This window comes from Sapajus apella, unplaced genomic scaffold (genome assembly GCF_009761245.1).
Source record: "Sapajus apella isolate SASKATOON/1434 unplaced genomic scaffold, GSC_monkey_1.0 scaffold4, whole genome shotgun sequence".
NCBI classification, from domain to species: domain Eukaryota; kingdom Metazoa; phylum Chordata; class Mammalia; order Primates; family Cebidae; genus Sapajus; species Sapajus apella.
Window position 1 is genome coordinate 20,434,511 of NW_022436944.1, and position 70,787 is coordinate 20,505,297.

General features: G+C 44.2%; 2 protein-coding genes and 1 long non-coding RNA gene across 10 annotated transcripts in view; 1 reads left to right on the plus strand and 2 right to left on the minus strand.

The window, feature by feature from the left end:
• LOC116540414 overlaps positions 1 to 23,759 on the minus strand; it is a 65,904-nt gene extending 42,145 nt beyond the window's left edge. Inside the window, exons 1-3 of the long non-coding RNA XR_004264433.1 lie at positions 23,393 to 23,759; positions 4,529 to 4,647; positions 4,093 to 4,217 (exon numbers count right to left, since the gene is read on the minus strand). This is a non-coding gene — a long non-coding RNA (uncharacterized LOC116540414). The remainder of the gene's footprint in view (positions 1 to 4,092; positions 4,218 to 4,528; positions 4,648 to 23,392) is intronic.
• A 7,108-nt stretch (positions 23,760 to 30,867) lies between these two features.
• On the minus strand, positions 30,868 to 35,544 carry ZIC1 (Zic family member 1). The gene is made up of 3 exons (XM_032263918.1): positions 33,784 to 35,544; positions 32,196 to 32,359; positions 30,868 to 31,520 (listed from the first exon to the last, which is right to left on the minus strand). Exons 1-3 carry the CDS (start codon positions 34,763 to 34,765, stop codon positions 31,323 to 31,325), a joined length of 1,344 nt encoding a protein of 447 aa, XP_032119809.1. The 5' UTR covers positions 34,766 to 35,544; the 3' UTR covers positions 30,868 to 31,322.
• A 1,842-nt stretch (positions 35,545 to 37,386) lies between these two features.
• Positions 37,387 to 58,870, plus strand: ZIC4 (Zic family member 4). Of its 8 annotated transcripts, none has more exons than XM_032263941.1 (5): positions 37,387 to 38,502; positions 42,042 to 42,126; positions 48,552 to 49,169; positions 53,685 to 54,000; positions 56,071 to 58,870. In XM_032263941.1, coding segments are annotated over exons 2-5 (1,005 nt in total). In that variant the 5' UTR covers positions 37,387 to 38,502; positions 42,042 to 42,056; the 3' UTR covers positions 56,072 to 58,870. The 8 variants fall into 8 exon arrangements, with proteins under 8 accessions (XP_032119832.1, XP_032119844.1, XP_032119869.1 ...); XM_032263953.1 differs by having other exon boundaries at positions 37,387 to 38,169; XM_032263933.1 differs by lacking the exon at positions 37,387 to 38,502 and adding an exon at positions 38,568 to 40,884 and having other exon boundaries at positions 54,555 to 58,870.
• Positions 58,871 to 70,787: the final 11,917 nt, after the last annotated feature.

Here is a 70,787-nt window from a genome sequence, read left to right on the forward strand (position 1 = left end):
ATATATATAGTTGAGATATTAAACATGTTGAATATATTTAAATATTATATACTTATAATATTTAATACTTATATACTTATAATATTTAAATATGTTATATATTTAAATATAATATATTTAAATAAATATAATATATAAGTAAATACATAATATTTTTAATATATTAAATATGTTGAATGTATATATATGCATTTGAATTCTGTCCACTAGGGCACATTAAATACAAAATCAGGAGTATAAAATTAAATTGTCTCCACTAAGGCACATTTAATACAAAATCAGGAGTATAAAATGTAAAAACCTTTTGTCCTAAAGTGATAAAAAATTGAGGTAGAGGTTGGACTTAGAATGACAGGCCACATTGCAATAATAAGGTGCAGAAAACAGACATGAACTCCAAGAGGAAAGAGGAGATTTGAAGCAAAATCTTCACTTGTTTCTAAATATTAACCAAAGCCTGTCTTGGCCAAAAAATTTGTAGGTACAGTAAGGCTACAGATACTTGTATCAATAACTAGAAAAAAAAATCCTTTACATTGTAATATCCTTTTTTCAATTAAATATATATATATACACACGCACACATATATATGTATTTTTCCAAATATATTTAAGGATCATGAAAACTAAAAAGCACTACAAAATGATATTAAATAGGAAAAATAAAAATCATTATATGCCATATGAAGGTGTAAGCAACCACTACTCTATTACAGTTTTGGTAAAAAATTTAAATGGTACATTTTTGTAGTTTTCACAAAATTAAACCTATACTTAATATATCAACCAACAATTCAACACTAAAACATCTAGTGGCCCCCAATGACAATAGGTACCCAACAAAGACTGGTATCGAAATGTCTGTAGCACATTTATTCCCAACAACTTAAAACTGAAAACGACCCTAATAGCCATCAACAAGTATATGGAGAAACAAATTGTGTGTTCACACTACTGAATACTACACAGCAATAAAAAGGAATAAAATAGTGATATAAACAACAACATCATGTGGAGCAAATGAAGCCATATGCAAAAGAATACATACTATATGTTTGCATTGATATGAAACTCCAGAAAAGGCAAAACTAGTTTAGTGACACAAAGCATATCAGCGTTGCCTGGATCCAGGGCTTCAGAGAACTGATTGAGATTAGAGTGACAAAATGTTTTTATATATCTTGATTGTGGAAGTTGTTACATATGTATACAAATTTATCAAAACTTTTTGAAACTTTTGCAAATGTGCACTTAAAATAGGTGCATTTTATTGTATATATATTATACTTCAATATACTTAATTTTTAAAACAAAAAATGGCAATGCTAATATTTTAAACTGTGCAGAAATTATCTAATTATATAGTTGAGCAGCAATTGGGAAGGAAAATGGATTAATAAAAACAGTTTGATTTACTGTGTAGAATCCATAACATTAAACTGATGAAATTATGGCTAAAACTTCTATAATTGATTGAGACCCCTATTAATGTTGCTCATGTTTTAAATCCTTACTATGTATAAAATTATAACACATATGTACTTATGGCCAGCAAGTACATAGAAATGGAACTTAGTTTTCCTATGTAGATTTGAAGTCAACAAATATTTGGTTAGTCTACCATATTCAAACTATACTGACACATTGATACAGAGGTATAAAAGATTGAGATTCTGGTAGTATGAGAGATATATGTTCATCAAGAATACATCTAATAATTTAGTTTGGTTTGAAATGGATAAAGTGTAGTTATTATTAAGCCATATATAGCATACACATTTAGAAAATTTTGACATTGGACCTGTGTGAAGATTGAATAAGGTGAGGGAAGGAAGTACAAGTGGAGATTTACCAACATATACTGCAAAGAGAAAAACAATGTAAGACTCAATAAAAGAGAACATATTAATGTAAGTTGCTGAATAATATCATTTCTAGAAAAGAAAAATATAAATAAAACACAGAAGGAAATTGAAGAGCAGTACAAACGTAAGATTTTTTACTCAGGATTCCCAAATAGAAAAAATATAAACAAATAAAACAGGTTTATTTAAAGAAGCAATTACTTGTATTATGAAATTATATATACAAAGATTATATAATGTACAGTCATAAATATAAATTAATTAATCCAAAAGTTAATCCAAAAATCCAAGAAACTCTAACAAAATAAAATTATTTTGTGTCCTTAAAAAAGTTATCTAAGTTTAACAAAGAGGGAAACAACAGACACGGGGCTCTACTTGAGGGTGGGGAATGGGAGGAGGGGGAAGAGCAGAAAAGATACCTACTGGTACTGGGCTTAATACCTGGATGATGAAAAAATATGTACAACAAACTCCTGTCACACGTGTTTACCTATGCAACAAATCTTCACATGTACTCCCAAACCTAAAATCATAGTTAAGAAAAAGTTTTCCAAGTTTGAAGACCAAGCTTATTTTCTCTGATTATTTGCAACTCAGTTTCTCAAAAGACATAATTACCAGAATACATGTACCCAACCAAAAATATCTAAGTAACAATAGTTAAAAGAGGTCTTCATAGAATTGGAATCTGGGAAGAATCTTCCAAGTATATAACATGCCAATAATATAAAGTCACCAAAAATCATCCAAGAGAAAAACCAATGAGCAAATCAAGATTTGACAAGATAGATGCAATTGAAGGACTAGAGAAAATAAAATTATTTGTCCTTGCTAGTCACAAATATTATTTGGTATCCCCCTAAGCAGCAACAAATATTTAACAACTTCTAAAAAGTTCTCAAGAAATACTAATGAAGTGCCTCTGTACTAAGATTGGGGGGGAAAAAGCATAGGCTCACGGTGGACAGTGAAGAAAGGAAAAAGGCTAAAAGGAAGTTAAGGTGTTGGGAAAAAGAAGGACAGTTTGAAGTACAGTGTGTTAAAATTTAAATGTTTAATGGTAGATTGTTACAAAGAATATATTGATTTAAAGGACTAAGAAACTATGGCTGAAATGATACAAAATATGGGATTTTTCTCAAAATAATAGAGGAATGGGGAGTAAAGTGAGAGTATGAAAGAAACGTGAGTGGCCATTTGTCGATAGTTGTTGAAGCTGGGTAACTATTAATACGTGGGGATTTAAAATTTTTTTATTCATTGTTTTATTTTTTGAGACACGGTTTTGCTCTGTCACTAGGGCTGGAGTCGCAGCAGTGTGATCATAGCTCACTGCAGCCTTGACCTCCTGTGCTCCAGCAATCCTCTCACTTCAACCTCCTGAGACTGAAGAAGTCTGAAGGCATGTGCCACCACCAACCCCAGCTAATTTTCTGTATTTTTTTTTAGAGATGGTGGGGAGTCTCACTTTATAGCCCAGGCTGGTCTTGAACTCCTGAGCTCAAACAATCCTCCTGCCTTGGCATCCTAAAGTGCTACAATTATACAGAGTTGTTTTTATATATTTAAAATTCTCCATGACAGCTTTTTTAAATAGAACAAATAAGAAAGTAAGTAATAAATGAGGAAGCGGACCAAAGGAACAATTTAAGATGTCTATATAATTGACTGTCCATACTGGAACAGGTTGCAAATGAAAGGGAGCAGGATTGATAGTTCTAACTCTATCAGCCTAAGCCAGGGCTGTTTTCAGCAGTCCAGGATATATGGTCATTCTACTTTTAACCATCAGGTTTCAAACATCAGGCTACTGGGATTTAACATTTTAACAAAACAGGAAATGGACAGAACAACTTGGAATCGACAACATTTAGATTATTAGCAGCCAGCTGTTTTTTAAGTCTTTGTGAAGAACTAGTTTCAAATGATTGTCATGATCATTGATCTTTCTGGGCTGTATAAGTGGAAAACTGCTTACCAGGCATTGAACCTAGCCTGCAGAGTGTGTGTTTTTGGCCTGCAATGCACTGGGCTAGAGAGGGCTTAAAAAACAAACAAACAACAACAAAAACAAAAAATCTTTGAGTTAGTTGACAACATTTCTATGTCATATTAAAATCTTCCCTTAAAAAAACTGAGGAGTGTCAGTGCTAGGCAGGTATTATCACGTGTCAACAATTGACTGCAGCAGCGCTTCCTCTCTTGAGTTTTCCCCACTTCTTACCTCTCCCTAGTGATTTCTAATACTGAGAAGCTTTGCTTGTTTTCCTTCTTTGGCTCCTACAGGCATCTGAGATTTCAGCCATCCTTCTAGGTCAAGCTCTCAGCATTGAAACCATGAAAGTGAGGCTGGAGGCAGAAGTTGTTATTTTATAAGCAATTTGAAATATAAATCGACAAGCCCAAATTAATAATCTGGGCATTTTTTAAGGTTCATAGAGTATATTGTACTACAATTGTTTAAATATGCCCAAAAGAAGAAGCTAATTCTATTTAGAAAATTTATCTTTGTCTACATTTCAAATCATTTCTTAATTCCCAAGAATAATTAGCCTGAATTTATATGAGTTCAGAACTCTCTCACTAAAAATGACAATAGCCAATCTACAGCCCATTGGCAACATACAGTTAGAGACCCCAGCCCAATAACTGCTGCTCACCTGCTTTTTTCAATAAGCTCAGAACGTCAGTGAGTGTGCAACTGTTGGCAAATCTTCATTAATTACAGGGCTCATCAGCAACTGTGCAATGTGGGAGGTTAGGGAGAGACAGCTCCATTCTGAAGAAAGAGTTCAGAAATAAATGGGGTTTCCAATGACAAAGCATTCCAAAATAAGATAAGTTGTTTTGACAGTAGAAAGAATAGCATAGAAAAGCAAGAACGCTCATCATGGACAACGTGATGTTCAAACAACTTTTAAAAAAAGGGCTTTCAGCTGGGCATGGTGGCTCATACCTATAATCCCAGCACTTTGCAAGACTGAGGCGGGTGGAACACTTGAGGTCAGGAGTTTGAGAACAACGTGACCTGCCAGTTCTGTCCTGCAGAACTTGGCCGAGCAATGGATAAAAGACGTACTCAGACACAGGTATACAGTGGAACAGTGGCTAGCGGACTGCCAGCTCTAATGGCCAAAGAGAACAGCATTAGAGAGCAGCCTCGAACAGCTGGAGCTGCTTGCTTTTATTCAGTACAGACATAATGCCGAAAGTTTCTCCCACCACTCTGACCAATTTCCTACACTGGCCAACATGGCAAACCCCAGGTCTACTTAATATACAAAAATTAGCTGGAACTGGTGGTGTACGCCTGTAGTCCCAGCTACTTGGGAGACTGAGGCAGGAAAATTGCTTGAACCAGGGAGGGAGAAGTTGCAGTGAGCTGAGTTCACACCACTGCACTCCAGCCTGGGCCCTAGAGCAAGGCTCCACCTAAAAAAATAAAAATTTAAATTTTAAAAAAAAAAAAAAAAGGCTTTCAGTCTCTAGCTTAGGCCAGGCATGGTGGCTCACACCTGTAATCCCAGCACTTTGGGAGACCAAGGCAGGAAGATTACTTGAAGCCAAGAGTTCAAGACCAGCCTGGGCAACACAATGAGACCTCATCTCTACAAACATTTTTTTGTTAAAACTTAAAAAATTAGTAAGGTGTAGTGATACAAACCTTTAGTCCCACCTACTTGGGAGGCTGAGATGAGAGGATTACTTGGCCCTATGAAGTCCGAGCTGCAGTAAGCTATGACTGCATTACTGCACTCCAGCCTGGATGGCAGAGCAAGACTCTATCTCAAAACAACAGCAACAACAAAAATCTTTAGCACAAAAGAATCAAAAAAGTACAGTGGGTTTCATAGTAGTAACCTAAATGTTTTAAATATATACATATATTTCTGGCAAAAGTATCTGTGACATGAACTGATGTCTCTTGTGAGGTTAAGAAATGTTTGCCTTCTTGATATCGGTCTTAATGCAGAGAAAAGAGGAATCAGAGAGACCAGTTTGAAAGACTTTAGTTTTTACTGATTTCCATTATGAAATTTCCACTGCAGCCAGGCTAGTGTCCGCATTTGTCTCCATATGACCATTCAAAACGTTTAGTTTCATCCGCATCTCTGGATTTCCAAACATTACTTATATTAGTATCTTAGGGTGTGGATTATTGAAATTCTTGGTACTAAAGTACATGAGCTAAAATCTACTTAGACAACCATCTTAAACACTTTGTATTTATTCACATAATTAAAAAATATGCAAAGATTAAAAGAAATAAGTTAGAGTTATGAAGAACAGCATGAATCTCATTACATATTTTTCAGTAACAAAATTGCATCATACATAATGTGACTAGCTTATTCATTGTATATACTCACAATCTCAGAGTCCTATCTTCCTATTTTCTCCCTTCAAACACCCTCCAAAGAAACCTTTATCTGAATGATCATATATCGCTTATTCATGTTCATGTTCAGTCACTAATATCCATGTTACTGAATTGCAAGATCAGTTCTCTTTCTTCATCTGAATTGACCTTCCATCAATATTTGATACAGCTCATCACCCCCTTCTTCTTCAGACATTGTCTTCATTTGGCTTCCTGGACACAACTCTCTCCTGGATTTTCCTTCTCTTTACTCACTATTTTTCAGTCTTCTTTGTTAGCTCTTCCATATATTTATGACCTCTGAGTGCTTGAGTGCCCAAGCCTCAGGCCTTAAACTTCTATCTCTGTATTAATTTTAGTGGCCTCTTTTAGCCTCAAGACTTCACATGCTATCACCATGCAGATGGCTTAAATATTCATCTGCCTATTCAACCATTCCACATAAATGTCTGAAGGCATCACTAACCTGACATTCCCAAAACTGAGTTTCTGATTTTCCCATTATACACATCCCCCAAAACCTTCCCCTTCTACAAATCTTCCATATGCCAGTTAATGAAAACTCTGTTCTTCCAATTAGTCAAGGTCACTAACATGTCAACCTTGACCTCTCTCACATCCCAAATATAACCCATGAGAAATCCCTGTGCATGCTACCTTCACAATCATTCCAGAATCTTGACTGTTTACCACTTTTTCTGCTACTTATTTGTCAAACTTACTATGCTCTCTTCCCTGAGTCATTGACATAGCCTCATAACATCTGCCTGCCATTTGCTCCTTCAGTCTCATCTCAACACAGAAGCCATAGCAGTCCACTTGAAATATGACAGATCAAATTACTTTGCTGAAAGCCTTCCAGTGTCTTCTACCTCACCAAGGATAATATCCAAAGTTGTTATACTTATTAACAAGAACCTAGATGATCAGTTCTCTCTTTCCCCCAGTTCTCCAATTCCCTTAGTCACTCTGACCTCTCCTAATCTTCCCTCCCTTTTTCATTATGTTTCAGGCTCATAGAATTCGTTGATATTGTCTGAGCATGCAGGTCACTTGCTGTTTCCTCTGCTTATGATGCAAGTCTTGGCTCAAATATTACCTTCACATTGACCTGTTCTATGATCACCCATTTTATTTCCTCAGTGCTGCTCCAGTGAATACACAAATCATAAGAAAGTGAAACAGCCTTGTTGCTGACTTGAAGAAAGCTTTAATGGCCTGGATAGAAGATAAAATCAGCCTCATTCTCTTAAACCCAAGACTACGCCAGATTAAGGCCCTAATTTTCCTCATTTCTATGAAGGCTGAGAAGGGTGAGAAAACAACAGAAGGAAAGTTTAAAGCTAACAGAGGTTGGTTTCTGAAGTTTAGGAGAGAAAGCCATCTCTACGACATAAAAGTGCAAGGTGAAGTAGCAAATGCTGATGTAGAAGCTGCAGCAAGTTACTCAAAAGATCTAGCTAAGGTAATTGCTAAGGTGGCTATCCTAAACAACAGATTTTTCAGTTTCGACAGAACAGCCTTCTGTTGGAAGAAGATAGCATCTAGGACTTTCACAGCTAGAGAGAAGTCAATGCCTGGCTTCAAATCTTGGAAGGATAGCCTGACTCTCTTGTTAGAGGCTAATGCAGATCGTAACTTTAAATTGGAGCCAATGCGAATTTGTCATTTCAAAAATCCTATGGCCCTTAAGAATTATGCTAAATCTACTCTGCATATGTGCCATAAATGGAAGAACAAAGACTGAATGACAGCATATCTGTTTAGAGCATAGTTTCCCAAATATTTTAAACTTACTGTTGAGACCTACTACTCAGAAAAAAAAAAGGTCTTTATTTCTCCATATCAGCAGTACGGCTGTTTCACTTGCTTATGATTTGTGTGTTTACTAGAATAGCACTTTTAATTTCCTTCTAGAACTACATAGTACCACTCTTTGACAAGGCAACTTGTCACTCAAGAGCTCTAATTAAAATGCACGAGATTAATGTTGTTTTCATGCTTGCTAACACAGCATCCATTCTGTAGCCCATGGATCAACGAGTAAAGACGTTCACATTTTGTTATTTAAAAAATGCATTTTGTAGAACTATAGCTACCACAGATAGGGTATTGCCTATAAGTAATAGGCTGTACCATCAAGGTTTTTATAAATGCACTGTATGATGTTTGTAAGACAACAACATTGCCATATTCCCATTGTTAAGCAATGCATGACTGTCCTTACTTACTTATTTTTCTGTCTGTGCCTACCCTAAAATGTAAGCTCCATGAAGGCCAGAATTTTTGTTCATTTCATTCAATGTTGAATCTCCAGTGCATATAATTAATATTTATTAAATAGAGAAATACATTTATATGATACTATATATTTTCTTTTTTTTTTTTTTTTTTTTTTGAGACGGAGTTTCGCTCTTATTACCCAGGCTGGAGTGCAATGGCGTGATCTCGGCTCACCGCAACCTCCGCCTCCTGGGTTCAGGCAATTCTCCTGCCTCAACCTCCTGAGTAGCTGGGATTACAGGCACGTGCCACCATGCCCTGCTGATTTTTTGTATTTTTAGTAGAGACGGGGTTTCACCATGTTGACCAGGATGGTCTCGATCGCTTGACCTCGTGATCCACCCGCCTCGGCCTCCCAAAGTGCTGGGATTACAGGCTTGAGCCACCGCGCCTGGCTATATATTTTCTGTGAAGTATGTGTGTGTGTGTGTCTTCAATCCAAGTTTAGCTTAGGGAGAGTTGGGAGTAGGATAATGATAAATGGGTCATAATTGGCACTGGGTAAAGGAGACTATCAAAATACTTTATCCCTCTTTTATGTTTTTTAATATAATATAGTCATTATTTTTGTATAATGAAGGAGTTATTATTTGTTAATCATAATATAATGAATAACATTACAGTATACATGTGGACCAGGAGATATATCTAATTCAAGCTGTGAAAAATCTGATTATCTTTCACAAGAATTTAATTTAGAATTGGGTCATTGTGGGCTAAGTCGCTCAGAGAACTGTGAGGATGGAAAGCAAATGGCCTCCTACTTCTCAGTGCCATTCACACGTAGAAACTACATTTTGACGCGGGGCGCGGTGGCTCAAGCCTGTAATCCCAGCACTTTGGGAGGCCGAGGCGGGTGGATCACGAGGTCAAGAGATCGAGACCATCCTGGTCAACATGGTGAAACCCCGTCTCTACTAAAAAACTACAAAAAAATTAGCTGGGCATGGTGGCGCGTGCCTGTAATCCCAGCTACTCAGGAGGCTGAGGCAGGAGAATTGCCTGAACCCAGGAGGCGGAAGTTGCGGTGAGCCGAGATCGCGCCATTGCGCTCCAGCCTGGGTAACAAGAGCGAAACTCCGTCTCAAAAAAAAAAAAAGAAACTACATTTTGTTTTCTGTCCATGTTCTTTCCTTTCATAAGCATCCTTTAACTTGAACTACTTTAAATAAAATTTTATTCCTTGAAATAGTAGATTCTTTTTTTCCCCCCATTTATTTATTTTATTGCATTTTAGGTTTTGGGGTACATGTGAAGAACATGCAAGATTGTTGCATAGGTACACACGTGGCAGTGTGATTTGCTGCCTTCCTCCCCATCACCTACATTCGGCATCTCTCCCCTTGCTATCTCTCCCCAGCTCCCCACCCCCCACCGTCCCTCCGCTATTTCCCCACAACTGACCCCAGTGTGTAGTGCTCCCCTCCCTCTGTCCATACACAGTACCTTTTCCTCCATATAAACTAAGGCAACACCCCAACATTTGAAAAAAATTGCAAAATACCAGAAAATGTACTCGATGCTGAATACATGCTTTTAACCAAAAGGTATGAGAAGGCCAACACCAAGGTGGATTCTTGTCTTGCAGAGTTGTTCAAATATATATTAATTTGCACTACCCCCATTATTTCTTCTTAAGGTTCATTGCTATTAAAACTAGTCTTAATTTAACAGAAGTCCCTTAATTCTGCCATACTATCCCATCAATTTAAACAACTATTTTCAGCATCAATGTCCCCAATGTTTGGTGTGTGATTTGTATGTAATTTACCACTAATAATGGAGTACCTAAATTTATTAGTTGCTTCCCCTTTTTATAAATTTAAACAATTTATAAATTCCCATATGAGTTCATAAGTAAAAGAGAAGTTAGTGAGGGTTACAGCTAGCTCCACAGAGTCACACATTATCCTCAGCCTAGTTTACTATGTCCCAATCCCTACCCTGGAATATCCAAAGGGAGTATGTGACGCTAGTGTGATCTTAATATTGCCACCTTCCTATTGTACAGGTTGCTTACTCAGAAAGGCATTCTCTATCCTCCCAAGCTAAAGTAATCAACCAAAAAGTGTCTATCGTATTGCTCTATCTCATTTGATATTATACTTATCAGTGTCCAATACTTTCCTTGTTTCTTTTTTCTTTCTTTCTTTTCTTGTCTTATCTTTCTTTCCCATCAGAACATAAGTTCTCTGAGACCTGAAACCCAAGATGCTGTTTTGTCTATCACAATTTCCCCAGCGATGTAAAATACGTTATACTTAGCATAAAATAGGCTCTCGGCAAATAGTTGTGAAAAGTAATAAATGACTTGTTTAATTAACATGCCAAGCTAGGTGCCCCCCACCCCAGGGCCTTTATATTTCTCTTTCCTCAGCTAGATTCTCTTGTTCTTTTCTTGTTCTTTCCATGTCTGGCTCCTTCATATCATTTAGGTCTCAGCTCAAATGTTGCTTTCTCAGAAAGGCCACCACTGGTTACCCTAGTCTCTCCACCCTCTAAAACCCTCTCTATCTCATTACCCTGTTTTAGTTCAAGCAAAGCACCTGTGACTATCTGAAGTTACCTTTTCTGTCCTTTGAATGTTTTTGTTGTTACCCATCCCCCTACTAGAATATAAGCTCCATGAGGACTTACAGTAACTTGTTTATCTCTACATCTCCATAACCTAGAAGAGGTCCTGCCACATATGAAGCATTAATAAATGCTTGTTACTGCATGTTCTCACTCATAAGTGGGTGTTGAATAATGAGAACACAAGGACACAGGGAGGGGAACGTCACACACTGGGGCTTGGAGGGGGATAGGGGAGGTATAGCAGGGCATGGGGGAATTGGGGAGAGATAACATTAGGAGAAATACCTAATGTAGATGACAGGGGAATGGATGCAGCAAACCACCATGGCACATGTATACCTATGTAATAAACCTGCACATTCTGCACATGTACCACAGAACTTAAAATATAATTTTAAAAATTTTAAGATAAAAAATAAAAAATAAATGCTTATTAAATGTGTGAATAAAATGTTGACTATTACAGTTTAAAAATATGTTCACACATGGCATCACCATTTTTTAGCACTGGAATACAGACAACAAACTAAATTGCAATATGGGAAAGTAGTGTTTTTAACAACAAAAATTTCACACATAATGCAGATTAAAAGATTGCCAAATTATTTTTAAGATGTATTTAGAATCTTGTCTGCGTGCAAGTAGCTTATGATCAGTAGCTGTTCAACTCTGATTACCCTCACTTAATTTCTAGGAGAAAATATTTCCTTCTAAGATTGGAAAATGAAATTGCAAAGGAATGTCTGCTACAACTGAACCACATCTATTCAGATCTAGAAAATACGTGCTACTATCCAATGTATGTATGTGTACAAGCAGACACAATTCCTAGAGAAAATTTCCAATCCAAAAAATCCCTCCCATGCCTATATCCCCAAATGTAATTAACACACACTTCATAACAGTCTCCGATCAAAAAGAAAACAAGTCCTTTTATGAGCCACATAATCACAATTACTATCATCAAAGTCATTGGTTACTAAGTTGCCCATAGGTGACTAACTGGAATTGTCAAACATGGAGATATTCACTACTAAAATCAGTTCTGTCTTACAGCCCTGCAGTCCTCCAGCTACGTAACCATTTCCAACCAATTGGTAGGCACTTATGACATCTCCCTTACACTCATCATCTTTGGAAGTCTTTTCTGATTAACTTCATTCAGTCAATCATTTGGTCAGTCAGTCAGTCAATCAACTATTATTTTATGGAATATATCTATTAAGTAACAGTCATGTTTTGGGCATTAGAAACATATCAGTGAACAAAACAGACAAAAATCCTTATCTTCATGGAGCTTATATTCTAATTGCATTGCATTCATGTTAAAGACATAAATACAGAGATGGCGAATAGTAGATATTTGGAAAAGATGAATATAGAGCGTCATAGATAGACACATCAATAGATGGGAGCGTTGATACATAATTATTCTATAACTCCTAGGACACCCAGAATTACATAACTAAAGAATATATTTGGAATATGAATCAGGTATGTTGCTTTCCTATTGTTTTCTTGTAACATTATGTGTGTATGTGATCTTCATTATGGGTTTCCCTTGGGAGAAAATATGTTCTTCATTTTCTTGCTACTACAATCAGTGGGCCAGTTGTACAGTGCCCCCAAATAGACTATGAGTTCATTAACTGACTGTTTGTTAAACAATACATTGCGTTTATTAGATGCTTTTTAACTTTTTAAAAGGCGCTTTCCCTCATAGAAGTAAAAAGTAGAACAGAGGTTACTAGAGGCTAGAAATGGTAGGGGGAAGGGAGAGATAGGGAAAGTCTTGTACAGCATACAAAATTACAGCTAGATAGGAGGAAAAAGTTATAATATTCCATACTACTGTAGAATGACTATAGTTAGCAATAATATATAGTTTCAAATAGCTAGAAGGAGGATATTGAATTTTCAAACACAAAGAATTGAAATAATGGATATGCTAAAATTACCCCGATCTGATCACTATACACTATATGTATTGAAACACCGCTATGTATCATATATAAAAATTTAGAGGCATTTTCAGGTACATTATTATTATGAATAACGTATATGTTCTCATTCTAATACTAGATCAAGAAGAAGGCTCTGGATTGAAATAAGGGGCAAAGTACAAGTAGTACTTGAGACAACCAGCTTTGTTTGCTAAGAGATCAACCAACTTTTGTTTTTTTCTGAATGTCTAACAAAATTCAGACCATAGAAAGTGCAGACATTAGGGGCCGGGCGCGGTGGCTCAAGCCTGTAATCCCAGCACTTTGGGAGGCCGAGGCGGGTGGATCACGAGGTCAAGAGATCGAGACCATCCTGGTCAACATGGTGAAACCCCGTCTCTACTAAAAATACAAAAAATTAGCTGGGCATGGTGGCACGTGCCTGTAATCCCAGCTACTCAGGAGGGTGAGACAGGAGAATTGCCTGAACCCAGGAGGCGGAGGTTGCGGTGAGCCGAGATCGCGCCATTGCACTCCAGCCTGGGTAAAAAGAGCGAAACTCCGTCCCAAAAAAAAAAAAAAAGAAAACGGAAAGTGCAGACATTAGGCAATTTTAAAGCACAACATTAGGCCAGGAGTAGTGGCTCACACCTGTAATCCTAACACTTTGGGAGGCTGAGGCAGGTGGGTCATTTCAGCCTAGGGGTTCAAGACCAGCCTGGACAATGTGGCCGAACCCAGTCTCTACTAAAAATACACACACAAAAAGATTACCCAGGTGTGGTGATGCACCTGCACTCAGCTACTAGGAAGCTGAGATGGGATGATTGCCTGAGAAGTCAAAACTGCAGTGAGCCAAGATCACAGCACTGCACTCTAGCCTGTGAGACTGGATTAAGACTCTGTCTCAAAAAATAAATAAATAAACATCACTTATTAAAGTGCAGATTCCTGATCACCACCTCTAACCCAGGCATTCTGGTTTATTAGACTTAAAGTGATGCCCAGGAATACAATTTTTAACAAACATCTCTTAGGTGATTTGGATGCAAGTTCTGAGAATCACTGGTCTAGAGAAAGCTTACTTGAAGGCAAAGGATGGGCAAGGAAAGGTCAGTCAATTTGATGCATCTTTTCCAAGCTGGGCATGTTCAGATATAGTTTGGTACCAAAGCTCTGTTACAACAGGCAAAACACAGTGATGAGCCATTATTTCTGAGTGCTATAAGAAGAACCACCGCTGCTGTAGATGAGTTGACCAGGATCTAGCTGCAAGGAGGAAAGAACTAGGATGCTTCTAGTGTCCTAGTCTCATGGTACAGTCTAGGGCTATAGACCTTAGAAAAGATTTGGGTCTCAGGAAGAAAAAGCCGGTTATAGCAAGCTCAGGGAAGAAAACTAAGACAGCATTACACTTTGTGAGCCAGACAAAGATTGGAAGAAAGGTAATTTTGCCATTTTGCGAGACTTGCTTGTTCTCATCTCTAATATTCCAGGTCTGGTTATAAAATGTGCAATGACAATGTAAACTAAAAATAAAGGCCTACCACAAAAACTCAAGTCCGAAAATTATCATTTAATCCCAAATTTTATAATGAATTATAGCTGAGGTTGTGAATGTGTTTTCAAACTCCAGCAGGAGTGGCACGGAAATAAAGTGTAAAGGTCAGGTATGTTACGGAAGAAGAAACAATGAGGCAGGAGTTAATTCTGAACTTCAAAAGTCCACATTTCCCACCAGGAAAGTGATGGCCCAGCATTATGCTATAGCAATAATCTTATTTAAAAATCTATAACTATCATTATTTTTGCCACATACTGAGAGAGGTTTTGTCATAATCAATGTACAAAACAACTACTAGCAGAATGTAACAACTAGATATTTTCATAGATGTCAGAACAATTAGATGGCAAACATTCAAGTAACTGCAAGTTTAAATTATTAAACAATATTTTTCTTGCAAGGTAAGTGTTAGAAATTGATATGTAATATATAAGAGGGCCTGGAAAAATATGAGTCCCTATTTAAACCTGAGAAAGTATTTTTATACATGTGAAATTCAAGATTGAGAGAGGTTCATTGCTTTGTTGAACTACATACCTAGGTTGTCCAAGATGAGGGAAATAAACTTCTACCCTTCTAATTTTAAAGTATTTCATTAAAATATTTTAATGAATATTAAATATTTTAATGAACATCCATTTATCTATCAGCAGACTTCTCTGCTGATAGATAAATGGATATATCAACATTTGGGGAATTTTTTTCTGTCTTTTCATGTCATATTTAAAAATGTTTAAGAAAAAATTTAAGCATATGCAGAAGAAGAGAAAATGCTATCATGAATTCCCAAGTACCCATCATCTAGCAATGAAAATCTTGGTTCTTCTTACATTCACTCACTCCCACCTCACCCATAGCTATTTTAAGTAAGTTCTAGTTATCATATCATTTCATCCACAAATAGTTCAGCATACTTCCTAAAAGATAAGTGTGTTTTTCTTTAAAAATATCCACAACATATGGTTTTATATAATTTAATGAAATAAAAATACATTTAATCACAGGCATAAACATATGTATTATTTTATTGATAATTGGAAAGTTGCTCTGGGTGGTTCAAAGCTGAAATCTGGTAGTCATTAGTGACAGTTTTTCATACCATAGTTTTCTTCATATCAGTACAAGTGCATATGATTTTTTTTTCAAAAAACCCACAAATTCTTAGTCATCATATCTTCTTACACTCAGAAACTTTTGAACGAATTATTTTTATTCTACCATAAGTATTGGGCCCTGGGAATTAAGAGATTTCCCACTTGAAAATTCCATTTTCATTGATTATAATGATAATCAACTGAATTATTCTCTTCCTCTAGAGAACTACAGAGCTTCTTGATTCCAGTGACTAATAAAGACTCTGGTATCAAAAGCAGCACTTTGTTAAAAGGAGTGAGAATACTAACCCAAAAGCTCAAAACAGGCAGTGTTTCAGAAAACATACTAGTTGTCTTTGAAAGCCATTTGCTTTGTGACAATCATTAACTATATATCGGTTAAATAATAAATAGCTGCATATAAATAATATGATATCTAGGATGTGTTTCAAAATAATCTTGAAGGAGAATAGTGAATGGAAGTATAAACAAAATGAGATGGACCATAAGTTGATAAATTTTGAAGTTGCAAAATAGAGATTTCTTATATTATTCTCTTTATTTTTGTATATATTTAAAATTGTTCAAAATAAAATTTTTATAAAGAGAATATGAATCACATGAAAATGACAAAATATACACAAAACAAAGTACTCAAACACTCTTTGCAAATGCTCCTGACCAAATCCACTCATCTAAACAGCTAGCAAGTACTATTCAAACTGCTGTATGTTGCACCACTCTCAAATTGACCCGAAGAACAGCAACAAAGGAGTGAAAAACAGGAATTTGTAGAATTTGAATGCAACCAGATTCAAAGAACACAAATTATTCCTTGGTTTCATGGGGGTTATTAGATGTTAAAAGCAGGACATAAAATTTTCTTTAAAAATACTGCCAGAGAACAACTCAGCCTCAGGGAAAGGAAAAATGTGACTTAACATTTCAGAATAAATTGAAAATTTATAAAATAATTTGTCAGTATTCCAACACTTTTATAGTAAATACTTTAAATTGAATAAAAACGAACAATTGAACGGTAATAAAAGTAAGAAAAGGCTTATTTGTTAGTGACAAGGAAATCTGTATTTAAATCTAACAGGTAATAAAAGGGGGAGGAATACTGCACAATTCTGCAAATTTTAAGTGTTCTGATGGGCAAGCAGTGTCCCTTTTCCAAATCTTTTTCTGGAGCTGTTAGAACTTGATCTCTGCTTGGCCTGACCCCCTTCAATGATGAAGTGGACTTCCTGGGAGAAAAATGCTCTGACCAGCCCCGGGGGCCCAGCATTCACAGAGCCTAAGCCCAACTGCAGATGGGCAGGCACAAAACTGCCCCCAAAAGACAGAGGCCTAGCGAGGATTCAGACAGCAAGCTCACAGCACTTTTTAAAAATTTCATATTGCCTTAGGTTCCAGAGCAAGGATGAGAAGAGAAGGCAGAAGAGGCAAGAAGGAAAAGAGAACAGGGGATGGATGAAGGAGAAGTTTGAGATATATTTTGTTCTTATTTTAAAGAGCACATAACACCCAATATCTTTTAAAGGGAACCAAAAGTTTAAAAGTTCTAATTTTATGTGTGCTTCTCTTATGGCAAATACTATATTTTACTTTGTATATAGTTTAACTGTCTATGTCTCTCCTGTTATATTCCTGGAGTGTAGAAAGTATTTGGAATTTATTTTTGAAATGCCATAGCCTATATAACAATGGTCATATTTGTCTTTAATATTTGTTGAATTGGTTATTTAATCAATCAATTAATCCATTCAAGTGCAGCCAGCTGATAGGCAAGTAACAAGCCACAGCTGCAGAACCCATAGGTTGAATAATGTACTCCATATATTTCACCCTTCACAATGATCTAGCAATGAGAATATGCAGAAGAGTGGTTATGCTTTCATCTTATTTTTAATACTTTACATAGTGGAATTTGTATAGCCTTCAGTGAATATAGCAAACATATTCTACATCTATTTACATATGGCCAGAACCTAAAGTTCTCTACCAACTGCAAGTCCTTTAACAACTGAATTTAACATTGCCTCGGTCTTGTAGGTACCTTCTATCTCCGATTCAGAAAAATATCATTATCACTCATATAAACAAAATATTAGGACAGTAGTTTCTTTTCAAACTAAGAGAGAAAGGTAGGTTTTCTGTAATATCCCTTGTTTAATAGAGTGCTTATTTATGAAATAAGACTCTCAGAAAATGAGAAATCTTAACGATAAGATTTTACAATATGAATTGTTAGTTAACTGCATTATCCAACTCAGTTAAGTAGACTATCCTGATTTAAATGTTTTCACAATTAAAACTCTGTCTTTAAAAGTTTTTTTTTTTTTTAATCTATAAGCAAGGTTAAGCCAAATCACTCCTTTCAGAACTGCATAAAACTTGAGGAAGCATCTTGTCCAGGGCACTGAAGTTCTCAAGTGAAAAAGCTAACAGCCAAGGATATCAACTGACTTTACCAGGTCAGAGAGTGAAATCATAACTGAAACATCACCAAAAATCACATAACCCTGATAGAATATTATCTAAATTGTACAAATCACCTATTTGAAGACAAATACACATAATGACATTAAAATTTGACACTTCCATTTAATTATTGGTGTAAATCTGTAAATATTTATTGATTTGAAAAGCATAATAATGTTAGCTGACATTTTAAATCTACTGGATTTCCTGGGATTTTTCCCAGCTGAAGTGTTATACACGTAGTCTGGAATATATCTTAGACCCATAAACTTCAGTCTGCTATACCAAAAATAGTGGACTCCTCAAGAAAGATTTATAGTACATGAAAGAAGTGGTATATAAAATAGAAACACAGCACTGAAGTTACTGAATGCTGATTAACTGTTGCCCTCAATTCCAAATATTTTTCAATCTCATAAACACACAATGTTTGAAATTTTAAATAAAAGTCTAAGTATTACAAGACACAAAAATAGTTAATAAGGTTAAAGAAAAAAATTGGACTCTGAATTTTTTCTTGTTTTTATTTACCCCAAATGAGGTTTCTTTTCATTGGTCTTGTGTTTGTGTGTGTGTGTGTATGTCTGTGTGTGTGTGCAGGAATCTCTTTTTTTCTAATACTTAACACACCAACTCCTGAATGTTTTTATTGATGTATGTTTAAGAAATTTTATACATGTATTAGTGTGACCAATATAGCTCTCTAAAATTCACCTTCATAAAGAGGTAAATACCAAAAAATATCATACTCTCTATAATAATGAACTTCCTTTTCACTCATATTTTATAAAATAATTACTGTACATTTCTGAGACATCAATATATATATGTTAAGTGTTTACCATGTACTTATTGGTTAAAAATAAATTACTAATTTCAGAATAAAATCATCACCAACATAATTCTGGATAAAAGTCCATCTACAGTGATATGAAGTTTCCAAAAGGAAATTAAAATTTAGTTCATTGATTTTCTGTCTCTTAAACACTAAACAATTTGCCTTGTAAAGTACTTTTATGGATATTTTTACCTCCTATAAAATAACTGAAGAGCTTTTTATTCTGACCCTGTAGATACTGACAAATACATTTACATGCATACTTATAAAGATAATCTTGTATTTTCAAGAGCTGTTATTTACTGACAATATGCAGTGATACATGTGAGCTCTATTTTTGTATATCTTCTGGAAGGAGTTTTTAATTCAGTTAGTTAATTGTAACGAAATTAGTTATGACGAATTAGGTAATATTAAAGTCATTGGAATTTGCAGAGCATTGCTTCTACTGATATTAAAATTTTCTAAATTTGGGTGGGTTTTAAAGTTTAATTCTAATTTCTCTTTGTTCTTTTTCCAGGAAATCGATTTACTATCACCTGTGGAATTCCGTTATGAATGACACATTTTTCCCCCTTTGCAAGGAAAAGCCCAAGAGAGAATTCGCTTCACAATGACCCTGCTCTGCCCTGTATTTATTCGGCAATGATTCTCAGAAGAAGGATTTTGAAAATTCATTGGAACTAGAACCAAGAACGAATGTGATTCTGAAGACTTTATTGCTGCCTAAAATTCCATTTTAAGCTACTCATTATAATTCCTTTTAAAACAAAAGAAAAAAAGGAAAGGTGCTTTTGCTGTTACAAATGAAAGGCTTCGTTCTTGCTGCCGAGTTGCACTGTACATTTCTTTTGGCCCTGTCTTTGTGGGGAGGGTTTCTTGTTGTTTCCTTTTTACTTAATAACAACAATAATAATATCAGATATTGGGCTAAGGATCTGACTAAACGGAAGGGGTGATATGGAAAAGATACATCCAGCTTTAGGAAGCAAATACTCCCTTGGCTTACAGCCCCTCGAGCTGTAATCTACAAGGACATTGTAGCACTGCAGTTCCCACACGAACAAATATTGGCACTTTCACTAGGAATCCCCCAAACCAAGTGGAAAGTGCGGAGTTCATACCTACAAAAGAGTGGAACCAAGGGGCAGACCTGGAGGGAGGAGGGTGAGAAGTTAGTAAGCCTGAAGAAGCCTTAAGAAACCAAATAACTGTTTCTTACTGCATTTTACCTTTTCCTTTCCCGCTCCCTCCTCCCAAAAGAAAAAAAATATATTTATCAGCTGCCAGCAGAATAGCTTGCGCTTTCTTTGCAACATTTCGTGCCTGATAATTAATGATGCCCGCGCCTGGCGCCTGTGGCCTGGGCTCGGGTTCCAGCCGCCGGCAGCCCCTGACGTCAGCGGCTGAGCTGCCTGCGTCAGGTCCCCAGCAGTCCCCCGGTGGCCTGGACTGGAGCTCCGGGGGCCTGCGGGGAGGGAGTCCAGGGCAGGGTCGGATAAAACCTCAGAAATGACGAAAGGGGCTTTCCTCGCGCCCGCCAGAAAGTCCTGTCAAAGTTAGAATGGCAGCGTTTGCGGCTCCGGGGTACTCACAGGCGCCCCAGGCTGCGACGAAGTCTAGAGGCCCGAACCCGAGTATAGGTTCCTGGGGTGAAACGGGATTGGAAGTTCTAGAATAAAAAGGCCAGGGAGAAACAGGGCAAGTCTATGAACATTGATTGCTTCCTTCCCTCAACCCTTATATGGGACATTGTAATACTGTTTTACACTGACTCCAAAAATGTGGACCTTAAACAAAATAAACCCACCGTTTCTACCTCAACTTGACACAAGTTGGAAGTTGGGGCTCCCGGAGAGTTTCTCATCCGTGAGCTGGTGCTGGAACCTGCCAGTGAGGGAAAATGAACCCGACCTCGCACGTAACCAGCCTTTCCTCTTTTCTTACTCTCCCACCCTCCTCCAACTTTCCCTTCTTTCCCCATTCTTCTCACCTTAGACCAAATTTTACAACCTTCCCACCCTGGGGAGTTATCAAGATTATAGAAAGGTTTGATTTTCCAGTGGAAGCCTTGGCCTCTATCGTCCAGAAAACTGTCTTCAATCCCCTGCAGTTGCCCAAATAGTGAGACACGGGACCTGAGTTTGGGAAGCCACCGGCCCATGCTTGCGACTGAGACTACACAACTCCGTCTGGAAAAAATCCTGTAGCTCTCATGGGCCCTATCCACTCTGGATTTCTCCAGCGTAGGCTGTTGGGGTGTAATTTCTCTTCCCTGGAATCCTCAGAATATCTTTTTTTCATAATAGTGGTTGCCTTTCTCGTTTAACTTTCTATCTTTTCATCTACAGCCGGAGAACAGAGGGGGAGTGGTGGCAGAGACTCCCTGAATAAAGATTTGAAACCACAAATGATTTTTGTGCGTTTTCTCTTGGAATAAATTCGGGGCCCAGGAACCGCGCCTGCATGGCTCGGCCAAAACCCGGCGGCAGAAAGCAACACCCAGGTGCGGAAAATTGCCTCTGCCGCTGGGATCCGCTCCCCAGGACAGCAGCTGAAGGAAGTCAGCCATTGGAGGGCTGCGGGGCTCAGAGCTAGAACACAATTTCGCTTCGCCCCCCAGCTTCCACCAGAGAGTGGCTGGGACCTCCGGCAGGAGTGAGTTGCTCCTTCTACAGTTGAAAGCAATTAGCGGGCTCTGTTACCGGGGGAAAGAGAATAAAAGCATTTTCTGGGGATGCGCTTTTAAAACTTGGCGCTTTAATGACAACTTAAGTAAAAGGACACCTTTCTCGAGCCAGTCAATAAATACCGCGTGAGCCGTCTCACTCTCCAAGCAAGTGGCCTCCCAGTCCTGGCTGCAGCGACGCCTCCAACTCCATCCCCATCTGCGAGGCTGAAACGCTGCAAGTTCAGCCGCACAGCGTCAGGCCAGGGACTTAGTGGCCAGCCTGCCTTCCTTTTCTGAACTCCAAAGTCTGGGGATAACTCGAACCAAATTAAATCGAGACGCCTCTACTTTCTCGAAGACTTTAAAAACCTGTGACTATGACTATCCGCTTTCCATGTGCCCCACTGTCTGGTGGATATAAATTGTCACACTCTAGTATTTCTAGAGAGTAAAACAGAAACACACCCACACACCCCTCAAAAAAATATTGCCATAACTGTGACACTGTCTTCACAGCCTTGACTGGTGTTAGGATTTTTCAGAACGGAATTCATTAAAAGGAGGTGATTAACCTTATTTATAAGCATTCCCTCAAAGTGGCAACTTAAAGGATTTTAGGAATTATTCAAAGCAGGTTTCTGTTCTGTTGTTTTGCTTTGTTGACATCATTATTATTATTATTATTATTATTATTATTATTATTTTAAAGGAGCTAGGAATGTGCCTTTTACCCGGTGTCCTTCGCTGCCCTTTTCAGGCAGCTGCCTGACACTTGATTAAGCCTCAGGACTTGGAAAGATCATTTCCTCGAACACTAATTTGAGCGAAATCTGGATTGAGAGTGTAGCTTTACACGCCCAGCTCGAATGTCTAATGTATCAAATCCTCGTTAACGAACGGCCTGCTCCATGGCTGTGTCAGCCAAAGGTCAGCCCCTTGCAACAGGGCACTGTGGTTCAAAAGCCCTTTTCCAGCGCCCTACCTCCCCCTCCCACCCCAAAATCCATCTTTCAAATTTCAATAATAAAGCGCAAGGAGCTCCAACTAGAAATGCCAAGGTTGTTTTTCTTTTTTTCCCTTCTTTCTTCACATTAGTGACATGTAAACGACGTGACCTAAGGCAACTACTGAAAAATTAAGTTTATTTTTTCCAGTGGGAAGGAAGTGCAGTTAGTGGACAAGGTAATTGTTGAAGCGTTCTCAAGAGGCACGTATATTTGAGAAGCTGTGACTCTTAGAAACCTTAACTTAAAATAGCAATAATAACAATTTCACAGCATTCAAATGGAAACCGCCAAGTAAACTTTGTTGGAGACCTTAGCGATTACAAACTGCTTAGGGAAAGGGATAATTCTCCTCCCCCGCTGTCCCTTTCCCCTTTTACAGACCAGCAAAAAGCTTATTCTTAAAAGATGGCTTTGGTGTCCATAGGGCCAAGAGGATCCAGAAGCGTGGGCCTGCACTTTTTTCGCTCCCGCCTCTCTGGGGAGCCCTGCGATTCCCTGACTATCCTGGCGTGTTCGGCATATAAACCTATACACCGCAGCGGCAGAGGCCGAATGGGCGCAGCAGTTCCAAATCAATCCAACTTCTCGGCGCGCGCCTCAGGCCACGCGCGCGCACTCCGTCTCGGGCCGCGTCCGCTAGTAAGGTGGAGGGGCGGGGTAAGGGAGGAACGCGACTTACCAGGTCTGGGATCTAGATTGCGGGCAAAGTTGGTAGCTGAGAGGCCAGGCAGGCAGAGTCAGTCCTACCGGAGACGGGCAATTTGGGGAGGGTTACGGAGCGAGTGGAGGGAAAGGAAAGCACCAGTGCGGTTTGGGGGTCCCCCTTCCCTTGGTCCATGCCTGCGCTCCCGCGCCACCTCCACATGCTAAACTCGGCCTGGCTGGGAGAGTACCCAGAGCCCGCCTCGCCGTCCCCGAGCGAAGGCCTCCTGGGCTCCTGGGCTCTGGCGCCGACCCTAGGGACGCCTGGGGGCGGGGAAGGGACGTCCTCACTCTCTAGCCCAGGAGAAGGCAGCCGCGTTGCCGGCACGGAAGCTGGCTGCCAAGCTGAGCAGCCGGACAAGTCCGCGGCGCTGGGCCGCTGGCTTGCAGACCCTGACCCGCTTCCGCCCTCGCCCCTCCCTTCCCTCAAGCCCCTCGCCAAATGAAAAGGGTTCTTTGGGCCTTGGCCTTTTGGGGAAAACGAGGGAACCCACGCTGGGTTAGAGTTTTCTGTTCAGAGTGAGGCCCACACAGGTCATCGTTAGCTTGAAGTCCGTAGAATCTAGATCGCCCCCTCCCCACAATACTCAAACACAAAGGGACCCAAATTACGAATGGATTTCTTCTGGGGTGGCCCCTGTGGTGGGGGTGGGGTCGTGGAACGAGGGATTGTGCGTCCCAGAGTAGACGCTGGGCGCTCTGGCTTCCGCGACTCTGAGACTGAAGAACTCTAACCCTCACGCTCCGGCCACTTTCCTCCTAGTCATGGGTAGTGGGGATTAAGTGTCTTCTGCCAGGCCTCTGTGGGCCTAGCACTCGATGGCGGTGGGTGAGGATCGACAAGTCCGGCAAAGAGACCTAGAGCAAACGCTCTTAAGCCATCATCCCGTTATTGAGCTCGGAGACTCGCGAGTTTGGGTAGGAAGAAAGGCATTGTCCTGGCAGGAACATTTCCAAAGCCTCTGTCTCTGCCTCCTCAAGTTCAATGCTGAAGGCTTGGGGAGTGGTGATTGTCAGGTGAAATGATACTGTGGTCCCTATATTGCAGAACTGGTACAGATGGAGCTGGCCCTGGGATAGACGGCAGTGTGAGCCGGGTACTGACCCAAGGCGTCTCCTGTTCCCAGTGAAGGCAGTGAAACGGTAGTCTCCAAAAAGTGAGTCTACCTGTTCTGTTGAAAGTAAAAATCTAGAGGATTGGAACCTGTCAGCAACCACTTCTGATGTTAAGGGACCCAGGATTCTGACTAAAACACCCAAAGGCTGTAGATGTCAGTCCATCGGAGGATGGAGTGACCCAGGGACCCTCCCTACTGCTCCTCCCCTTTGTTTACAAGCATTGACCACTCCACATAGATTATGCGCTCACTCTGGAAATGTCAGCACACTGGCCATCAAAATACCATGCAGATCCCCAAGGATGTCACTAGGAGAAGAAAGCAATAATCCAGTGACTTAACCCAGGTGTCCTTCACCAAATCCTACGCTTTCTGGTCTCGAGGCCAGGGCAGTTTCCCCACCAGTCCCTCCTTTCGATTTAACAGGACCATCTCTAAGTCCAAGACAGGCAAGCTGATTAGTATTATTTGGAAAGGTTCAAGTGGAAACCCTAGAACAGTTGTTTAAGCAAATGGCTCCTAGTCTCCCAAATGGGGCGGTGGGAGGCTGAGGCAATGCCAGAGAGCAAGAGGAACCAGGATTAAAGAGTGGGAGAGAGAGGCGGAGAGACAGAGACAAGCCGACACACAGGCTTGGATCTGGGCAAGGGAAGAGTGTAGGGCCTAAGAAAATCCCCCGTGCCACTCCACGGTCACCTCGGGCCTGAGCTCTGGCTACGGGCAGGCTAAGTGAGTCGAAGGGACGTCTTCGAGGGGCTAGGGATTGGAGAACAGCCGGGACGACAGCTCCGGCTTGGGAGAGAAGAAGGCCTCCTTGGGGGGCCCGGGGTGAGCGGGAAACCCGACAACCGGGTGCACTGGGGTGTGGCAGGCTGGGGCTCCAGCACCCCGCAGCCCCCGGCCCCCGGCGAAGGAGAGGTCCTGACTGGCCCGCTCAACTCGCGGTCCCAGTGGCAGCAGCCCCAGGTTGCTCTAGCCTCTGCTGTCGGCTCGGCATTGTGAACTCACTTAAACCGGCGAGGTTTGAAAACAAACACGTGCAGCTTCCCCGCCGCACTGTTTTGGGAGCCCAGCCAGCGACTTTCACAGGCCGGAGCCTCTGCGTGGTTCTCTCCGCCGCCCGCGAGGGCGGGGGAGTCTCATGCATATTCATCAGCACGTGGAACCCCGGGCCTCGGGCCGCGCATGCGCACAGCTCTCCCGGCCCGGCCGGAGCCCGCCGCGGCGGTTTGGGAAGCGCGCCGCCGGGGTGCGGGGTGGCGGGAGGGTCCCTCAGACGCTGACGACCCAGCCTTCCGTGGAAGTGTTGTGGGGAAGTCCCTCTGTTGCACCCCTACAACGACCCCAGAAGACTGTTTCCATGCTTTCGAGAAATCCACCGATGCCAAAATTTTCCTTTACGCACTCCGTCCTACCCCGTTCTTTCTCCTCAACTTTCAGTTTTCTTAACCAGAGGCTGGGATTTTCCCGGATGGACGGAAAACCTTTAAAAAGGAATCGCGATGCGAGCGTCTCCCACCGTTTACGTTCCTGCTTTCTGCAACTTAATGGACACTGTTACACAAAGTAAAGATGGAAAATAACAATTTTTTTAAAGTTTGCTAAGGTTGGACAACTTGGGTTTGCTTGCTATTGTTGTTTTTAAAGATGTGATTCCAATATGTTTATACTCATGCTCAACAGTGGATTCTTGTGTGTGCTATAGGTGACAATGTCACTGCTTAACTTTCACAACCTGTGGATTCTCCTGCATATGCTTACGGAGATGTCTCACAACCATCAGAGACAGCCAAAGTATTGCGGACAGTTGACACACTGTCAGTCTGTGGCATCTTCACTGCCAAATGGTATTTCCACTCTAGATAGCTAAACCCGATTTTTTAAAAACTCACCTTTAGTATATTAACATCAATTGGGAACTTCATACTGTTTTAGTTCTTCACTTTAAAATGGGTATCAACTTTAGGAACTGATGACAGATCCCAGTTTCCACAGTGAAAATAGCCCCTGGTTTGGTCTGATGTGCTTCCTCTTGCTAAGGAAAAGACTCTGTAGCAAACCAGGCTTGCATAGATTTAAAGAGTACATTATTCATATTTTGCACCTATTACATCATTATATTTGCAATAAACTTTGAGGAAAAGGATCGAATGTGACATAAGGAGTTAACATTTTTTGTTAACCACTAGATGACCACTAGTTTGCCCCAAACTAGCAGTTATCATTTTTTTAAATTGCTGTATGCATACCCATAATAATCTTACTTTCTATATCTAACTAGTTTGAATTGTACATATTACAAAGGATGGACAGGGTGGTTAAAAAGCTGAAAGAGAGACTACCATAGGTAACTTGTACCTTTAGCAGCTTGATGGCACAGATAGGATCATTATTTCCATTGCCACACTATTTTTAAGAATTCTAAAACAGTTGATATCAACTGTGACTATCTTTATGAACACATTTCTCCCCCAAATATAACACATAATTCTAAGAACTGTACTTGATACTGTAACTAGAGAGGAGGAGATAAATTTGTAATTAGTATTTTGAGTTGGAAAAACGAGAGAAACATAAGTTGGGAATGTGTAAGAGCTGATGTCTTTATATCTAGTTCACAGTGAAGGGTACAAGTGCCTTTGAGTGTGCCAGACCACATACAGTAACTCCTCATAACATCATAAACTAAATCCTCTCTTTAAGGCCTAGGGCCTTCTCCAAGTCACTTCCTGAAAAGCAGTATGTTCAGGTAACAACCCTAACAGCACTGACTCACAAGGGGTCCTAGATACTGATTAAATGTTGGCCTCAAAAAGAAAACTTCCAGAAGGTTTTTGGGCTGGTTGAGGTACTTGGGGGTGTAATTCTGTGGCCAGCCCTTTAAAAGTTCTGAGAAAACTTCACAATCAACAAATAAAAACATCTAAATGCCAGGCCCATCAGCAAAGAAGGTTAGTGCTATTTTCATTGTCAGCTAAAAAAGAAAAAAGGAAAAGATAAGCAGATGGGGCAATTGAAAGGTTACATCTTTCTTTTGGAGGTGGTTTGCTTTTTAAAGGTTAACTTGAATGCTTGACTTTAAAAAAATCAAAATCATCAGCTGCAAACGCTTAAAGCAGTTGGGGGTAGCTTTTGAAGAAGAAAACAAAGGATCTGAAATGTTTGAAAATTACTTAGCCCCCATATAAATGGTGTTTGTATATTTATATGCTTGGTCTATAAATGAACACACACACATACCACAACTCATTTCTCTTCATTTCTCAAATATGGTTGCTTATACTCAGGCATTTTCTGTTGACACAACGTAAGTTTTTAATAACTTGTTAGCTGTTCTCATCATTTGGTAGTATTCAGAATACAATGCAGTTGCAATATGAACCAGGACAGCATTCTGCCTAAGTCAAAATCTACAGCTACACACAGGAAACAGCCATTTGCAGCGTCTTCAGCTCCTGCTAAAGAGAGTCTAACAACATATTTCGCTGTTCACATTCATGTATTTCAAAACCTAATAACCCATGAAGAAAAGTATGAAGAATACATCTCAAGAAGTAGACATTAAAGGTACCAGCAAAATAATAGACTACATTTAAGTTTGAAGCATTATTTTAGGCCACTTACATCATTAATGACTTTTTCTTTGTTATAGGTGTTGGAAAAGAGAATGCACAGAAGGGTTGGCTTAAATGTTGGCTTCTATTAGGTTTCTTTGCTGTGCGTGAGATTATTCACAAATGCAAACACACTACTCTTTAAATGTTCTTTTAAAAATTATTTGTCCTTCAAAGTCTAAATAGATATTTGAAATATGAAGTCATTTTGAAGTAAACATTTACACCTAAAATTTGTCTTTAAAATATCCTACTTAAATCATATGTCATAGTGTAATATTTAACTATCAGGTTCACAACAAAAATTAGACATATAATTCCAAATTTCAAGTAAAACTATATTCAGGAATAGAAATATTTAAAGAAAAGATGAACTCATCATTTACTATTGTCTTAAATGCACCAGCAAATTTACAAACCTACCACTATTATCACGTTTATCATTATCACAATCATAACAGCTTATCAGACAACCTGATCTCAATAAAAGTGGGAAAGATTATTAATTTTGGTGTTTTCTTGAGAGAGGAGGCATCTATATTCCTCTTTCTATTTTTAACTATTGAACCTAATGTCTGGAGTCACTTCAAATGCAACACTGTTAATCAATTTCAAACTTCCAAACCAGTGGTGGCTAGCTTTTGGTTTGCAAATTTTTGGAGGAAGCAACAATTCCTGCTTAGGTATTCAACTTTCATAAATCTCACTAAACCTTGCAAGGTGGCGCTCTTTTCATGAAAAGCCAATATTATTGTTATAATCAGAATAACATTTTAAAAAAAGTTAAACACCACCCTCCCCAGTGTTTGATGTGCTATAGTAAGTGCAGCAAATTCCTTCTTCAGCAAATAAGACTGTTAACTAACAATGACAAATGTAAATAGCAAGAGATGAAAAGACAAGTTAACAAAGGATTCTTAAAGATAAGTGAACATTTTTGTCTTGTAATTGGCCAATGGTATAATCTGAAACATTAATTTCACTTTAAAATAAACGTATCTTAAGGGGTTATCATACTTTGTGGGGTTTTTCCTCTTGTTTTCTTTCTCAGAGTCAACTATGGCCTGTGGCTTCCTGAACACATATAGCATAATAAAGAATCAGGTCCACGGTCCTCCTTCCCCAGTGAGGTCAGCTTCTGCTGTCTGCTCTGTACCTCTACACCCTAGCAGCTACAGCCAAGGGCCTGATTTGTGATCTTCGGCTATGTAGTCTGCCTAATGGGGCGATCAAGCAAGCTACAACCAGAGACAAAGAAGCCTGCGTTCCTACCAGCCCAGCTAACTTCATGGAAGCAGCATAGCTTGCAAATCTATCAAACTAAACTGCAAGAAAGACAATCTGATTTAGAGAAAAGGCGTCTGCCACAGTCATTAAGCACAAGTAATTTAGATTTTTTATATTGTCTGCTCATTTACAAATTTACTGTATCAACGCCAACCAATGGAACGAATTTCTTAAGTAAATGAGAAATAAATAAAAGAGATAGAAAGATAATCAAATTACTTAAAATAATCCTCTTCCCTAGATGTATTTTTGAGAGAACTAATAACAGTGGCAAAATCATAGGAATAATAACATATGATAGGAAGTAATTAATTTAAATTAGCATCATGTTTGAAGAATTGAAACGCTTTATGGACATTTACTTTTGTACAAAGAAGGAAGGCCTGGAAAACCATGCATCGACATTCTGAAAATTAGTTATGGTCATAAATGGTTTAATTGAAGACAGCAATTTAAAATATGATATTGTAAATCTGCAACTTGGTTTCAGCCCCGGGAATTTAATCTAGGGGGCAGCGGAACCCTCCACTGCAAGTTCATTTGCAACGTTGCAGAGCGAGCCCCTGAGCTTCTGACAATTCGTCTACATTAATATTGATGTCGCCTGTGCAATCTATTTCTGTTATTTTTATGGTTGTTATTCTACATCTGCAAAGGTCATTTAAATTATACTGCGGCCGAAAATTTGTTTCATAAATTTTGATATAAATACTAATTACACTCTCTCGGAGAGCCAGCAGGGTAGCATTCATTTATCACGTTTATACGACCTGCAATGACAGAAAGGGAAGGCAAGAGAGACTGGAGAGCTTTTCTGGAGACCCTTTAAGACTGGCAGAAGAGGCAGCAGGTTGCTGGTGGGTGAAGAAGAAACTCCTACCACAATGACTGAGATTTAAGAATCTTTAATAAGGTACGAAAGGTTACCAAACAGTTCTGGAAACTAAAGTGTACATACGAGTTCTTCTAGCCATAAATATTGAAGAGCTGTAACATGGATAAACTGGCCCTTAACATGCGGATAAATATGGAAACTAGGAATTATATACATTATGTGGTTGTATCTTTTGCCAAAAGCGACGGACAGTTATAGTTTATATCTTTTTTTAATATCACTTTACATAAACGAATGGAACAGTTTGACACGCAGATCCAGGCTCGTACTATACGAATTCTTGACAGGACGTGAAACAACATTTTACTGCACTAAAGTACTCAGACTTTGGGACGAAATGTTTGCACTTCATACAAAAAAAGCACATTAATACCAATAATATTCGGTTAGGTCGACGTGAAGACTGTAATCGTACAAAGTAATTCACATTTTGGTACACATTTACTAGAACATTCTTGCCATTCAGTACAAACAGTTGGCTTTCGGCCGCCCACCCCTCCCCCTCCCCCCACCCACCCTGCCCCTCCCCCCCCCCAATGCAAAGACCACAACGCCACAATCCCACCCACCCTCTCCAACCGAGATATAACTATTTACAGAATTCAACAGTACAGTTTTAAGCTAATAATTCTGTATTTACAAGAGCACAAAGAAAAAAAAGCCGAAGCCCCAGAGAGCCGGTTCCGATCCGACAAGAAACTGGCCCTCGGGGTTGGCGGCATTTGGTCAGGTGGCCTCCTTCCCCTCGACCCCCTACCGCACCTTGGGTACCAAGCCTTTGCCAAAAAAAAGAAAAATTCTGAAAGCGAAAGGAAATTTTTAAAAGATTGATGCTTCCTCTCTTACTCGTCCTGGGTCTATTGGCAGATTTTTAAAAAAGGATTGCGGGGTCTGTGGGGCTGTTTCGATTCGCAGGGTTCTTTCAGTAATGTTGTATATACGTGTGTGATCAGTCTCTTAAATAGGGTTTTGTTCGGTGTTTTGTTTCTGATTTTAAACGTACCATTCGTTAAAATTGGAAGAGAGTGCGCTGTGGCCAGCTGTGTGGTGGACTGCAGAGGAGGAGGGCGATAAGGAGCTGGTGGTCGGGTTGTCTGTGGAGGGAGACACGATGGTGGGAGGCGTGGAGGACTCGTAGCCTGAGCTGGCGGCCGGCGAAGGCTGCGAGCCCTGCGAGGAGGATTCGTGGACCTGCAGGAATAAAGTCGCGTTTTTACGGACATAAAGAGCCAGTGCGGCGGCTGCCTAGAGGGGCCAAGGCCGCAAGTGCCCGTCCTCCTAGACCCCTTGGAGCCCGACCCCAAATGCAGTCGAGGCCAGATCAGCGGAACTTGGGGCTTGGTTCCCCTGCATCGGCCTGCAGACGCCGTGCTCCTGGGAAAGTCAGCGTCGCAGGACTCACAAAAGAAAAATAGGTCTGGGAAGAGGGTGGCTGGATTTGAGGCCAGAGACTGCACTTTCCTTCCCCGAATTTTGTTCGCCCACATTTAGGTGAGCCAGAGCTCAGGCCTGGGTGCAGGAGTCCAACTCTACAGTCCCACGGGGCCAGGAGCAAGGCCCTCAGTTTCGGCAGCTTCAACCCCTTGCAAAAGCCTAGCTCTGGGCCAAATTCAGTGGCGGCCTTTGCTCGTACTCTCCTCTTTTAACTTTTATTATGAAACCATTAATTTAAAACAGCCTTGGGCATTCCCACCCCCTTTTCCAGGTCCCGCCCTTCCCTCTCGGCCCAGCTCGACTGAGTGGAGCCTTCGCCTTCCCGTTTCCTCCGGCTCCCGCCACCGCCTGGCTGCCACTCGCCTCCCGACCCCCGGCCGAGAGCCGAGTCAGCTCCTGCCTCAAAGGGGGCAGCGAGAGAGAGGCGATTACCTTCATGTGTTTGCGCAGCGAACTGGGGTGCGTGTAGGACTTGTCGCACATCTTGCAAAGATAGGGCTTGTCGCTCGTGTGCACGTGCATATGCTTCTTGCGGTCGCTGCTGTTAGCGAAGCGCCGGTCACAGCCCTCAAACTCGCACTTGAAGGGCTTCTCCCCTGGTGCGAAAAGAGAATGAGAGGGGTCTAATTAGAAAAAATTCCGCTGCCGTTTTTCAAAAACTAAACAAATGGAAAAATAAAACAAAAAGCCAGCAGCCCAGGATTAGCACTTTGCAAGCTTAAAAACCCGGAACGTCAATAAATTCATATATCCGCAGCTGAATTATAAATATCTTAACTCTATTTTAATCTCTAATACAATTAGATCTACATTTTATTTTTAGGTTTAAAAAAATAGTAGGAGGAGGAGTCGGTTTTTAGCATCAGGGTCTGGAAAGTCCTGTTAACCAGAGCTATATACACGATTTCAGATTACTTCTACCTGGCTCCCGGTTTCTAGTTTTCACGTTTGAGGCTTATTCTCCTGCCCTATTGCTTTTCTCTCCTCCTCCTGCCCCCTCCCCGACGCTCCACAACCCCTCATCGCCTCCTCCAACCCACCCCACTCCCTACAGACACTCACATTTTATGGCAGAGTCTGTGGGGGAGAGAACTCAACGCTGCCAATTCTTCCCTGACTCCGCGTTAAACCCAAAGTCCCAAGCATGGTCCTCAGACCTCATCCGGATAAATCAGAATAGGAAAGGAAACCCAATTCCCGGCTTCGTGGGCCCAAGGGGCCCAGAATGTCTTGCCTGATTTCAGACTACAGCCCTGAGCCCACGGGAACTTTTTTTTTTTTTTTTTAAACTATTCCAGACCTGTGTCTTGATTATTTTTAAAGGCCAAAGCTGGTGATCCGGTGTTTTGAAAACCACCCTCTTGGAGTCTAATAGACAAAAAGGTCTTCCTCCCTTTGCTTGGACTTTCTCCATCCCTCAAGCCCACGCTTAAAACCAGTCACTACTAAAATTGAGCTCTTCAAATGTGCATAAAGCTTCAGAAGCCTCCTTAATCCCAAATTATTTCCTTTCCCCCTCCTGTCTCAACTATTTCTGTCTCTATTTTGTTTTTTTCTACACCCCTAACCCGCTCGCCTCAATTTCCTCAGCTCTTTCCTTTGGCAAAGTCCTCAATGAAGTACCTGGAGGGAGATGTTGGCAGCAAGCAAGCGTTTAGATTTGTCTGCAGCCTGAGCAGCTGGCGCCTCCGCGGCTGCCCGGAGCCAGACACTTTCCCCGGCTTCGAAAGCACCAAGTCTCCGCCAAACCAGGTTTGGCTTCCTGTTCTCCGGAACTTTTTTGTTCCTCATTTTAAAAATCTCTATCTCCAGATCCTTCTTGTCTGCCCTCTGTTTTATTTTGTTTTTTCATAATTTCAATCCCCAAACTAAAAATTAGCGCACACTTTCCCTGCCTGCCTGCCAGAACCTGACACCCGGATCCCACCGAGGCTCATCTGTACGACCTGGCCACTGACTTTCGGATTTTGGGTCCCAGGCCCAAGTGGGATGGGTAGGGGTCCTAGAGCGGTTTCCGTACCTGTGTGCGTCCTTTTGTGGATCTTTAAGTTCTCGGAGCGTGCGAAGACCTTGCCACAGCCAGGGAAGGGGCAGGGGAAGGGCTTCTCGCCCGTGTGCACGCGGATGTGGTTAACCAGTTTGTATTTAGCTTTGAAGGGCTTGCCCTCTCGCGGACACTCCTCCCAAAAGCAGATGTGGTTACTCTGCTCCGGGCCACCTACGTGCTCCACGGTGACGTGCGTGACTAGCTCGTGCATGGTGCTGAAAGTTTTGTTGCACGACTTTTTGGGGTTGGCCAGTTGCTCGGGCTCGATCCACTTGCAGATGAGCTCTTGCTTGATGGGTTGACGCATATAGCGGAAGAAGGCGCCGGCGCCGTGATGCGCGGCCATGTTCACGTTCATGGGCCCGTAGCCGTGCAGCTGCGGCGCAGCATAGTGCTCGGAACGCGGGCTGGTCACCTGGCCGTACTGCTCGGGTCGTGGGTACATGTCCCCCGAGAAGCCGAGCCTCATCTGCCCGTTGACCACGTTAGGCGACGCGTGGCCGGCAGCCTGCTCGTGAAGCCCAGGGAAGAGGAGGTGGCCCGCGGCGTCCGTGTGGCCGTGTGGGCCCCCGAAGCCCCCGGCCGAAGCAGCGAAGAGGCTGTGCTGTGCGCTGGCTGCCGCCGCCGCGTCGCCAAAACCCCGGTTGCGGAACAGAAAGTCCCGCGTGGAGTTGAAGGCTGCGCTGGAATAGGAGCCGACGTGGCCGGGGTGATGGTGATGGCCCAGGGCCGCAGCTGCCGCGTAGCCCGGTGCCTGCGACGTGAAGGCCGTCTGGCCGGCCGAAGCCAGTTCATGAGAACTGGGGTTGAGCTTGAAGGCGCCCATGCCGTCGGCGAACGGGTTGATGCCCAGGCCCACGTCTCGCTCGGCCACGTCGCCCGCAGAGTGGTGGCGGGACGCGCCAAAGGTGGTCACGCCGATCGCTGGGTACTGGGGGCCGGCGTCCAGGAGCATCGTGGCTGCTCGGGGCGAGCCCCGGCCTCCCCCGCCCCCCCCACCCTCGCCAGCCAAAGAGGGAAAATCGGAAGGAGGAGGAGGAGGACCGACAGGAGGAGGAAGAGGAGGAAGAAGAGGAGGAGGGAGGGGGAGTCGACCCACCTCTCGAAGTCCTAGCCTGCAGGCAACGGCGCGGCGCGCCGGGGCGCCGGCCCGGCCAAACGCAAAGTAGCCGGACGGCTGCGGGCCGCTAGTAAGACAGGCTCCAGTGCCCGCCACGCACACCCAGCCGGCCCGGCTCGCACTTTCTCGCCGCTCAGTCTCTGCCGAGAGGGCCGCGTGTCAAGGCTGCCCGGGGAAAGGCATGGAGCATCTCAGCCCCCCAAAAAAACTTCCTCCCGGATTTGTAGCATAGAGGAATGTGAGCGCCAGAGCCGCGGTTGCTTCCCCCTCTCCGCCTCTCGCCGCGTGCCCCTCCTCAATTCTCCACTAGCCCCTCGCCCTTTCTTTTCTATCTCCTTTCTCTCAGGCTCGCCTCCTTGCTCCTTCACTCTCCTTTTTTCCCTCTCTGCTTTTTGCAAAAAAAAAAAAAAAAAAAAAAAAAAAAAAAAAAAAAAAAAAGAGGGGGGGGGGGGGAAGAAAGAAAAAAAAAGAAAAAGAAAAGGCGCAAATCATGCACAATATTGTCTTTTGCGGTTTATCTTCCTGGGGAGAAACTTTCACCTCCTCAGCCGGGCGGTGAGCGCGAGACTGATAGCAGCAATCATTCCTGCAGATAAATGAATTGAAAGGACGACACCGTCCCCCCCTTGATGAATGGGAGCAGGGGGAGGTGTCACGTGCTGCGGATGCTGGCGCCCATTGGTGCGCCTGCACTCCCCCCGCCTGCAGCCGCCGCGCCAACGGAGGGCGCGCCGAGGCGCCGAGCGCAGCTCATTGGCCCGCCCGCCTCATCAATCCCAGGTATTGTAAAGCGCTTGACATCCCCTTTTGACAAACCAGGACTGCCAGGAGAAGCAACTTTCTTTTTAGCCAAATTTTTTCCCTCTTCTCACGGAATTTTTTTTTTTTTTTTTTTTTTTTTTGCCACGATTCCTTTCCTTCTCACAGTTGTATGCATTCCTCCTCCTCCTCCCATGCCCCCACCCCCACCCCCGCGCGGTTCTTCCCTAAACCTACTCTTCGCTGAGCGTTTAGAGACTTCGGGCGTCTCCTTGTGCAGGAGGCGGGGATGGGGCTGGTAAACACAGCAAAGGCACTTCCAGAATGTCCCGATTCAGCAACTTTCTTTTCTTTCTTCCCCCTTTCCTCCCATTCAAGGGCAGCAAAAAAGGCTTTTGTTATTTGCTCCTTTTGAAGTTTGTTTCCCTCTTGCTTAGTCCCCCTCCTGTTTATAATTTAAGATCTTGGGAGCACACTGGCACTATGCTCTCTTTACAAGAAATGCAATTTCTCAGTGTAACCGGTAGCCTCTGTATTCTCGCTTTTATCTAATCAGACTTCCTGCACCACCGCACCCCCAAACACACATACACACACACACACACACACACGTGGATGAAAGCGCTTAAGTTCCCAGGTTATTGAGGTTGGAATTTTTTAATGGCAAATTTGAAACGTTGTTGACAATTTCCTTTTCTTTTTCCCTCTCTTGCCTTATTTTTCTCTTTTCTCTCTTTCCCTTGTCTCCCTCGACTGCCCCCGCTAACTCTTTCTCTCTGGTCTCCTGTTCCCTACTTGGGCCCCTTTCATTCAGGTAAAACTGTAAATTTCCCAATGCGCCATTGTTCCCTTGGGCTGCCCAAAGCTCCCTAGAGATCCCCGAATACTTTTTTGGTATTTAAATCCCCAATAGATAGGACCAATGTAAATTTTGTGACATTCAAACCTTTTCTAGTTCACAAATCAGTCACCCTTGTCACAGTTATTGAAATTCCGCAACTCGCCACACCAGGACGGTGGAAAAAGCGGGCGCGGTCTTTGTTGCCGACCAGGCTTTTGATCGCCAGAGAAAATTTACTTACCTTCAGATGAGTGAACAGAAAAAGAAATAACACTCCCTTTGATTTAGTTAGGAAAATGCAGACATTTGGATTCAGTGCAAACATACAACACTCGCTTGTTTTCGCGATGCGGCCCTCGATTAACCTGTCTTTGCCTAGCGCAAAGTCTATTCAACAACTGCGCGTACTTTCTTTTTGTCCCGTCCACAAAGAGCCATTGACTATATATTAAAATGATTGTTGAAAGGTAGGGGAGTATGGTACTTAAAAGCAGGAAAAAAAAAAAAATCCCTGTGACTCAATCAATTAAGCCAAGCAACATTTATGCATTTCAAAAAATGCTCGCGGATGCTGGGGGTTGTGGGGCTGAGGGTTGCATTTCTCCGCAGCTCTGTTTAAAACTCAGCAGCCCTGGCCGAGGGCTTAGCTGAAGCGTCTGCATATTCATTAGGTCTAATTATTTTCTAGTAAGGAAAACACAAAAAGCCAAGAGTCGGAATCCTTCAATTTACCCTTTGTTTCTAACTTCATTTGGCTTCTTTGCAGCTGAATCAAAGCCCTAAACTCTTTTCCAGACAAAGAAACCTCAACTCATCCTTTCACAGGCGGCCCTGTTAGGAAACTCACCAGTGCCCCAGAGAGAGGAAAATGAACATGAATATATTTTTTTGCCCTGACGCCGGCGCTGACTGCACGGGCTGGAGGAAGGCAGGGTCAGCGTCTGCCGCTCCTCGCCTTTCTGGTTTTCTGGTCTTCTCACCGGCGAGATTTTCGCTTGGGGCTGGCCAGAGGGACTGCACTTTTCATGGGATCTGCTTGCTCAAAAGTCGGCTTGGGTATCCCGGATAATTTCTCGGTGCCTGAAGGGACCTGGCTGAGCATTTGTGCTTGTGCTGGGAAATAGAAATTAGAGAAGAAAAAAAAAAAAATCAATTGCTCTATTCCCATCAACAAGTCTGAGTCTAGCAGCCCAGCATTTCCCACCAACTTTGAATGGAATGGAATGGAGTGAGGAGTGGAGGGAAAGAAAGCGCTGAGGCATTTTTAAAAATTATTATACACTTTTTTTCTTAGACAAAAAAGCTGTATCAGAGTCACTAAGTCTTTTTTACCTACAGGGATCCTACTTCCCCTGGAGCTGAGCAAACCTCATCTGCAAGGAGAAGTTTTCTCTAGAGGCTGTATTCCTCTCACTAGGGAGAACAGATATTGAACCCACCTCACCCGCCTTTCAGGAAAAAAAAAAAAAAAAATCCTACGAGGGAGGGGATCGAAGGGGGAAGGGTAGCTGTTGGGAGGGGGAGAGGGAAAATAATTCTTCAAAAAAGAAAAGTCAGTCTTCTCCTCTCCAGTCTGTGGAAAATCCAACGGGGACGTTGACAAGAGGGTATTTTTAGGAAACACATCCAAATATACAGGGTAAGAGTGAATGTGAGAAAAAAAAAAAAAGTTGTGGGTTGTAGAAGTTATCAAGTGGGATTTGCGGCGCTCTCTGCAGGAAACGCGAGCGGCTCCAGTTCAAAGCCACATGCACCAACGTGACATATAAGCCATTAAAATATCATCCTGACGGCTCATTTCTGCTTCATCATACATTCCCTAACTGCTTCCCGAAAGCTGGAAAAGGAGAAATGAAGGATGACCGCCTCGCTGGAACCACAAAAGAGAGGCTTGGAGGGGTTTGTGGTCCCCTCTCAGCCACCCCGAAATGATGTGCAGAAATGAGGCGATCCTGGCAACAGGTGGAGTGGGGTAAGTGCACCAGTCCAGGGGGCAGACAGATGAGACCAGTACCTCTAGCGAGCGGGTAGCAAGTGCTCTCAAGGGAGCCACTGGCACCTAAACCCCAGTGGGGAAAGAGGCCCAGCCAGTATTTCTGCCCCATTTCCTCCTTCCTTCCCCCACCCCAACCGTGGATACAGGCCCCACCCCACTGACACTAAGGGAAAGGAGGGGGGGTCTTCCGCAGAGGGGCAGCGCTGAGGATGAGTCCATCCCTTCCTCCCAGGAGGAGGGAAAAGGGGGACAAATGGGGCTCCCACTGGCACAGGAACCAGGAGTAGCTTGTTGCCTGCCTGCCTTTCCTTCTCTCCTTGTAAATTGTCTGGGTGCCCCACCTTGGGCACAAGAAGGGGAATCGTGGCCCCTAGCTTCCCTCGCGATAAATGAGCAAGGCAGATGCCCCCTTTACAGGCGGTCTCTTTGCTCTGCCCCCAAGGGAATGGTGAGGAGGGTCTCCGCTTCCCCTCTCCAGGGTCAAAGAGCCAAGTTAGACCAGCTGGCAGCAAGACGATGGAGCTTCTCCGCCCCAACCTGAGGGCAGATGCCGCCTGAGTCCACCTCGGGCCGGCTCCTTGTCCTCCCTCATCTTGGTCCTGCCTCAGGAAGCTGACTGCTGGGATCTGCTCTCTGCGTTTGGCCAGCAGTGGGTTCGAGACGTGGCTTGCTTTCTCTCCAATGTGAACAAGAGCAGCAACTAGTTCTCTGGGGAGCAGGCCGCAGCCCCTAGGATTCTGGCCCCTGGCATAGACCCAGGGGCATTGGAAATTAGGGGCAAGTGAGGGAACGGAGTTGAGCTGTGAACGAAAGCTAGGACTGGCTCAGAGGTTGGACCTGAAAGTTGGGGTTAATGAATAGCCCATGGAAAAGTCCTAGGAAAGCGGAAAGGGTTTTGGAGGGTTGTACTTCGGCAGTCACCGTCTTCAGGAAAGTCTTTGGATTCCAAGGTCATATTTTCCCCGCTTTCCGACAGTATTGGCCTCGCAGCGACCCATACCACCGCACTCCGCTGATTTTTCTCCTATCTCAGCCGCCTGAAGGTTGAGGGAGGGGTGACTCAAAGGGAGGGTTAAATGCCCAAGATGATCCTGCAGGTGATCTACTGATAGAAACTATTCTGGGAACCCGGAGGCTGCCCACACTTCAGCGCCGAGCTGGGAAACCCGAGCTTCTCCCTCTAGAGAATAGGAGAATAAGTAAAGGCCCCTGCCTAACCCAGTCTCAGCAGCTCAACCTCCTGGCACTTGAGGGTCGGATGGAGGGGAGCCAAAAAAGTCCGGGGTGCAGATGGTGAAATCAGGCAGCCGCTCTGGCTTGGAGCTCTAAGCCAGCCAGCTTTCAGGGTTTTTGCTCTGCGCCCGCCAGGGACAAGTTGCAGCGGAGAGGTGGCCAAGCCTTTCCCGAGCCTGCCGGCGAATCAGTAAGAAGCAGCTCCGGAACTGAATGAAGTCCCTGGTTGCAGCTGACCTCTGACCTTGGGTAGTCTTGCGCTGGCTAGGTCGATCCCACTACTTGCAGCTTCCGAGATTCCTCCAAATAAAAATGGTTCTTTTTGCACCTACCCACCGCCCCACCTTCTTGGCTCGCCTCCGGCGCTATCAATCACTGGGGCTCCCTAGCACCCTTTCCTCTTCTCAAGGTGGGAGCAGAAAGGAAGACTCCAAAAAGTCTCCAGGATGTGCTATGGCCTGGAAATTCGGAGGCTGCGGCTGACGTGGGGAGCAAGCATTTGGGGAAAAACGAAACTGAGTTCCTATATTCCGGGGTTGTTTGAGTCCTCAGGTCCCTGGGCCCAGGGATTCCTCCCAAATCCTCTCAACTACCCTTCAGCAAGATGACTGGCTTGTTTGCTAAATGGCGTCAGAGTTTGAACCAAAGGAGATGTTTTACCCTGGTTCGCTGTGTAGGCTGGGTAATGGAAATGCTACAGAGAGTCTCCTAAAGTCCCTGTTGCCTGTTCTAGTTCGACCTCTGCAACATTTGTTTGCATGTCTGTGGGTCTGTAGTGCACAAAAGGCTGATGGGGCCTGGGGCAAAAGTGATCCAGTCCTCTTAGAAATTGGGTTGAGGTAGCCTTGCCGGTGGATAGAAATCTCTAAGGAATATTACACCCATTTCCCCCAGAAGCAAAAAAAGTTAATTCTATTATTGCCAACCAACCAGGACTTCTCCATGCCAGACATCCTGCCATGAGGAAATTTCAGAGCGAGGACGCCCAGCATGCTGCCCTTCTGTAGGAATGCAAAGTTAGGCCTCCTTTCTTTCCTGATTCGTGCTGGAAGGAGCTTATTACCTTTGGGGAAGAATGCCTTTTGGTTAGAAAGAATTGAAAATAATAATACCCTCTGGGAAAAGGTGAGTTTACCCCCTGCCTCCCAGGCCTGGACCTAGAAAGGAGGGAAGATGGAAGAGTAAAAGCCGCTAGGCTAGTTGGAATTCTTGATGGAGGTTGAGGGGGAGAGAGAGAGAGAGAGAGATTTTTGTGCACAGAGAACTGGATACCCTTTAAGATAACAGAGCCCCACTTGGATTTGGCCTGTGGTTCAACAAGTTAAACAACTGCTTGTTCTGTGGGCAGACATCCCCATTGACAGAGGACTTGCTGTGTTTGTCCAGCCTGAGACCTTTTCAATGACTGTTTTTCTTTCTAGGCCAAATTGAGGGTCGGGGCGGGTAGATGCTTCTGTTTGGCTGCTTAACTGCCTTCAGCCTTGCCTGACAGATGCAGAGGTCCTCAGGATGGCTTTAAGTATTTAAGATGGCCAATGGTTTGGTAGCTTTAGCCACAAAGTGAATCTGATAAGTAATGTGTATATCTTGGGGGGGGCGGTATTATTTCTACCCTTCTGGACTATGAAATGTGAATGATTCGAATCAAATGATTAAAATTATACCTTTTTAATCTGACAAATTTTACATTAGCTTTAAAAAATCAACTGGTGATGGATCCCAAATGGGCCTGGGGTGTGGGAAATGTGAGGCTAAGGAATTCTGCAGCATCACAGGCAGAACAGGATTTGAAAACCTGCAAAGAAATTCCTGTCCTCTCAGTTCCAACAGTTGTAACTCAAATTTGAACTACTAACCTCTCAGGGTTCAGTAGGCTTTCCCCGCCACACCTCACTAAATTTCAGTTCATAAACTTCATAAAAATAATGGGGTTTCTTATACAATTAATTTAAATTCGAGAAGCTACAGATTTTTGAGCACTGACTAAAAGAGAGCTTACTTCTATTTGCAAGGTAAAACAACAAAGGAGTTTCAAATAAAAGCCTTGCTGGAAAATGACAATTTTTCCATATTTTTATCACCAAAGATATATCATTTCGCAATATGGGCTGTTCTTGGCAGTAGCCTTTTCTTCAGCTTCCAAATTTGAAAATGGTCAAAGACCAAAAGCCTTTCTTCAGACCAATACCTTCTTTCATTCATACATTCAAACCACAGAATTTTGCCACACAGGTGTATAAAATTGTTTAACTAGTGACTGTCACCCTTTTCTTCCCAAACAGGCTCAAACTCAGAAAATGAGATACAAGACATCCTTGGTGATGAGGAAACGATTACGGCTTTACCGAAACACTCTGAAAGAGTCAAGTAAGTTAAAATCCTCTTTTGAATATTGGTTTGCTGGTTTCTTTTCTTATTTTTAAGTAGGAAGTTTTGTTTTGTCTTTTGTTTACATTGGGTTGAGAGTTTGGAGGGAGTTTCTTGAGTTCAAATGAAACTTAGAACACCTTGGTGTTCAATACATTTGCACACAAATCAATGACACGACATCCCACCAGCAGCCGGCTAATCCCCCTCAATGCCTACTCATCTGGACGTTCCAGAATTAATATTTGACGACTCTCTCATTGAAACAACCACCCCTGACCTTCTGCAATTCCACTGTCACATTATTCTATGACATATTCATCTTGAATTCATTTCCAGATGATTTGATTGGAATGAGGTTTGACATGTATTGGCTTCCATGAAAAAAGCAGACTTTGATCTGGGTGATGGGGTTTACATGACATACATCATCTTTACCAGGGATACCAGCCTTCTGCAATGTGGTAGCGATGAGGTTCCCACAATGTGGTGTCTGAACAGGGGGTGACTGACAGCCGCTCTGTCAGGAATACCTTCATTGTGAAGAATTTAATTTAATATTCCATTTAGAATAAGCATATGATTTAGGATTGGGTGTTTTCCCTTCCAGGCATCTAGTTTTCCTCATTTCAACTGTATCACTAGCTGGTGGTTGCTTCCAAAGATGTTTCCTCATTGGTAGGCAAAGCAACCTTTTTAACAAAAGTCAAATGGACAACTCTAGAAATGGATCTCTTATATTATCTGGGGATTATTTGATGGCAAAAGTCTCAAGAGAGATGTGAGTTATTATGTAAATTCAGTTGTCTTTATTCCTTAAGGCTGTTTTAGAACATCCTGTTTTGGAAAATCCAAAAGCAACGTTTCCTAAGACTTTGTCACAGAATGTTTTGTAGAATCCTTGTTTGGAAAATAAAGTCTATCCAAGTATATTTTCTTCCATACTCGGTCCCATTAATGATATTTAAAGCTCAAATTTTCATAGCAGAGGAGAAGAATATCCTCCTTTATTGCCAAAATCCTAATAGATCTCATCTCCTTTGCACAATTTGGACTTAGAAATATGGATAGGCTGCTGGGGCTTAAGTTATTTCTTTGCATAAGAATAAAGGCAATCTCCTTCTGTAGAAATCCTGAAGTCTGTCTGTGACTAGCCTCTAAAGAAATTTACCTCGCTTTAGGGTGGCAACCTGACCAGAAATAGGGAGGAAAGAACTGAACAAGTGACTACTGATTTAGATGCAGAACATTCAGATAACAAAACTTGTTCCTAGCCAGGCTCTAATACAGTGACCCACAGTTGATTAGGGCCCGGCTCCTGATCTGGGCATAACTTACAACAAGTAATCATCATTTAATTTAACAATGCTTAAAATGTTAAAATGAAAAAGTAGCCCAGCTGTTGATCTGAAATATCCTACATTTTTTTTCCTTTCCAATGGAAAGAGATCAGGTATTCAAACCGGTGATTTAAGGAGCTCTGGTAGAAGCTAGGGCCACCAAATATCCTGTTTCTACAAAGTAGAACGAGGAAATCACTTGTTTACATCATTGTCTTGGTCTGGGCAGGGTGAGAAAAAGTGTTTAGGGCATGATTCTAGGCACTGCTTTGCAGAGGCTCTGAAGATTGAGGGATATTTGGGGTCTAGTGGTGGAATATGCTCCAAATAGGTTCCCATGAAAGCAAGCTTCCAGTGCTTCTTTTTGACATCTGCTAACGATCTGTGGGTTGTGGGATATTCTTTTTCTCTACAAATGAAGCAGAAAAATAGACTTAACGCTATAGCTCCAGGCATAGAAAGGAATAGAATGCTTCAGTCAAGCATTTGGTGTTGGAGCAGGTATAGTGAGATGTTTCTGGAAAAAAAACTCTGAAGACCACTGAGGAGACACCATTCCTTAGCCTGCTCAATTTATAATCTCTGTAGCTTGGATTCCTTGCTTCCCAGGCTCTGGAAGACTTGAAATGATCTCTCTAGACTAAAATATGTCTCTCAGATGTTGATGTCCCACCACCTCTAGCTGGACACTGCTTTGGGGCTTATTCCAAAGACATACCTTGAAGACCCTTATATAATTGCCCAAAGTTTCTTGTCTGCAAATTTTAGTTGTACAATTTCTTTTCTTTATTGCTGTCTCTGGGGAAATATCCTTCTAGGAGAATGTCTGAACCCATTGCTGTGTTTAGCCAACAAAGATATAGACCATATGGCTCTAAGGAACTTGCAAAGATCAGGCAACCTCAGTGACCTGCAGGTCTACTGACCCCTGGCTACTCAAGCAAGAAGCAGATACCCAGAATGGGTCCCAGATGTTTTTGGCTTTCAAGATAAGGCTGCATCTGGGAAGGAGCTCCATGGGGCCAGCCTACTGTCCTTGATTTTGGCTGAATCAGATGTGTTTGCCCTCTTGCTGCTAGCACAAAAAAAGTCATCCGCAAGTTCAAAGCTTTTCAAAGGCAAAGTGACTAACAGAAAGTGTGTGGTATGCTAGCAGCCTATGTGTATAAAACCTCTGCTTCTTATCCCTGGAGTCCAGAGAGTCAGTGGTTAGAATTCCAGAGGGCCCATAAACTTGGATGAGGAAAAAAAAATGCATCTTTATTTTCACAGCCTTCTATTGGAAAGTTAGTGTTTTCTTCTATGATGAATATGGACAGCAAATACTGGACTATTAAGAGTTCAACAGGCTCCCTAAGGGGTCCACAGCCTGAAACAACTAAAACCCCCTCTTCTCCTGTTTGTGCCACTATTCAAAGCTTGTGATGGAGGTGGGGTCACAGTATGTATATTAAGAAATCAGGCCTGGCACAGTGGCGGCTCACGCCTGTAATTTCTGCACTCCAGGAGGCTCAGGTGGGCAGATGACCTGAGTTCAGGAGTTCAAGACCAGCCTGGCTAACATGGTGAAAACCTGTCTCTACTAAAAATGCAAAAATTAGCCGGGCATGATGGTGGGTGCCTGTAATCTCAGCTACATGGGAGGCTGAGGTGGAAGAATCACTTGAACCTGAAAGGAGGATGTTGCAGTAAGCGGAGATGTGCCATTGCACTGCAGCCTGGACCACAGAGGGAGACTCCATCTGGTGGGGGCGAGGGGAAGAAAAGAAAGAAAGGAAGAAAGGAAGAAAGAAAGAAAGAAAGAAAGAGAGGGGAGAGAGAGAGAGAGAAAGAAAGAGAGAGAAAGAAATTCATATGTGTGCAAATCAGAGTCTTAAAGCTAAAGTGGATGAGTTTGACAAACATTCTGAACCATTGGTTGTAGATTACCTAGGTTCCAGTGGAGAAAAAATATTTTAATTGCAAGATTATTGCAGACATGCCCCTGCACTTAAACCTGAATGCTACAGAAATTGACTAAGCTCTGTGTTGAGATGAGGATAGTAAAAAACAGCTGGACAAGGAATTCTAGGGAAGAACACATCTGGCTTTTGTTTTGCTTTTTGGAGACCTTCATGGGTCAGTCCAGAGTTGCCTAGACAATTGCATTATTGAACAGACACCTGTGAGGTGGGGAGACATTAAATGACTCATTGAGATGTAGAAACCTTTTGCTGGAAACCTGGCCAGACCACTACCTGGATAAGGGGAAGTCAAGGGAAGGATCAGAGGCATTGCCTGTTGGTGGAGGGTAAACCATGGGAGAAGGTGAAAGCCAGGGAGACAAATCCTGAGAGTCTAGTTCTCCACACAGAACTGCTGTGTGGAGGCCCTTGGTTTTGAGAGTAGAAAGTGGGAGTCTTTGCAGTCACCATGTTTCCCCATATATATATATATATATATATATATATATATATATATATATATATATGCTGGCATAGTATCTGTTGGTAGAGTTACCTAAGCTCTTCGTCTAGAAAGATCTGGACTTGTCTAAGTGGAGATAAATTGTTGTAGAAGTTAATCCCTCCCTAAAGTGTACCCAAGGGGGGAACAATGCATTAAATGAAGGTCTCAAAGAATCTGCCAACTGTTATACATTAGTTAATTATTTTTAAAAATTTAAAAGAAAGCCTTATTTACTATCCAGGAAATGTGTAAGAATAGTCTTTGGTGCTGGGGGGAGGGGGAGGAACAGTTCAGTCAATTTCTAGTCAGCGTTGCTGGTAATCTGCCCGAATTTCTTGCCTCTGCTAAGGAGTATGGGATATTTTACACAATCTTTAAAACTTTTCTTAAAAATACAAGCCTTTCTCTGTTTAGGGGGCACTTTTTATGGCCGCCAGGGAAGCCCAAGCGCTTAGGCTGGCATTTTTGGCTGCAGTGACAAGGCAGGAGTTCCGGTCAGCAGCCCTTTAAATCGCCGGACCTCGCAGCTGACCTTAGCCGGTCTGCGCAGACAAAGGAAGCCCGACCGCCGTCACAGCCCATCAGCCCCCGCCCCCGGGCTTCTGCCACACTCGACTGGGCCAGAACTTAAGTTTTTCCACTGCTGGGACCGACCCCCATCCCTCTAAGTTGGCGCCCCTAGTACTCGAGGCCATCTTGTGAGAGGCGGCCACGGGCCTGCAGGCCCTCTCAGAGCATGGACCGGGAAACGCGGCGTGCACTCTCTACAGAGGCCTAAGACGAGCTAGGAGGGAGGCAGAGGAGGCTCGGACCGAAGGCAACAAGTAGCCGAAGCTGAAAGTGGAAGTCACCCTTAAATCCTTTTTCCCAGAGGCTCCCTACGACTGCAGGGTATAGAGCTCAGGATCCTTGATTGGCCCAGGAAGATCTGAGAGTGAAAACCTGTTTCTCCTGGATGCACGCCCGACTCCTTTGTTTCTTTGGCCAGCCAGCCCGCGGATGGGTGTGATTTGTGGGGGGGAGTGACCTCTCAGGAAGGCATGGGTTCGAGCCCAGCCTTTCCAGGCCGTCACCACTTCCCTCCTAATACTGGCCCTGGTCAGGGCCAGATCCTTGGGTTTCGTGCGTCTACGAGCTCGCCAACACGGCGGGGAGGGGCCTGCCAGGCTAAATGGGAAGAGAGTAGAGGGAAAAGAGAGGGGGAGGGGAGAAGAAAGGAAGACAAAGTGAGGTAGCGGGTTTGGGGAAAATAAGAGAGACGAAAAGGACCAGAAACACGAGAGAAACAAAACATTTCGGAGAAAGCGAAAAAATAAAATTAGGCTCAAGGGCCGCTAGCCTAGGAGTTTCTCAGCTCCTGGCCCCCGAGGCAGCAGCCTTTTTTGGTCCCTCGATCCCGGCGCCCTCTTCTTGCTGGCTACAGGGACAAACTGCCCAACCAGACCGCCATCTCTGAGCGCTCGTTGCTACCTATCAGCCCCGACTGAGCTCCCGAGGGGACTTTAAGGCTCAGCGCAAGGCTCCCTCCCCAGAGTTGTGGTGAATGGTGGCAAAATGCAGCCCCGAGTACTTTCAGGAGCCCTGAGGCAAAGCTGATCCACTCAGCTTTCCGGAGAGGGGGAAGGGGCTCAAGGGGAGAGAAAAGGATTTGTGCCCGGGTCAGAGCGCATGAGCAGTAGAAGCATGAGATGCTGTGGGGGTGGAGTGAGGGAGGGAAGCAGGGTGTGTGTGGGTGGGGGCGAGGGAATGGGGCGGGGAAGAGAGAGAGAGAGAGAGAGAGACAGACCGCGTGCGGCAGGACCTGTCATCACTGACGTCGGGCCCGGCCACTGGCCAATGGGCGACCCAGGCGATTGTTCCTCTCTGTGGGCCCGGGCCACGGCCCTGAATCTCTATTGACTTCCTAACGCGCCCTGCTGCTGCCTCTGTAGTGTACAGGATTTCGTGTAGGCATTAATAACCAAGGGGGTGGGGGCACCCAAATCCAAACCTTGAGAAGAAGAAAAAGAGGAAGAAAAAAAAAAACTTTGCAGAAGTTTTTTGTGTGGCTGTCCTTTCCCCTCCCCACAGTCAGGTGACAGTGGCTTTAGCGGGCCGGTACAGGGAGCTCCGGGCAGCCAGGGCCGGCATGCAGCAGGCCGCCCTCTCCCATCCAAGCGGGGCACTGAAATTAATGTATATGGCTGGGGCGCTTCAGAACCACCACCACCCTCAACACCATCATTTTTATCACCTCCACTTCCCGGCAGGGCACCGTGCCCCGGAGCGCCCCAGAGTGTTGGCCACCAAAGTTCGCTTGGGACTCAGGTCCGACCCCTCTGGAGCAGAAACCCCAGCAACCCACAGGCTCAGCCCTGCGCCTCCCAGTACCCCGTACATCTACTCTGCCGTTACCGTCCCTCTCCAGCTCATGGCACGGCAGGGGACTTGGCCGAACAGCAACCCGGCCCAACAGCGGCGAAGGCGTTCGGCCTTTCTCTGTCCACCGGGTTCACTGCTGGCGCCGTCTGGCTCTGAGTTCCATCGCTGACCGCAGAGGCCGTAGAGCGGCTGGGCTGGGCCTGCCCCCCGGGGCCCAGGGAAGAGCGCTCAGCCCACGCCACTCGTTCTCATGCGTGCTATTTGTTTCGACAACAGGTAGCAGCTCTGGACACCATGACCCCCAGCTCACCGCCGCCTCCAGCCCCTCGGTGTTCCCGGGCCTCCACGAGGAGCCTCCCCAGGCCTCCCCCAGCCGTTCTTTGAATGGACTCCTTCGTCTGGGGCTCCCTGGAGACATGTACGCTCGGCCAGAGCCCTTCCCGCCGGGGCCTGCGGCCCGCAGCGACGCCCTGGCAGCTGCCGCAGCCCTGCATGGCTACGGGGGCATGAACCTGACGGTGAACCTCGCCGCGCCCCACGGTCCTGGCGCTTTCTTCCGCTACATGCGCCAGCCCATCAAACAGGAGCTCATCTGCAAGTGGCTGGCGGCCGACGGCACCGCGCCCCCGCGCCTCTGCTCCAAAACTTTCAGCACCATGCACGAGCTGGTTACGCACGTCACCGTGGAGCACGTCGGCGGCCCGGAACAGGCCAACCACATTTGCTTCTGGGAGGAGTGTCCGCGCCAGGGCAAGCCCTTCAAAGCCAAATACAAACTTGTAAATCACATCCGCGTGCACACGGGCGAGAAGCCCTTCCCTTGTCCTTTCCCGGGGTGTGGGAAGGTCTTTGCTAGATCAGAAAATCTCAAAATACACAAACGAACTCACACAGGTCAGTATTCGGCGCTGTCTGTCGCGTGCGGACCCTCTGGGGAAGCAGGCCCTCGGGTCTGGATTTCCTCAAGGCCCAACTGAGGGGAGGGGGGAAATATTTTGGTGTTGTTTCCATGAACCAAGGCCATAAAATATTAATTATGCGCTTCGATTCTTAGAATCACAGAAGTTTCCGGAGGCTGTGTGTAGGGAGGATAGTGTGGGGTTTCTGTTCTGGGGGACAAGAGTGAACGTGCTTAAGTCCCTGTGTGTGCAAACGTGTGCTCTCTGCTTATGAGTTTGATTTTAAGATATTAACAAACAGCATTGTTCCCCAAAGTCGTAAAGACATAAGAACAGATGTCTAACTTTTTCCCTGGTCCCTTTGGAATTGTTCGGCACAACTCTTCCACCTGTCAACCTGATAACCTGGCGTACTAGGTTAGCAGGCTCTGGAGCCTTCTTTAGGAGTTGGGGGTCGAATAGGCCAACTTTGTACCTTTTTTGAGCCTCGGTGACCGGACACTAGGGATGCTTGTGAACCCTCATTTTTGCTTTAGCACAGACCTACCGGGACCTATCCACCTTAAATGTCATTTACGGAGCTGCTATGGGAAATGGGGGCATGTGTCAAACACATCTGCCACTTCTAGTTAACAGGAAAAAAAGTCCCGTGCAAGAGCCTGCAAAATTGAACTCCTCTAGCCAGAGCATCTCTAATGAATGCAACTGCAAAGAGAAAGTTTTCACACTTCCAGAACAGCCTGTGAAGTTACATTAATTAGTTTAGCAGCCATTGTTTGTACTCTGCTTAACTAGGGTTTTCTTGCTCCTCCTCCCTGGAAGTTTAAGAAATCAACGTCTTCTCCACTTCCCAGTTGGGGGAGGGGAGAAGGGACTGGTGTAAACAGGAGAAAATAAAATAAATTCCAGCTCGGTGCCCCACTTCTCCTACTGTCCGGTGCCTTGCCTTACGCCTACTCTTGCTGGAACATCTACAATAATTGGAGTCAAAGAACTCCCTAAGGCTAGCTCTGCTCAATTCTGTCTTCTCCCCAAGTCTCCCTTCCCTGGGAAGGTCCGTGCCTGGACACTGGCACACATGGAGACCAGATCAAAGTCCACTTGGAGGCTGGCACTTTATTTCTAAAGTTTGTCTGGAAGTGTACGGTTTCCCTGAGCTCTTTCCCAGCTCTTTCCGGGGTTCCCCATCCTGTGGAAGGAATCTCACACCCTCCCCGGAAGTTTTATCTCGGGGAGGAGGCAGTAGGTCACACCCGAATCCTGGCCCCAGGCCTGCTACTCCAGGAGCTGGCGGCCGACTCCCGGAAGGTAAACTCGGAGTCCCGAGCTGGAGAAGGAACTCATCTTTAATGACAGGGTTGTTTTTTTTAAAACAAACAAACTTTTACTGCTCTTTGCCGGCCCACTGTTTGAAGTCTGTGAAGCAGAAAATGGTTAAATTCTTAGCGCAGTCGACCTACAGCAGAGCAGCAAGTTCAGTGCGCCAGGGCTGGCTCAGATTTTCGTCTTTTCAGGACAGAATTTTGTGCGTTCTTTCGGCTCCCGGGCCTGATTCATTACTGGTGAAAAAAAAAACAAAAAACAAAAAAACACCACCACCAATAAACTACAGAGTCTCGCCTGCTCTGGCATTTTCCTCAAATCCCCCTTCTAAGTAGTAAGAAGAGAAGCGAGAGAGTGAGAGACAGAGAGAGAGAAAGAAAAAAAAAAATGTTTCTCAAATGGCAATAGACCTCACTACAAATTATTCATGAAGACAGTTCTCGATTCAACAGGAAAATAATTGCCTTTTCAAATATTAATGGCGTTTCATTTCCTCGAGTCGCGGAAGCGGCAAACAGGAGCAAAATTCTCAGGAGTTGAGATTCTCCCTGACCTGAATCCCGGGTCTGGCTTTGGAGGCGATTGTCAGCACCGACAGGTTTCACTTTGTGGCGGTCACAGCGATCCCGAAACAATGGTGCCTCAGGGAGGGTGGCGCAGGCCAGCTACAGCTCTCCGCCTGGCCACTGCCGCCCAGCTCCTCTCCCGAGACCCCTCGGCCGGGAGCTCGCCACACCTTCCCCGGAGTCTGATAGCGAGTCAGTGCTGGGGTTCCGAGGTAGAGGAGAAGAGACCACGCCGGGGCGCAGTCGCCGGGACAGCCAGATCCAACCACAAGTGCAAGAAAATGGCGCTGGCCCAGCTGCCCGGAGCTTCCGAACTTTGCCGGGCGGGCTCCGCGCAGAGTCGGAGAGGAGGCCTTTCCGGGCTGCGGAGCCTCTAGGAGGAGAATCTGGGTCTTTCACAGCGCAGTCAGGCCTAGGACGCTCCGAGCGGGCTGCAGGGGCCTAGCCCAACTCTGCCTTTCCACATTCACCCACCCACCCAGGGCGCAGCGCAGGGAGCTGAAGGGAGGGGGAAGGACGGGAGGCCGGGTGTTGGCGGGGGGCGGGGGTGATGTCAAGCGCGGAGACCAGGGCGCCTCCTGCAGCTCTGGAGCGAGCTGGGGGCGCGGCGTCACCTGGCCTTCCAGGGGCCTGCGAACTTCCCGGCTGCGGATATCACCTCAGTGCACAGCTATTTTCTCCTCAGCTCCTCGTCTGGAGCGAAATCATTGTTTTTGTTTTACGTGAATGTCCAGCGAGGCGCTCACTAGATCGGATAAGTGTTTGGCGGGAATTTGTTTTCGGGTGTGGGGGCATCAACCTCAAATTCCAGTTCACCTCTGTTTTCTCAAAATAACCTTGGTTTCTTTTGCAGGGCCTGAATTTCATGGTTTTTTGTAAGTTTTTTTTTTTTTTTTAATGGAAAAAAGTTTTGGGTTTGCAAATGCTGACAGTAATCAGAGGACCGAAAACAAGGGACAAATAAGAACACTGATTTATTCTGCATCTTTCTCCCACTGGTTTATAAAATGGTGCCTGTGTCCCGCGAAATGGCAGGTGCCAACACCTTTCAGAGGGTCGGATGTACTAGCTGTACTCCTGTAGGGTGGGAATCCAGCGACTGGGCGGTCCCGGAGACCTGGGCTCAGAAGCCACTGACTGCGTAGAAGTGCGGGTTATGCGCAAACCTCTCTGCCCCCGAGCCTCAGCAGGGCTCGGGAGCCGGGGCTTTGTTTGTTCAAACCGGCCCCAAAGCGCCTATCTTTCCTGGATGCAGCGGGAGAAGCAACTACAAAGGCAACAGTTCTCCAGCCGTGCGTCTTCCTCCTCAGCTAGACGCCAGGTAGCCGGTCCCTTAACTCAGAGCGCTGGGCGGCAGCCATTTGTTTAAAGCGCCCAGACACCTTCTTCCCCCATTTCCTCAGCACTTCAGCTCCGGCAGGAATCTAGGCTTCCGGATTCTCGGGGTCCTTTCCTCTCCCACACGTCAGCCAATTCAGGTGGCCGTGAGCTCCTGGATTGGGGCTCGGTCCGGCCAATATTGTCACTCTAACGCGCACTCGCGCCTTCCCTCGGCTCTACAGGGCATCGCAGCCCCTCCCAGGCCTATCTTAGCCGCCCAGTCGCCCTCCAGTCTGCGGATCCGGGCCTGACCTGACAGCAGCCGCTGTTCTCTTCCCGAAGCCGCAGCGCTCAAGGGCGTGGTTGCAGTAGAGACCTCGGATCCCGCTCAGCCTGTGGGGAGCCTACCGCGCCAACCCCTCCTCTTAGGCCTGAGAGGCCCACAGGCAGGTGGGGGTGGTCTGGGGAGCCTGGTCTACTTCGCAAGTCAGTTTGAACTGGGAGGGCCAGCTGCCCACAGCTCGGTCTCCGGGAGGCCTCTGGAGCAGCGTAATAAAATATTATTGCCGGCGCGCGTATCTGGAGGGATCCCGGAAGGTTTAGGCAAGATTTGAAGAACGCTGCTAAATGTTTGCCCTCAGGGGGTAGAAAGGAAGAGAGAGGGGGCTCCATATCCTGTAAAAATCTCCTCCGAAGTGAATCATTGCTCAGAATACCTTTCCCTGCAGCACGAATCCACATTATGCACATACTATGTGCGTCGGCTGCGCATCCTTAAATTATTTCATCGCTTTGGCGTTTGCACAAAACCTACTTTAGGAAACAATTTGGGCCAGGATGGGGGTGGGGAGGGATGAACGGCTGGGCAGAGTAGCGGCAGAGACGTTTGGCTGAAACAGCAACTTTATATCCAGCAGATGCGAACTCCCCCGTTAATATATTTCCGAGCAGAGGTGCTTCTGGTTCCAAGCGGAGAAAATTTGGAGGAAACAACCCGAGTGGATCAGGATTTCCGAGGATGGAAACTCAACTAAGATGGAGTCACTGTCGCTCCTCCTCCATACCCTCCCCCAGAGCCCAGACGGGGGAGGGGGGGAGGGATGGAGGCGCTCGGGAGAGGGCGCCGGGGGCGCTCTCTGAGCGAGGGAAAGGGGTGCTCGACCTGAGGCTCCGTGGAAAGGGATTTCCGAAAATCTTTTGTAGTCGTTTTCCAGAAAATGAGAGACGAATGGGGGAGGGTGGCGAGCACCTGAAGGGAACACGATCCGCGAGCACTAATGTCTCTGCGTTGCCTCCGCCAGGCGAGAAGCCCTTCAGGTGCGAGTTCGAGGGCTGCGAGCGGCGCTTCGCCAACAGCAGCGACCGCAAGAAGCATTCGCACGTGCACACTAGCGACAAGCCATACACGTGCAAGGTGCGCGGCTGCGACAAGTGCTACACGCACCCCAGCTCGCTGCGTAAGCACATGAAGGTGCACGGGCGCTCACCGCCGCCCAGCTCTGGCTACGATTCGGCTACACCGTCTGCCCTCGTGTCGCCCTCGTCAGACTGCGACCACGAGTCTCAGGTGGCCTCCTCGGCGGCGGTGGCGGCGCGTGGCGCCGACTTGAGCGAATGGTACGTGTGTCAGGGCTTGGGTCCCACCGCGGCTGCCCCCGCCACGCCCTCAGTCCAGCACCACCACCTGGCCCTGTTGCTGCTGCCGCCGCCGCCTCCGGTATTAAGGCTGCCTCTGTGGTTGCTGCTTCGGCACACACCGACTGCAGAGTAGGCCAGGTTTCTGAGGCCTGAGGAGGGCGAGGGCGGAAGTAAGGAAGGCCGGCCGGCCATCAGTAATAGTCGCTAGAGCTCACTGAATATGCTAACATAATGCCCATTATTTTAACAGATAAATATGGTCCCCATATTTATTTTGTAGTCACACTCAGCACCGTCACCCCCACTCGTGCCTTCATAACTGTGTAGCATAAAACCAGTGTTAGGGGTGAAGAGAGACAGGGCGATGGAAAAAAATTGGAGAATTTATGTGCAACCCTGGCAACTGTAGGTGGCAAAAGTAAAGCCACAAAATCCCCGCATGCTTCACAGAATGGGAAATATTTTTCTCGAGGACTGGGCGGCTCCCACCCGCACTCCAATCCTCCCCTCCCCCACATTAATTCCAATCTCAGAAATGCAGATCAAGAGAAAGGGGCAAAGGGAATTCCAGAGCCGTTTTCTTGACTCCAGTTTCTTTCCTCTTTGCCTTCCTATGGTTTCCCCTGGCCCAGCTATCCTTTGAAACAAAAAAAACATAAGTACTAATTTTCCAACCACCTTATAAAGGAGATAAGAGAGATTCACCGTCTTTTTGGCAGGGGTGGGTGGGTGGTGGTTATACGCTCCCAGCCCCAAGGAGTGGCCTGGGCACACAGAGAAACATCTGCCTGTCGTCCACTGATTCGATATACATTGTATACTTGGGGTAGGGAGTGAATTCAAAACAACAGGAAATACAGACAAAGGAACGCCAGAGAGGCTTCAGGATTCAATGCAGTGAGGCCTCCCCGGGTCCTTTTCCCACCCCAACCCCTGTCGAGGCGTTGGCTGTGGAGTCTCGTAGGTGCTTGGGCTCCGGGTGTAGAGCGAGCCGATGACGTCACTGAGTCGAGGCTTCTAAAGTGGAAGGACCTGACCTAGGCGGCAGCGTCTGGGTGAATCGCGTCAATTCGGTGATGGTCTTTGTCAACAATTGCACAATGTTGACCTTATTTTTAAAGAGGTGGAGGAGGAACAAGAGAAATGATCCACAATAATAAATATTGTAAAGGCAAACACCCAGTGGGTCTAGATTGAATGTGTATTTGATATGCTGTGTATGAAGTCCCCAGAAAAAACAACCAGATGTTGAAGACGGGGGAGAGGAAGGCCTTTGCAATTGTTGCCAAAGGGAAAAAAATCAGTCCTGTTTTCCCTCCTCTCTGCGGGAGAAGGGGGCTGACCTAAAATCCTAGCTAAGATTTGAAGAGGAAGAAGAAGAAAAGGAAAATAAAATAATAAAGCTTTGGCAGATTCATTCCAGTCCCCTAAGAATTTGAAAATCAGTATGTGTGTGTGCTGGGCAGGGAGGTGGGTTTTCCCTCTGGGGAGTACCCCACAAAATAGCTCAATTTTAAAAGCTGAGCCCAACAAACAAGTCTTGGCCCTGCCACTGATGAATTTTCTTCTGCTCTCTCCTCTTCAGATACAATTAGAATTAGCACTCCTGCCCGCAGCCGCCACAACTTTTATCAGATGAAATAACGTCCTAACTGAAGTGGAACTGTTTTCTTGGCTCCAAATAAAAAATGCAATCTTCCAAATACACCCTTAGTGAATCCGTCATTGAGAAAGGAGAACTGAAATTCCTGCCTCCCCCTAACACAATAGGGCCCAGAGGCTGCCTGACCCAGCGCAGGCAGTCGGCAACAAACAACTCTTTCCCACCGTGAAACACCGACCCCACCACTAAGGTGCAGAGGGCATCTGCGGAACTTGCTGCTTCTGCCAGTGTTTAAAAAGTCCCCCTTCCTGAAGTAGGACTCCTGTCTTTCTCTTCTGTTTCTAGGCTCCCCATTTTGCCTTCTATCCCCATCTAAAATAATGAAATAAAACAAAAATGTTTGGTCAGTCACTAATCGCCTTTAATTTTTCATTTGCTTGTTACAGATGTCCACCGCGTTGCTCGCAAGGTAATCTCGCTCCGTGCAGCTGAGCGCCCCGCATCTCGCGCCTGCGACATCAAAGGGTCCGCGCACAAAGCAGTGTTTCTTCGCCACGGTGCATCTTCATGGTAAGTTAGGATTTCTATGGCAATGGGCAAGTCGCACTGAAATCCTGAAAGGCCGAGCCTGGAGTCCGTCCAGGCTTTTCATTAAGGACATAATATTTACGTCTAACAGACCTTTTTTCTTGTGTATACAAGTATATATTTTTGTTTGACGCGGACTAAATCATTTTCATTTAATTTCCGGTAAACAAAACCCACGCGAATGGGCACTTGTACCCGATCATAATAAAAATGGATAATAATGTGAAGGAAGAAAAGAGCCGCTTGAATCGCCGCTCAGCCCTCTTTGTTTCTGCTTTCTGCGGTGATCAGAGGACGCATTTGGGTTTGATGGCGAGTTTCTAAAGGCGAGGAAATGGTTTGTAAGAGGGGAAAGAAAAGGAGAAAGGTCTAATCAAGCTCGGGTTGTTCAAAGAGTCGGGTTTTGGGGTTGAAAGTGTGAGTTTGACGGTGCATCAGCATGCCGCGTTAGGCTCGCCATGGAAATACGCGCGGGGAGCGGTCGCTTCAAAGGCGGCACACTTCACTACAGACACTCTATTAAGATACATTTGCGCTGACCTTTGCTTTCACGCCATTTAATACTGTCACTGCGCTCTCCAGTATATACTTCCTTCCTAGAGCCCGACTTGCCCACATTTAGGGGTTCACCCTGCGCCCTGATGTGGGAGGCTTTGGTGCAGGGGACACTTTCAGGAAAGGGAGGAGCAGGACTCCGTGCATCTTGACTGCGCCCCAAAGAGTTTCAAGGGTCAGGAGTAAATAATTTTAAAGCAGCCTCAGAAGCTTAACAAATGAACATTCCCAGCTCAGTTTTGTACAAATCGCCTTTCTGACTCCTGAGTAGGGTGGAGGCTTAAATTTGATGGAGACTTGTGGGGAAGGGAGTCACCCTGAGGTGTCTGAGGAGTCCAAATTGTACCCTTGGGACATTTCCACTCTGACTTTCCATGCCACTCTTCTTCCTCTCCATCCCAGAAGTCTCTTGCGCCCCCCCCCCAACTTGTTTCTTTCTAAGGCAGTGTGTGTGGCACCCTCAGGCCTGAACTTGTCCTAGATGCAAACTCAAGAGCCCAAGGCCAAGGGGATGTGGGGAAGATGGCAGGAAAGTTAGAAGTCCATGTTCCCTTAATTGTCTTGTTGTTTATTTTATCCAAGTACCCCAGTGAATAGGGGAAAAATAAACACGGTGAAAAAAAATCAAACAGTAGAGTCTTCTTTAGTGCCAGTCCTTGTGGTTGAATAAAAAGGATGGTCCGCTTTCTATTGAGCTGAGAAATCTTTGAAGTGGGAGTTATTATCTGAGACATTCCTGCTTGTCGTCCTAACAACGCTGATGAAACGTAAAAGGTTCTTTGTCAGCGATTTGTTCTCCTCTCTGTCAAACTCCCTCTGCCCCGTTAGTTTCAAACCGTTTCTAAAGAGATAAAAATCAAACTTCTTAAAAAAAAAAAAAATCCACACACTGCACCAATACATAACTTTAGGGCTAAGTCTTGCTAAGGGATAAACAAAAGCAATGCCTAGACATCAGGGTCAGGGCCTGGCCTGGTGAAGTATGCAGATGTTGGAGGGCCCTTGGCACAAGCTTTGGGACTTAAGGAAAAGAATGCAGAGAAGGTGCAAGCAGAATACAAACCCTAAGTCCATAATTGAGTGTGTGCTTCTTTCTGCTCTGGCTTTCACTCAGCACAAGTTGGGTCACCTGGATGGGTTTTTGGGTACCCCTCTGGCTTCTAATATTCTTGCCCAGGATCTTTGGAACTTAAGACTGCAGCCAAGCAATTGTTAGTATCTCCCGCTCCCTCAGAGACACCTCTGCTAAAAATATACCCATTGTATGTTTCTTCTCACTGGCAGCAATCAGAAAGCCCTTTCTGCCATTGATAAGAAGGAGAATAGGTGAGGGACAGAGACGTTTTATTAATTTCCTGTTTCCTTCATAATCTTGGCAATTGAAGTTTAGAAGGTTTGGTCTACAACATAGTGATCCAAAATGCATGTAAATGCCCATCCTTCCCCTCATCCACATGTGCAGTTCTTCATTTTATATTGTGCCCAGGAAAGAAACCAGTTCAGGTTTCCCCAAACCTCCTGTTGTGGTTTTAAAGGTGATTTAAATAAATAAGGATGTGCTGGTCCCCCCACACTGTGTGTGCTGAATAAATGATTTGTAAAGAAGTTTTTCCAAGCTGTAACCCACGCTGTTATTATAGTTGCTGCAAAATGTTGTTTCTGATATTGATTTTATTTGTTAACTGGAGGTCTCCATATGTTTGTTTATATTGCTAATTTATGGGAAAATGTAATAATTGCAATGAATGTGAATTACACAGACAGGCAAACATTTTGTAATCATAATTCACATACACACAAAAGCCTGGCTGAAACCTTAGACTGTTTGTACCCTCTCTACCCACACTGTTTGTGATTTATCATCTGTCTCCTTAGTGTCACTTAAATTATAAACTAACTTGAAAATAAAAAGTTGTTTGACTGAAAGTGATTGTTGAATGAACAACAAAGTTGAAAGCCATGGCTTGATCTTGTAAATATGTAAATGTAAATGATGTTAAATCTGTGATTTCTTTTTCTTCCAAAGGCCTTTGTGTATATGGAGCTCCATTTGGCTATTTTCTTTGGAAATAAATGATGTGACGTTTCCCTTCCTCTTTTGAATCCTGGTGTCCTGTTATTGTTTCTTCATCCTGGGAGAGATTCGAGGCCCTCCAGAAGCCTCCAGTTCTCTCCTCAGTCTTTCTTCACTGCTTCACACAAATATCTCTGAGACAGAAAAATAGAGGGACCCCCTAAAGTGGCCATTGTGAGAAAGACTTCTCTAGTCCCAATGACACTGACGTCACCAACCAATTTATTAACACAATGTAGAATCAAAAAGTTGAAAGGATGCTCTCCGTGTCTGCCAGGAAAAGCTACCTTTCTATATTTTCAAATCAGAGCAACCTCTAATAAACCACCTCTGAATTCCCAGAGAAAAGCCCAGTAGCTGGTGGGAATCAAAACAAGGAAAGAAAAAGGGCAGTTCGGCTGTAAGACCTGACTCAGCTCTGATGGAGTGTCTCAGGCACAGTTGCCCGCAGGGATCTTCGTAGCTGGATTCCCCCCCCCCCCCTTTGTGAGAAGCGATTTTTCAGACCTCAAGCCTCCCTTCAGATGACTGCGAAGGTCTATGCCTGAAGACTGGGAGGCTACAGCCCACATGACACTTCCCTGGGCCCCAATTTCAATATCTGGTGGGTTTCAGCATCTGATGTATGCACACTCTTATCTGGCCCAGCCACTGGCAAACTTATTTCAAATGAATCTCCAGAATCATTCTCCCTCCTCCACTGCGTGGTCACTGGACCTCTAGGAACTCGCAAACCTTGTTTCCCCAGCACCTACTGCTCAGGCGCCACCTCAGCGAGCAGTTAGCCTGACACCTTTTCTATTCCTGAGAAGTTGGCAAGGGGCTGGTTGGAGTGGGAAGACAACGACCCCTGGGGTGGGAATGCTTGGTCTCCTTAGAGAACGCCGTGGAGACTCACTCAACTCGTAGGGCAAGGGCTGCAGTCCTGGGGAAAACATTAAGAGAAAGGACGCCAGCGCGCAAAGCGCAAGGGTGACGCGCAGGTGTAAGAAAGGAAGCCACGAGGGGAAACCAAGACCTCCAGTCCGAGGAGATGGAATCCCTGAGAAAGGAGGTCCCTGGGCATTAACACTGGAGTTAGCGCCCCCTCCCGTTCTTTCGCGGAAGGCCCAGTTCCTCCGGCTCAGCGCCAGGTTACAGGGGCCTCTCCTCTACTCGGCCTCTTTGAGAAAGAGCACTCATTAAAGCCCTTTAACCGACAGAGCTTTGTGGTGAGGAGCAAGTGGGGATTAGGAATGAACCCGGCACTTCCAGTCAGGACTGGCTCTTCTGGGGCTCGGAGCTCTCTGCTCAGTCCTGCTGCCTGGAGTCTTCACAGCTGTGCCTGACTTTGGCTCCAGAGAGGATCCCAGCCCTTCTACCCGCACCTTCCCATTCTGCCCAGGAAAGCCTCGCACGGGAGGGCATCCAGGAGTTGAGGCTGGAATCATTCCCTAGAATGCAGAAAAAAGACAGTGTGCCCGGGAGGCTCCGCTGTCTTTGGCATTCCCTGACCAGGTTTTGGAGAATGAAAGGCCTTTGAAACTTCCAAGTTCCAATTGCGGGGCAATAGAAGAGGAAAGAGAAAGTGCTTTTAAAGACACCTCAGTGCCCCCAGCCACTAGGAGAGCTTAGATTTCCTTTGAGGCATTATTGTTTGGAAGAGTTGAATAGTGTAACCTTTGACTGAGGGTTGAATTTACTGGTCCCCAAGTGCCCTTGGCTAGCCTCATCCTAGAATTATCCCTCTTGTTCTCTGGGGAAGTTACCCAGCTCCCACCCTGAAGGGGCAATGCTCAGGGAAGCTTGGGCGCGCTATAGGCTCTAATGATCCGTCCGCCTCAGCCAGCTCTCTTCTTCGCTATTCCGAGTTAGAGAACCAGGTAGACACTATGTTGGCCTGGTGAAAAAGATCTTGGAGACGAGGAGGCAGTCTGCCCCGTTTGTTCACCTACTGGCCCTGTGCCCCTGGATAAGTGATGAAACCTCTTTGTGCTTCAGTTCTTTCATCTGTAGAATGAAATTAAAACGAGCCTCCTTTACAAGTTTGTTTTGAGTGTTAAATAAGATAATCTTTTAAACATTTAGAATGCACTTGCTAGTGCTAGGTGTTATTACTGTTACTTATCTTGGGATTCTGTCTTTCAGACACATTCCCCCAGCTCCTCATTAATCAGATAACTATTTTCAGTCCCTAACAGAAATTATGGCGCTCTCAGGGACCCTAAACTCCATAGCAGCGTGCACCTCCTTCAGGCAGTCTGAAGGATAGCTGAGAGGCCCGATGTCACTTTGTTCTCTGAGACCAACTGTCTGAGCAAGTTTATTCTCTGAGAGTTACAGAGCCTGAGGCACCCGGGCACTGAGGGAAAAATGTAAATTAGTTTTTAAAGGCACAAGAAAAATTAGAGAGAATTGAGTTTATTTTGGTGAGGAAAGAAGCTGAAGAAACCAACCGCCTTAATGTCACCCCTATGACTTGTTAAGACTGGCATTGCAGTAAACACAATGGCTCAGCCTGCCTTGTGTCAATTTATTTTATCATAAGCTCTGCGGTTTGGGCTTTTCAAGTCTTGGGTGTGTAAAATGGAAAAGTGCGAGTTGAGAGAGGAGGCAGGCAGCTAGGAGGTTGAAGACAGGGTGTTTGGGCACAAGTCACACAAAGGTACATTTTTCCCAATAAGGCATCAGGACCTTTTTCACAAGTATTATTTTTTCATACTAAATCCTCATTTCATAAAAATTAATAACATCTTAGTCAACAAGTGACCAAAGATCCCCAAATTACATACTCCACCAGTCACAAACTAGGCATCAGGATAGCTTTGCCTTTTCACCCAAATATCTCCAATGAGAAAAACAAGTGAGTGTTTCCTGGGAATGTTTTGGAGCTCAGACCCCAAAGTCATTCAAGAAAAACAGAAATTCAGTAGACAGTTTGGGGAGTTCTTGAGTTTTGTCCCTGAACTGTCCAGTGGCTTTGCAAACATCCAAAGCAACTGCGTGGAAAAGAAAGAAAAAAAAATACCTTAGGTAGAGGTACAGGTCAATCTAGTGTAAATGTGACCATGAGGGTGCACTTTGAAACGTGACCCACCTTCTTCCTCTTTTTATTTTTTCTTCTAATTTACAGCCAGTGTAGACTACATGGGCAAAAATACAGGACAATCGATTCAAAACAAAGTGAGCAAGACTGTGCATGATTCTAAACCTCACAATGAATGAGCAGCCTTAGGAAATGTTTGCAGAAGGAAGAAAGCAAAATTGGAGAATTGTCTATCATCGTAGCTGTGACATGTAGTGTACAATTGCAAAAATAAGAAAAAATAATACACCAATAACAACATTAAATGATGTATATAGGCTATCAGAAGGATGATTTGGTTTTCTCTTGTCTGTGACTGAAGGCCAGCCCATGAAAGACCAGATTAGCCAGATGAGAATAACGTTCTTTGCCAAAACTAAGGAGAAACTGCAGACAGCTCAAAGTCCTTGATTTGTGCCATTGCGAAGTCTTACTTAGGGTTTAACAGAGGCCTCTAGCTTTTGAACTCATTAATGTATTCATTAATCCTTTAAAGAATATACCCAGCATATTGGTGAAAAATGTTTTTCCTTAAATGTTTATATTTCTAAGCCAAGAAAAATAGGCATCTGTCCCGAAAAGACTTCCTTATTTATTTCCTCTGAGAGAAGTGTGTTGCCTGATGCACATAAGCAGTTCCTTATCACACTTTAACCACTTTCACCTGAGAAAAATGTTTCAAACATACCACAAATTTTTCCCTACATTTTCTGCCACTGCATTAAATAAGAAATTCGTAATGAAATGTTTCCTATTGTCCTCAAAGCTGGCCAAGTTTCTTTTATTTAAAAAATGTAATAAAAAACTGCTACAGGAAAAAAAAAAAAACGGCCTTCTTAAAAGTGTAAAATACCACTTCATTGTAAAAAGTAAAAAAAAAAAAAAAAAAAAAAAAAAAAAAAAAAAAAAAAAGGAACTGTTGTGAATTATTTCACCAGACCCTTTTAAAAGGGGATTAGCGGGGCTTTGGGAGCAAAATCCTTCTGTTTTATTCAGTCTCTGATTTTATGTTATAATTACAAGCTGTAAAGACTCTGGAATTAGTATGCAGGCACTGTCAGGACCAATGCAGGTGCTATTCTAACGGTTCAGCTTTTTAATTAAGAAAAGAGGTAAGAAAATCGAATCATAAAAACACTTTTGTGAGAGCTGAGAACATTGCAGCAACTGCATGAATAAAGCCTTTATACCTTCCCCTGACAGGTCAGCTACTGAGGCTCTGACTTACGACCTTTTCAGGGCCAGACAATAGTTAACAGCTTTCTCACCTTGTCCCCACAGAACCTTTTCTTCTGGGACAGATCTTATGGAAATTGCCTTAATTGCTTGACTTCCACAAAAGATATTGCAGTTAGAATGATACATATCCATATTGAATTGCTTGTTCTTCAGTCCCAACTACAGACCTCTTGTTCTTTGGATCCCTTCTCATGGGTGGGGGAGGGTGGTGTCTAGGAGGCACAGAAAGTGGAAGGGGGAATAAAATCTGCCCTGAAATACGCATACAGGGGCACATAGAATCAAGGCCAAAATGGACATGACCATCCCATTCCCGGGAAAACAAAACAGGAAAAATGAAAAAAAAAAAGAAAAAGAAAATAACCCCCCCCAAATCCCAACAAACAACAACAAAAACCCCAAGTCATGGGATGCAAGTTGTTCTGGGCTTTTCTGAAGTGGGCTTTTCTTACAGGAAATAAATTTTGCCTGAACACTCCACGGTGTTTTGAGAGGCAGTCAAACCCAGTGGGGGTGTCTTAGGCCTTTGTAAGTTTTTCAGCTCCCAGTTATCCCGAAGTGTTCTTCACCTGTGAGTAAACTTGTACTTTCTTGCAATACTTCAAGACAAGTTCCCCATCTCTTCCACCATAGTAAAGCTGGAGCCACCTCAGCCTTGGAACCCTTGACTGTGGTAGACCTGTGGAGGCCTTGGAGCCCGTGCTATTCCTTATCTCAGGCTTTGCCACAGTTCAGATCCCAGATCTGGACTCTCAGGGAAGACCGCTCTCTGCCTTCCTTAGGCCTCACTAAAGCAGGCCCCACCCACTACCTTTTCTTCTCAGACCCTGATAGGGTGTGTGATTAGGGACCTGGTCCAAGGCCAGCGGTCCAGGCCTTGCCCTTCCTAAGGAGTCCGGGGCAGGCCTGGGCCAGTCCGAGAACAATGCAAGTATTAGGATATCAGCCGCCCTCGAAATGATCACGCGTTCAACGATTTTGTTTTCACGGCTGAGGGGGCTTTTTTCCAATGTAAATCAAGCGCTTTAGTTATTAGGGCCGAACACTAATCTCCAACAACCTTGACATAATGTGGCCGGGCGCGCCGGCCCACTTCGCACCTGCAGTCTGAATAGGGCTCCTTGTCAATGGGGGACACGCTTGTTGCCCTGGCTTGCAAAGGAGGGGAGTGAATAAGTCAAGCTTTGTGAATGCCCATGCGCGCTCTCCCTCTTGCCTTTGATCACGGAAAATGTCTTCTAATTTGTCCCTTTTTCATTGTAACAACGTTTTCAAGGCCCTTTCTATTTTTCCAAACCACATTTTTATAAAGGACATAAATCGCCCCCCCCCCAAAACAAAAGGGGAGTGCCCAACTGGCACTATCTCACTTCCGCGTTTCACGGCTCCAGAAAGATTGCTGGTTCTTGAGGCTTCCCTCTCAGCAAACACTAGGCTGGAAGGCCCCAGTTCTCCAGAGCTCCAGATCCGGGCTTCTGGGAGGAGGATGGCGACTGGCCCCTGAGAGGGGAATGTAGAGGGACCTCCTTTTTAGTGGGTGGTGGATGTAGGTGGTCAGAAGGGCAATAGGGCTAATATTCATATACTAGGCACGCAGGAGAAGATGTGTCTTTTAGCGATGTGATGCAGATTCCCTGGGCTAACTGGAAATCATCAGGCAGTTTCTGGACTTCATGAAAGTGGAAAGAAGCGATCCACCTTTCTCTTACACAAGGCAGGTGCCGGCACTCACTGCCCTGTGACCATGGCGTTTTGCAAACTTTTCTTCCCACTTCACCCCATGCCCTCAATTAGCTGTAGTCCTGAATTCTCCAGAGAGCCAAGGGAATTGTGGAGGCATACGGAGGGGCTTCCTGCCCACTGACAATGCCCCAGTTCTTTTGTGGGAGGCAACAGAGTATTTTAGGAAAACTCTCACCCTATACAAATCCTACAGGAAAACAGAGGATTAATACCATTTTATCCTGGGCGGAGAAGCAACCTCTGTCGGATATGGCTTTCATTCTGGATGGAAATTCACTCATAATCTCTCTCCAGGAACATACAGGCATTAATGACGCTGATGTCTCATTTGGTAGGATATTAATTATCAGGTTGCAAATCAATAAGCAACCTCTGCCCCTCCTCCCCCACCTCCACTCCCAACATTGATTCAGTTTGGATTACTACATGTTTTGAGGAACTTCTTGCCAAGAACACTTTTCTCCTATCGTTTTAACTTCCTCCCTTTATCATAGAAGATCAAATAGTTTTTCTAGTAGAGAGATGTCCAAGACTTCTTTTTTTTCCTACTTGTTTATTACTTTAGATCAGGCTCTGGGTAAGAACACTAACATAACCCACTAATACAGTATAAAACACTTTGATGTCTTGCCAAGAAACACACTTCCGTCAAGACAGAAGTCAACATTTGTTTTTCACATTAAATGGCATATAGTTGCCAGCGGAAAAAAATTCTAAGGACTACTTTTTAATTCGATGGATAGCAACCGCAGGGGTCTAAAAGAAAATAACGACGATAGACACAAATAACTAAATTACCAAAACGTTAGTATATCTCCCGGCTTCATTAATATGTAACAGACTCCCTAGTTAATCTCCAAAAGCTAGTGTTCCCCCTGTAAAATAGCACTCTGGGACGAATTGTACACGAGATCAATCACTGCTAATGTAGGAAGGTTTACTGCAGGAAAGAAAAAAAAGCTATTTACACCTTCAAATAGAAGCTTTTCAGATTTAGGAGTAAGAGCCATACATCACCAAGAATAAATGATTATGAATTGGTAAATGCGCCCTCCAGCGATTAGCTGTGCAACGCTATTTATCATTTCTTGGGTGGTGATGATGGTGGAGGGTTTTTCTTCCTCTCCTTTTCCTTCTTTTAAAACCATCTGACAGTTTGGAAGGAAAAGCTTGACAAGCAGAGGGGAAGAAGAAGAAAAAAAACACACTGAGGGAAAGTTTGTTTTTGCATATACTATAAGTCATCAAAGCATGGAGGTGCAGATATAGATGGGGTCATGTGCAGAAAGCTTAATAGGAAACAATGCAGCCATCTCACTGTTTCACTTATTATTAGGAGACTATTTGACTATTGGTGTTGACACGTCAGCAGGTATCATTTTTTCCCCCTTTCCTCTTCTCTTTTTATTCAACACCCCTCCCCATTACATTTCCCCCTTGGTGGGTAGTTTATCTGAGAAATGCACTCATATCTATTATTATTCTTTTTCCTCCTTTTTCTTTTTCTTTTTCTCCTTTTCCTCTTCTTTCTTCCTCCCCCCACCTTCCTCTTTCTTTCATTTCCTTCCCTTCCTTCCTTCCTTCCTTCCTCCTTTCCTTCTTTCTTTCAGAGGGAACTTTCCATTGTATGTGTGAGGGGCGCTGCGTGTCTGCGCTGCCGCCCTTGCGCGTGGCAGCGTGTCTGCTCAAGATTACTGCTGGGAGGCCAGCCCAGCAATAGTTGTCCAGGGAAACGGCGCTCCAGCCAAGGCACGGGGTCAGGGACTCCTGGGGACCCCGCTTGCTGTTTGCAACACAAAAGCATATGCAGCCCCTAAACATTCCAAGAGAGACAAAGGCTGGAGCCGAGGACTGACTTTAACCCTGGTTAAAACCAACTCACGGCCCACCCCCTTGAGCGATAGAGCTTTGCGACCCGGTTCAGGAGCTCTCAGGCTTACTTAGGCCCCGGCCTCGGCTGGGATAGGGATCGGTGATGGGGCAATTCCTGGTGTTAATGTGAGAATAGGCTCTAATGCAAAGTAGAAGGGTGATCCACGCCAATGAGAGGCAAGAAAAGGGGTCAGTGATAGCATCTTGGAGCTCAAGCCCTTCGAGCTGCCAGCCTGTCCGCCAGCAATGCCGACTTGCCTGATCCTTGGCAAGAGAGAGGCGCTGGCTTTGCCTGACGGTGATAGGATCGTCAGCAGTGTGGCCAGTAGGGTCCCAAAACGCCTATCAGGAAGGGGCAGGTTAGAGCAAGAGTCTATGGTAAGGACTTCAGGAGTCCGGTTCGGTAGATCTGGGACTCACCTGCCCACTCTTTCAGCGAGAACAGTTGGCTACCTGAACATAGCGATAGTCCAACTTTAGTGATAGCCCACCTTTGGTAGCTGAATGGACTCTGTGGGCATGGACATGCTTCAAAGGTCCCAGTGCCTCTGCCTCTACACCCACACTTGAGGATGTTGAGTGTTTGAGTGGCAGAGGAATGTGAAGTTTTGGAAGCTAGTTGCTGTGGGCTGCTAGGACTGCCAACTGAAAGAGGAGAAACCAGTGCAACTATCACATGCTCCCAATGCCACTACAATTTGTATCCAAGTTGGGTCTAGAGGCTGTTTCTTTAGTTGAAGAGATTTAATATAGGTGGGAGGGGGGGTTGTGGCTTTAAGTCTGTCACAGCAGGTAGAGCTCCCTGGGAGGTATTTCAGACAAAGGTACAGAAGGCCCTGCAGATTATCTCAAAGTTATGAAACAAACCCAGGGCAGTTCCCCATAGGCAGGAAAAGGTCCCATTTCAGGCTTGCATTAGGATTGATTTTTAAAGCTAAAATGTTTAAGAAAAGTGTCATTCCTGTAAATACAGAAGAAAGGAAGATCTCTCCTTCCAAAAAAAACTTTGTTAAGAATAGTTAGAGGCTGAATCTATAGTATCTTAATCATGCACTGTCAGTTTTAGAATATATTAAGGAATGACTACAATATAAATTCTGATCTGGGGAGTGGGAGGAGGTATGAAATGTCCCTAGTTTTCATTTTATGCTTTATTATGCAAATTTTTCTTTCATCTTCCTCCATAAAATTTTCTCCCATTTTTGATAACTCCTGACAGGCTGATGTGCTTGAAGGATTTGTTCAGACAGTACTGACCATAAGGGAATAGATTCCTCCTTTACTTTTCAAAGTTAGCACAGCCCTGTGCTTTAGTTTGAAAGAGAAATGGAGAGAAGGAATCAGCTCACAAATTTGAAAAAGGAAACATGCATTCATCTTGTGTCTCCCTCCCAAGAAGCCTTTAATACTTTGAGCCTAACAACTCCAGAAAAAAATACATTGTTGATAATAAACCCTGTGAAATAAGCAAATTGTCATCATGAAGATTTAATTTTGCAACTCCAGCAAAGCATAGTATTCATTTACTTTCTATAGTTCTTCAATATTTTATTCTTAAGTTTAAATTTTAATGTCATTATATTCTCCAGTACAAACCATTTTTTAAATAAAACATCCCCTTTATGATATGTTTTCAATAGTGAAAGTCTCTAAAGATCTATAATATTATTATTTATCTGAATTTTGTAGCTCTGAGGGCTGTATACACGATGTAATTGCTTTAACATGTTTTCATAAATTACATTCAGAAATGTGTCATAGTAAATTACCTTTGTAATAAAATGTAAAAAATGCAAATGGCTGTTGTCTTTATTACGTTTTAAACCATTGGTTTATCTGCACTATTTCACTTGTCACTTGCACAATATGTTGGCTAAAGGGGAGGCACAGTTTGATAACAGAGAGCTAGGTCCTGTGTGTAATCTTGCAGGCATGTACAGTTTGGGTCATTTCCTCATCTCCCGCAGAAAAGACATTATCCCTCTCATATTTACATACTTTTCAATATTTGTCAAACAATCATAAATTATAAATTAATGAAATGTTCGACAGTCTTCAGAGATCAGACTAATGAAGACATTTACCTTTTTAGTGATTTTGAGTCTCATCTTTGTAAGTTTAATGACATTTCGGCGCTCACGCTTTATTAGGCTTTATTAGATTTGTCCTTCGCTCCCGCTGTCATTCAGATGTCTCTACAGAAACATCACCTGCTTCAGGTATAAGAACAAATCGACTTTGACCAGAAAACATTCCAAACAGGGACTCTCCAACCTTAGTTTTAAAGAATTAATGCCGAGTTGGGTTTAAAAGACCACTGGAAATTTTTACCCTTCTTAAATTTTTTAATGAGATTGCTGTTATATTTATTTCACCAGCAGGCATAACATGAATACTCCAGCATATGTACAGGCTGATATACTGTGATTTCAAAGTGATTTATAACAGCATTATCAGAAATGGTGAAGAGCAGCCCTGAATTACATGAATATCATTTGGATTAAGGTTGGGACACAAAGTTGCCAAATTATCTCACTAGTCTAAAGTAGGGAGCTAGTTTGGAACTGACTTAAAGCAGGCAATGGACACCAACTCATCCAGTCAAGGAAAATAATAACAATAATAACAAACCCTCCTCCCAAGTGCCACCACCCATTGGGTGCTGCATTGACCTTGGATCCTCAGGGGAAACCCCAGGTATATGCCTGCTCAACTCAAGATAGAAAAGGGATGGTGGAAGAACCATGTGCCAATGAAGTTGACACATTTTCCTGGAAAATATTGGCTCCCCATGCTCTCATTATGATTGATGGCCACTGGGCTTTTTAATAAAATTATAGGTGATGAATTTAGTTCAATCCAGAGAGGTCAAACAATCAACCTTAAGATTCAAATAGTTAATCACATGGAACAAATGTACATCGTCGCCACCCATCCCCAGCCAGAGTGAAAGTGAGCTAGGGTTTTGGAGCCATCTGACTCTAAACAAAGGGCAAGGAGCCCAGGAAGTAGGAATGTCAACATCTCTGTCATCAGGTTGGGTAATTTTATTAGCTCGGTTGCAAATTTCATCAACCCGTGTTAATACACACTACCCGTGGGGCTGCCAGACGCCTTGCTTTCCTAAGCCTAGATCATGAGGAGTTTTGTGGCATTTGGGATATTGCAGCATTGGCGAAATTGGGAAAGGGGTGCTGGAAGGAGCAGAGCACTTCCAGTCCTCACTTGTCTTTAAGGGAAAGGAAGAGAGAGAGAGAGATGAGGGGTCAGACAATTTTAGAGGCAGCGTCTCAGCTGCATACCTTTATACTGGTCACTACATCCTCTTCTGGCAGCCTGGCATCTAGAGCATAGGCAAGAGGCAATCTCTGCATGGAAGGCAAGAGGAGAGCTCCCATTCCCTCTCAAAGGAAGAACTTGGAGTTTAGCCTTTGCCCCTTTATAAAAAATACATCAGGAATAAAACGGCAGCCCATTAAAAGCCACAATAAGAACTTATTAAAATGTTGGGAGGGACTTCAAAATATTTCCAAACACTACTTTTTAAAATGCATAATGGAGAGTTATTAAGTGGGTTCTTGGTGCAGGGGACACGGATTCTGCAATCATCAAAAATTGATATGTGCCGCTAGCAAAGTAATTATGTGCCATTCTGAGGATAAGGAAGCCAGCAATTGTTAATTCACTTGCACACCCGTTGACTTGCAACATCAAGTTGCAAATAGCTTAATTAAGTCATACATGTGGACTATAACCATATTGCTCCTTTGCATTATGTACAGTATATCTCAATTTATTGGGACAATTAATGCCAGGACCCCATCTCTGGCGGACGGGAATGTTAGTCACCCAACACCAGAGTTCTTTTCCATCGATACTGCCCAACGTTAAGCCAGAAACAAGTGAGAATTAAGAGAGAGATTGTGGGTTTGGAGTGAGAACAAGATTTGTCTTGTGCAAACTTTTGGGGTATCTGGAGTTGTTCAAATGGGGTGTCACAAAAGGTGAGGTGAATATACCACCATTTG

What these genes read in the sequence shown, in the direction of transcription:
- ZIC1 (XM_032263918.1), bottom strand. Translation starts at nt 34,765, where the DNA reads ATGCTCCTGGACGCCGGCCCCCAGTACCCAGCGATCGGCGTGACCACC. An exon ending in CCACAAAAGGACGCACACAG is followed by an intron (nt 32,360 to 33,783) that starts GTACGGAAACCG and finishes TTTTCGCACCAG; the next exon opens with GGGAGAAGCCCTTCAAGTGC. An exon ending in CGCTGCGCAAACACATGAAG is followed by an intron (nt 31,521 to 32,195) that starts GTAATCGCCTCT and finishes TTATTCCTGCAG; the next exon opens with GTCCACGAATCCTCCTCGCA.
- ZIC4 (XM_032263933.1), top strand. Translation starts at nt 40,750, where the DNA reads ATGCTGCCCTTCTGTAGGAATGCAAAGTTAGGCCTCCTTTCTTTCCTG. An exon ending in AAACACTCTGAAAGAGTCAA is followed by an intron (nt 42,127 to 48,551) that starts GTAAGTTAAAAT and finishes TTTCGACAACAG; the next exon opens with GTAGCAGCTCTGGACACCAT. An exon ending in ACACAAACGAACTCACACAG is followed by an intron (nt 49,170 to 53,684) that starts GTCAGTATTCGG and finishes TGCCTCCGCCAG; the next exon opens with GCGAGAAGCCCTTCAGGTGC.